Source organism: Cydia fagiglandana, chromosome 24 (assembly GCF_963556715.1).
Source record: "Cydia fagiglandana chromosome 24, ilCydFagi1.1, whole genome shotgun sequence".
NCBI lineage: Eukaryota > Metazoa > Arthropoda > Insecta > Lepidoptera > Tortricidae > Cydia > Cydia fagiglandana.
The window spans coordinates 3929452-3989570 of NC_085955.1; the positions used below are offsets into that span (position 1 = coordinate 3929452).

General features: G+C 39.3%; 3 protein-coding genes across 5 annotated transcripts; 2 read left to right on the top strand and 1 right to left on the bottom strand.

Annotated features, from left to right (window-relative positions):
* The first annotated feature begins 220 nt into the window (after positions 1-220).
* Positions 221-19542, top strand: LOC134676292 (uncharacterized). 3 transcript variants are annotated; one of them, XM_063534665.1, is made up of 5 exons: positions 221-508; positions 3466-3504; positions 6545-6586; positions 10293-10463; positions 11252-19542. In XM_063534665.1, exons 1-4 carry the CDS (start codon positions 324-326, stop codon positions 10459-10461), a joined length of 435 nt encoding a protein of 144 aa, XP_063390735.1. In that variant the 5' UTR covers positions 221-323; the 3' UTR covers positions 10462-10463; positions 11252-19542. The 3 variants fall into 3 exon arrangements, with proteins under 3 accessions (XP_063390735.1, XP_063390736.1, XP_063390737.1); XM_063534666.1 differs by lacking the exon at positions 3466-3504 and having other exon boundaries at positions 223-508; XM_063534667.1 differs by lacking the exons at positions 3466-3504; positions 6545-6586 and having other exon boundaries at positions 228-508.
* A 1227-nt stretch (positions 19543-20769) lies between these two features.
* On the bottom strand, positions 20770-42189 carry LOC134676314 (gastrula zinc finger protein xFG20-1-like). Its single transcript, XM_063534690.1, has 12 exons — positions 41977-42189; positions 41674-41785; positions 41187-41303; positions 40621-40706; positions 38876-38991; positions 37627-37736; positions 36814-36941; positions 32205-32340; positions 30866-30999; positions 24611-24743; positions 23922-24145; positions 20770-20921 (listed from the first exon to the last, which is right to left on the bottom strand). The coding sequence occupies exons 1-12, from the start codon at positions 42103-42105 to the stop codon at positions 20856-20858; spliced, it is 1491 nt and encodes a 496-aa protein (XP_063390760.1). The 5' UTR covers positions 42106-42189; the 3' UTR covers positions 20770-20855.
* A 353-nt stretch (positions 42190-42542) lies between these two features.
* Positions 42543-51800, top strand: LOC134676537 (zinc finger protein 572-like). Its single transcript, XM_063534924.1, has 7 exons — positions 42543-42813; positions 43066-43183; positions 44243-44755; positions 45816-46039; positions 47016-47208; positions 48712-48922; positions 50848-51800. The coding sequence occupies exons 1-7, from the start codon at positions 42676-42678 to the stop codon at positions 51029-51031; spliced, it is 1581 nt and encodes a 526-aa protein (XP_063390994.1). The 5' UTR covers positions 42543-42675; the 3' UTR covers positions 51032-51800.
* The last annotated feature ends 8319 nt before the right edge of the window (positions 51801-60119 follow it).

Here is a 60119-nt window from a genome sequence, read left to right on the forward strand (position 1 = left end):
TCAGAATGTAAACAAAGATGATGGCTGTCATTCGCGATCCACATTCCACAGATAAAGCACAGATGACACGCGATTTTCGAATTATTCGAACACAGTGTTGCTAACCCACGATTTTTCAAATTTGCCGCCGTTTGCTACTGACAAGATTTGCTTGACCCAGTTATACATTTTCCTACTTTTTGAAATAACAATCGTCGGTTATATTTATTTTGCATAATCACAATCTAGCAACATCACAACACTATCTGTCAACGTCAACGCTCAAACGAAACGAAAATAAATTATTTCACAAGGTGATCAAAGAACGTAATAACGAAACAAAGATGAGTATGCGCGAGGAAGATCGGCAGAAGAACAACAACTGTCCAAGCCGCGGCCTCGGCTTGGCGGCCGCGGCTCTAGGCGTTGGTGTTGGGGCGGCGCTGTACTACTTCCTCAGCAAGAAACCAGAAAACCCAGATGGAGAAGGATCCACCACAGGCTGGTCATGCGAGCAACCTCATACCTTGTGAGTTATTGCATAAGGCTTATTTTACAACAAACACTATTTTACCTAGTTTTTTTTTTACGCTTTGCTTTCGCTTTTGAGCATGATTCCGTAGTCGTTAGTAATTTGCGTTATCTAATTTGAATAGTGTTGATATTAATTAGTAATTTAGCCTTGATATGAATTAGTAATTTAGATGTAATTAATAAAAATGAACAAACATGTTAATTTCACATCTACCCTACATTTCCGTTTCATACTAATTATGATTAAATATGGGTACTTCTAATGTGTTAAATACTTATGTATTTCTTATAGGTTCCATGCAAAATTTTATATTATTGAATATATTTTACATTACTTATGTTACTGGAAATTCTCATATAAATGAATGTGTCTTTTCCGGTAACCCCTAGGTTAACCAAAGACTGCAGGCAGTTTCTTTAGATTTCTCTTTCTTGCACTTACATGTAAGTAAGATATCATAGTTCCAGAACCTATGTAAATTACTTAAAAATGTCTTAACTTTGTCCGTCTATGATTCATATTCGCGTGTTTTACCTTTAGGTAAATATGACATAACTTCATACAAGGAAAAACAGTTAAATAAACTCTCATTTCATTGTAATGTTTCATCTCAAGTTAACTATCCACTTAACAAATAAATTAAATAAAAAGTGTGCATAAGTTTGAGATCACCAAAAAAAAAATGTGACGTTAGAAGTGCTAAAAAAATAGTATATAAAAAGTTAAAGAAACTGCCTGTTCATATGGAAATATTCAGTTATTAAAGGTTGTTCCATATACAGGGTGTTTGGTACATTGTTTGCCAAATTAAAACGGCAGATAGCTTGAGTCATTTGCTATCTTCTCATGCCTAGAGAAACAAAATTGGCCATGATTTTTTTACTACTACGCAAGTAAAATCTTGAAATTTACGAAAAACTGTCATAGACATGATAAAATTTTTTTGCACCAAATTTTAAATTTCTAGTCCTGAGAAGATAGCAAATGACTCAACCTATCTGCCGTTTTAATTTGGCAAACGATGTACCAAACAGCCTGAATTACGTGATATTTTCTACAAATTGACACATTCAGTTGTTTTGTTTTGTAAAAGGTCATTAAAAGTCGAACCAAAAAAAGTGTGCAGCGGATTTGATAGCCCACGCAGTGCAAGTGTCATTTATACGTCATAATTTCATAGAAGTTTGACGTTTAAAATAACACTTTCACTGCGTGGGCTATGAAATCCGCTGCAGACTGTTCTTGGTCTGACTATATTTTTTCATGATTCTAAGCCTCCATTTTATTGCGTGTTTTTTATTAATCACACAATTTTTTTTTGTGTTATTTAGAATTTTATCTCTTTACTTATACTTGGATGTACATAATATATTGACAGTTAAATTTGTATTATTAATAAAAAGCACTATCTAATTGTCGCTTAAAGTCCGTCGAGCCATTTCCGTCAGTAGAAAAAAGCGGCAAATTTATAAAAATTTGGCGCCAAGGGTTATCAGCCCATAGAAATCTTGAATTTCGCGCCTTTTTCTACTGACATAGTTGTTTTTGACTGACTATCATTACTTTTTCGTAAAATGACCCTGTACAAAATATCATACCTAAAACAGAGGCGGCGCGTCAAACATATCCATAGGCAAGCCGTAATTTGGCTTACATATTTCCTTTACAACTGCTCAAACGTTCAAAAACAGGCAAGCCGGTGGGAATCATTTATGAACGCGCCGCCACTGTTACCTAATCACCTATACCACCCATTTTCACCTCACCCATACTATCACTAGACTAGAGCACTTTCGCTTCAACGACTCGGACACAAACATGGAGAACAACTGCAACAACTCCTTCGAAGACTCTTACACCACCGTCTCAGAAGCCACCACCACTGACACAAGCATCCATTCCGACTCTGAGGATTACATCGACGTAATACCCAATATAGAGGAGTCCTTCTCTTTTTCCGAAGATGAATGGGATGTGACCGGGTCGTTAGATGTTCCGAGCGAAGAGAGGAGCAGTGTGTCTCCGGTTAGGATGATGTTCGGGAGCTTGGGAGCGTTTTTTAGCCCTGGACCTAGTGAAAGGAGGCGTAGGTTCGTAAGTTTGCTTGTTTTTTTTTTATTTTTGTTTCTTCGTTGAGTGCACGCGGCGCATTTTTAAAAATAATTTATCTATAAGTAAGTCATAACTATACTCTGTATCTTTAGGTATTTAAATAAAAGTAAACAATTTCTAAATTGTCGGGTAGTTATAACATTTGTTGGTTTACCAACAAAATACAAAGCCTGGATCAGTCACTGAACAACCTGACTTTAACCTACATTATTTGATCGTATAATGTTTTCATCTACCCTCAACTGGCTTAAGGAGCCATTTGAGGATAGATTTTGTTTACAATTATTTAAATACCTAAATATATATGTACCTAAGTTAATCAGAACTAACACATTTTATATCAGTAACTAGTAATTTTGTACTTTTTAAAGACACATTTTATAGCGAAATTATAGGAAAAGTATTTATTAGACTTTGCTTCCTTTCGGAACACCTATCTTTCTTTTTACGGATAGCGACATCTACCGTAAGAGTATTACAACTTAACAGCACCGAAGTCCCAATCCTAAGTAATTTTGAGAAAGCATCAATAATAAACCGCGACTCTCGCAATACAGCAAAAAAACCGGACAAGTGCGAATCAGACTTTTTAGTAAGGTGTTGTAGCGACAACAGATATACATCATCTGTGAAAATTTCAACTTTCTAGCTATCACGGTTCATGAGATACAGCCTGGGGACAGACATACAGACGGACAGTGGTCTTAGTAATAGGGTCCCGTTTTTACCCTTTGGGTACGAAACCCTAAAAAGCAGTAAAAAATTCAGTCAGTCAGTCAGAAATTCTAAAGAAAGTTTTTTTTTCAACTCTATTGTATCTATTCTTATATTATTTACAGATCACAAGAGGAGCGAGATATATTGCGCGCGCAGGCCTTGTAAGCATTTTTAACTGGTAGTAGTTATGGTAGTTTGACTTTCAGTTTTAGTATTAAATAGTGGGACTTGATCTAATACCTTTAAACGAGCAATTCTTGTTTATTTATTTATACTTATATATATTTATTTATATATTTCGGGGATCTCGGAAACGGCTCTAACGATTTCGATGAAATTTGCTATATGGGGGTTTTCGGGGGCGATAAATCGATCTAGCAGTCTTAGGGAAAACGCGCATTTTGAGTTTTTATATATTTTCCGAGCAAAGCTCGGTCTCCCAGATATAGACTAATATAGCTTAAGCGGGCCACTCACACACCTGCCGCAGGGGCAATATTGGAATTGGACCCTTAATTGCCTCCTTAATTGTGATGTGTGTAGAGAAGCAGGGGCAATTTTTAGATTGGGCCTGCAGCAGGGCGGCAGGGGCGCAAGACCTTCCTAGCTCCCTAGATTGTATCTACCGCCCTGCTAGGTTGTTACATGTGTAGTACGATTGGGGCAATTCCAGTCAGTTCATTGGCGACTACCGAACCAAACGGACCCATCCTTTGGTGCTTTGATAACACAGGAGCCATTCTCGTCGACGTGCGTTCAGCGGGACTATCACTTACACACTGAGTGGCAGGCTAGTGTGTAGAAAACAGCCTAAAATTGCTCCGACCGCCGTGCGACCGGTATTGCCCCTGCGGCAGGTGTGTGAGTGGCCCGCTTTAGTAACCCTGCATATAAATATGACTGTAAGTGTGCGGGTGTTTAATAGTCACACCAATAAAAGTCTGCAGCGGATTTGATAGCCCACGGAGTGTGTTATTTATACGTCATAATTTCATAGAAGTTTGACGCTTAAAATGACACTTGCACTGCGTGGGGCTATCAAAATCGCTGCAGACTTTTTACGGTCTGACTGTAATTGTTGCATGTAGATTGTAGGTGCTTAATACAACCTACTTATGTAATTGAATAACTAATAATAGATCGGGATCTCTAGAAGAGGGTCGTATGCATAATTGTTAGACCGCAGTTTGACTTCTGATCCTTGTAGTAGAGCTCTTAGGCTACAAGAAACCTGATGTTGCCGGGCTGAAAAGTGGTGCCGTTCCCCCCACCACCCCCTTGAAAATCCCCTATAAAATGTTCATAGGCTCCAGGATTCTAATCGTTTTAATTTATTTTTAATAGCTCATTTGTGGTAAAAGAAGCTGCTATAACATAAACCGTGATATATAGAATAGTTTGACGGCCGAGGCTTAGCGAGGTCGTCAAGTAATAAGTTTTAAGAGCAGTTCAAAGATGGACTACAGGGGAGTTAAATCTATATTGGATAGTTTTAATTGAATATACAGGTAAAATGATGATAAAAACCACACAGATTAACCTTTCGTAATTTGGAATGCAGAGATTTCTTTGTGGGCGCTGAAAATAAGTTGCAACTTGTAAAATTTATTTGCTCTCATGCTTGCACTTATGCCACTGTAGAGGATAACCGAGAAAAAATAATTTGTACTTTAAATTAAATAAAAAGTATTTTGTAAATACCTATTTTGTATTTTAAATACTAATTCAAAAACTATTTTGTATCTTGCATTTGGAATAGTATATCAAGGAAGTATTTGTATTTTGTGTTTAAATACTTTTTATAAAGTATTTTTATGAAGTAAGTAAGTTTTTTTATTAAGTATTTTTCACATCTCTGTTCCTTATTGTAACCAAATTTGAGAAAATCAATACATATTTTCAATTATGAGTTCTGAAACAGATTTCCAAAGATAAACCTGTGCTGAGGAATAGTGCATCAGGTACATATTATTTGCGACAAATTTATGCTAACAATAAGACCTATGTTTTGGCATATAAATTGATGTCGGAGTTCGTCAGCTGTTGTTTGCTATTTAGAAATTAGGTACACGTGCGAACTTTTTAAAAATTCTGAAATTGCTGTCTAGTTAGCAATCCATTACCCAAAGGCTAAGGGCATAAGGGCATCCTGCACGAAATCAAGAGTTGCGCCACTTAGCATCTGTTTTTGGTACCTACTAATGCGACTGGTGGTATCACAGCCAGTTAGGGAGTGCAGTGCAGGTAGAACATTGCATACTTTTTCGCCAATAGACTGTGCAGCTGAATAGCACCCAAGTATTCGATTTTTCTTGCGTGATCCTTCGAACCATAAACCTGTGCAACCCATCGTTTGAAGTTCACGCCAGAAATAAATACCTATATATCTGTGTCAGAATCTCGGCACGGTTGTTATGTTTGACAGCATGAAATATATGGCAGAACATTCTTGAATCAGCCTCTAAATGGTTACATTTTAGATTATCGACTTCGGTATAAACGGCACCTTGTAATTTAAAACGTTTTGTGAGATCTTCAAATCCACCGGAAATATATAACTCCCGGTTATCCTCTACAGTGGCATAAGTGCAAGCATGAGAGCAAAGAAATTTTACAAGTTGCAACTTATTTTCAGCGATCACAAAGAAATCTCTGCATTCCAAATTACGAAAGGTTAATCTGTGTGGTTTTTATCATCATTTTACCTGTATATTCAATTAAAACTATCCAATATAGATTTAACTCCCCTGTAGTCCATCTTTGAACTGCTCTTAAAACTTATTACTTGACGACCTCGCTAAGCCTCGGCCGTCAAACTATTCTATATATCACGGTTTATGTTATAGCAGCTTCTTTTACCACAAATGAGCTATTAAAAATAAATTAAAACGATTAGAATCTTGGAGCCTATGAACATTTTATAGGGGATTTTCAAGGGGGTGGTGGGGGGAACGGCACCACTTTTCAGCCCGGCAACATCAGGTTTCTTGTAGCCTAAGAGCTCTACTACAAGGATCAGAAGTCAAACTGCGGTCTAACAATTATGCATACGACCCTCTTCTAGAGATCCTGATCTATAAAATAGTCGAATTTTTGTACGTGTTAGGAATAAAGAATTGGTGAAAGAAATAATATTTTAAATATTATTTGTGTGTTAACAGGTGTCTATTATTAGATTATTACAGATTTTATTTATTTCAGGTCGGAAGAAGAACAGATAAAGTTCCTAAACGCTCAGAAATTGTAAGACTGTGTCATTTGCATTGCATGTTATGTTAATCTACCTACGTAATATGACTAAGTTCAATTGTTTTGTAATTAAAATTAGATGCTCATTAAATTACGCCTACAGCATAGTTGTACGGTCAGCCAAGAAAGTGGTCTACCACTTATCGACGGGTCCATATTGGGTCGCATAATAATTGATTGTCCTAATGTAATGTTACGCATAAAACTCATTTCGCATAATTGTTATTGTGCTGGAAATATTAACACATCTGAAAAATTATAACACAAACCTAACCTAACCTACCCTATTTTACACAACCTATGCAAAATATTTCCGAAAATACTTTCTGTTTCAGCTGGAGAAAAATTATGCGAAAAGAGATTTATGCGTAACATTTACATTATGACAATCAATTATTATGCGATGAGATAGGATCCCCTTTTCGACTTTATCAATCAAATGATAGTCGAAAAGTGGTAGACCACTTTGTTGGCTGACTGTACACTGAAATAAATGTCATATACTAAGAAAAAGTGACCATATAAGGCCTCCAGTGCCCCAGGCTGGAATCGAACCAGCGTCCTTTGCTATCGCGGCAGGCTCGGAATCATATGAATGATTTAATTAGAAGGTCGAACATACTGTTCTACCTCAGGGATGGCCAGGGGTCGCCATAAGCCTTCAATAAGATGTTCATATATACTTGGTCAAGCAGATCTTGTCAGTAGAAAATGCGCGAAGGGATATCGACTCATAGAAAATTTGAATTTAGCGCTTTTTTCTACTGACAAGATTTGCTTGACCATCTATACTTGGAAATTTCGACCTATACCGCTGTGGCCCGGTGGTCGAATGGCACAGGCACCTGCCGCGATACCAGAGGACGCTGGTTCGATTCCAGGCACTGGAGGTTTTGGTCACTTTTTCTCAGTACATGACATTTATTTCAGTTTATATAGCAGTGTTTCTACTTGAAATAAAAACAAATAATATTTTTTGAAAATAATTTGATTTGTCTAATACTTACTAATAGCATAGTTGTAGTTCCCATTAGTTATACGAAGTTTTTTTTATACACATGGGGCAGTGAGAGAAAATCAGAATAATAATTTAAGAAAAAAAACAAAATGCAGGTAAAATCTGTGTTAAAACTCGGATACAATATTATCTTAAAATATATCAGCGGATGAAAAACTATTAAGCTAGTAGGGGGGGGGTAATTCGCTTTCCACGGGGTGTCCCATACCATTATATATGAATTTTAGTTCGTGTGTTGGATGTTTTCACGTCTGTACGGGGACAACTGTAGACATTTCATGGAATGCTCCTCTCTTGTATATATATATATATATATTTTTAATATGTCTTAAAGTTTCTGATTTTCTCTCTAGTTTAAAGCGGTATCCAGACGGGATAATCAAATCGACCGATTTGATCAGGAATGAAATTGTCGGCAATCTCCAATTTAATCACCAATTTTAGATTTATGGCGATAAATTGACTAGTCTGGATACGCCTTTACTTACGCAAATGGTATTGAATTTGTTTGAATTTTAATGAATCGAATGAATTTTTTTACTTTCATATACATAATATAGATACCTAATACTTATAAATTTATATCCGTAAATTCCAAACCTACCTAATCTACTGCATGGACTCACTTCATCATACAAACATTCATAAAACAGATATGTGATTGTACCTATGGTATGTTTATAATATTGTTATATATACAGGGTCATTTTTGGACCATTAGCCATATTGTGCGAGGTGATTAGGTAGGTCATACTGAACAAGTTTTTCTATGGGACCAACTCCAAAATCACAAAAAAATTTGGCCGTTTCATACATTTTGGTTGAGTGGATGTCGACGTTTTCTATGGGAAGGCCAAACTTTTAGTGTTCCGTACAAAACTTTGTTTACGGAACACTTGTGGGATCACTTCGGTCTTGTTTTTTGTGATTTCGGGGTTGGTCCCATATAAAAAGTTGTTCAGTATGACTTACCTACTCACCTCGCACAATATGGCTAAAGGTCCAAAAATGACCCTGTATTGTTGGTTATTGTTGTTGTTGTTGTGTTGTTGGACACGAGTCGTATTTAGACTTAAAACGGTGTGTTTTTGTGAACAGAATTAATGAGTAACCATTTTCATGTAGATTTTAGTGTATACAGGTGTCAGTAAGTAGGTAGGTATTTTTTTTGCATGCTTCGCTGTTGCTTTTGCATTTGCACTGAAATATTAAAACTGATATTTTTCTAAATGTCCGAATGGTTAATCTAATGTATTTATGGACTTATCTTTAGAGCAATGGTATTGTGCTCTTATATAAGCATCTCAGAATCAAAAAAACGACATACAGTACATACATCTCACCGTTCGGACATCTTAGAAAAATAAGACTATAGCGTATTTGTGTAAGACTCAGATTCATTGATCCTGTCAGTATAAGATGTGTAAAGTCAAAGAAAAAATCGTGCCTTCGAGATATCTACAAATGATGGCGCTGTACCGCACAGTACACATGTACACAGTATTTTTGACTCCCCCACCTATAATCATCCAAAAATCATGCTTCAAATGACCCCACTTCCTCCTACTTCATGCTACCGTCATCCGATGTCCAGACCCTCCCCCCCCTAATTTGAAATGACGTAATTTATGAATAGCCCCTATGCTATGTACTGTCAAACGTCAATTTTTAAATCCAAAGTTACCGCATGTATACGGGACCGCATAGCGCCATCTATACAGGTAAATCTTGTTGTCTGACCAACTCTGAGGCGTGAATATGTAGGTCATACTGAACTATTTACCATGGGCCCAACGCCGAAATCGCGAAAAAAATTGCAGTTCCATAGAAAACATCGTCATATAATTCGCCGAAAATTATGAAACAGTCGTTTTTTTGCGTTTTAGTTGTTAGCCCCATAGTAAAAGTTGTTCAGTGTGACCTTCATATTCACCCCTCAAGAGTATGGTTAGACACAACAAAATATTTTTCACCACACCAGCTCGGAAAGAATTACTTTGCACTTCAAAAAGGAATAGCAAAGTTGCATTTTATCCACACGTGAGGCAAAGTAATCAAATGCAAATTTTGAGTTGTTTTCTTATGTTTGCTGGTAGAATTGACTTTTAAATTATGATTTTGGAAGATAAATATTTAATAACATTCATTTGGATTTGATTTGGTTTGATTTTGTTTGATATATTACATTTAATATTTGCTTCGGGTTGATGTGGTGAAAAATTTGTGTTTCACTCGGGGGCAAATTTTGTTTAACTCTCGTGCTTTGAAACCCTCGCAACGCTCAAAATTCCATTTTTCGAACCACTCGCTACGCTCGTGATTCAATTTTGGAATCTTTCGCTTGCTCGGGTATCAATATTAGCACGAGCGGTTAAACAACAACTTTGCCCCCTTGTAAAACAAATAACTATTAACTCTGTATTAGTTTTCAATCGATGCACTAATTTGTTTTACACATCTACTAAAAAGCAATGAATCTTTGGTCACACAGCTGTTTCGATACCTACTAAAGACTGATCTAGACGGCGCGTGAACTCGTATGCGATTTTAGTTACATTGAGGACTAATGGTTGCATCCAATTCAGCTGGACAAACAAATACCGCAATGTAATGAAACTCGCATGCGAGTTCCGAGTTCTCGCACCGTCTAAATCAGTCTTAAAACTAACTTCTACTCTCCAGCCGCGAACGCTCGTGGTCCCTTGAGGAGTGCTCCATCTGCTTCGAGATCATGCTCAAAGACCAGGACCTGACCAGCCTGCCGTGCGCGCACAACTTCCACTCGGCCTGCCTGGCGCCCTGGCTGGCGGAGCAGCAGACCTGCCCCAACTGCCGCAAGGCTGCTGAATGAAGGTGAGGTGTTCTGTAGCTGCCGACAACTGCCACTCGGCCTGCCTGGCGCCCTGGCTGGCGGAGCAGCAGACCTGCCCCAACTGCCGCAAGGCTGCCGAATGAAGGTGAGTGTTCTGTAGCTGACAACTGCCACTCGGCCTGCCTGGCGCCCTGGCTGGCGGAGCAGCAGACCTGCCCCAACTGCCGCAAGGCTGCTGAATGAAGGTGAGTGTTCTGTAGCTGACAACTGCCACTCGGCCTGCCTGGCGCCCTGGCTGGCGGAGCAGCAGACCTGCCCCAACTGCCGCAAGGCTGCCGAATGAAGGTGAGTGTTGTGTAGCTGCCGACAACTGCCACTCAGCCTGCCTGGCGCCCTGGCTGGCGGAGCAGCGGACCTGCCCCAACTGCCGCAAGGCTGCTGAATGAAGCTGAGTGTTCTGTAGCTGACAACTGCCACTCGGCCTGCATCGCGCCCTGGCTGGCGGAGCAGCTGACCAGCCCAACAAGGTAGCATGAAGAGAGCAAGAAATGAGCTAATAGAAAGTCAAAGAAAAAATCACTCAAAGAGCTAATAGAAATCTTTTGAAATATGGCACGCAGTCGCTTGCGCGTACCGAGATTCCTGTTATATTTATTTTGATGTGATAACGTCTTTTAAATCGATGAACACCGGTACCAGTTCTCCATGGTAACGTTGTGGACAGATCTCCATGATAACGTTACGGTCACGTTTTCTTATGACGTTATCACGCAAAATTGTCGCCCGTAAACCGACTTTACAGACAACCATATTTTTAATATTATTTCAGCTATTACTTCGCGTTTTCTCATCGTATCACTGAGGCGAGCGTGAGCCGGGTCTCCGCGCCGAACACCGCGTCTGCCAGGTTGGTGAACCTCTGAAGATACGTCCAAGACAAGCCAAAATAACAATCATAAACCAACACTTCAAGCGTCTAAAACTTGACTGTAACAGTCTTTAAGGCTCATTTAGACGGTGCGAGAACTCGCATGCGAGTTTCATTACATTGCGTTAAGGCCTATTTAGTAAATATCGCACCATGTAAATAGTATTTACATGGTGCGAGAACTCGCATGCGAGTTTCATTACATTGCGGTATTTGATTGGTCGGCTGAATTGGATGTAACCGATAGTCCTCAATATAACTAAAATCGCATACGAGTTCGCGCGCCGTCTAAATCAGCCCTTATTTGATCGGAATGGGAATGAGCCTTAAAAATTTGAGTATAGTCGTAAAAAAATAAATCCTCCAAAATCTGACCAATTGATAAAAATCGAGGCAAAATGTTCAGTGATTAAGCCCAACTTTCAGTGGGGCAAGTTTAAGCAGACTTTCATTTGTGTCGCTTAACTACAAACTCGGGTAAATCCATTCGACCCTCAGCAAATATCTAGCCTACTACCTTAATACCAAATATCAAATATCTTTATTTTGCATAAAATATGGTACAAAAGATGGAGCAATTAAGAAGCACATGCATACTTCACCAGCAACTGGCAGGGCGCATAATCTGACAGAAGGATTTACCCGAGTTTGAAGTTAAGTGTCCCATTGTACCTACATTAAAAGCCACGGTTAGATGCGCTTGTTTGAACTGCGATATAGTTTTTCTTACAATAGTAATGTTATAAACATTTTTTTCTAATCTGCATCAATAAAATAGTTATTTATATAGCTCGAATGAAATAGTATCTAAGTTTTTTTTTCTTCAGATGTCAGCCAATCGATGACATAAGACTACCGCCTCTAGTTCTCATTAATGTATTGTATCATAATTGGTGATTTTCCTTTTAAAATTAACTATGACAGTCCTAATAATTGTACCTATAGGAGCGTTCCATCGTTACGTAAGGTACATTCGGACCCGCTTTTTAGGGTTCCGTACCTCAAAAGGAAAAAACGGAACCCTTATAGGATCACTCGTGCGTCTGTCTGTCCGTCTGTCACAGCCTATTTTCTCGGAAACTACTGGACCAATTAAGTTGAAATTTGGCACACATATGTAAATTACTGACCCAAAGATGGACATATTTTTTTATAATTTTAAAATACATAGTTTCGAAGTTATTCGACTTTCCGAGACTGGTTCTTTTATGGGCTTGCCTTTTTACAGTGTAATATTGGTATCATCTTAAAGCTGTTTGTTCTCTTAATAAACTGTTTAATTTACTTTTACTATAATACGCAAGTCGACAACGTAATTCGGAATTAAAGCAAATATTTCGTAAGCGAGTCGCATGCAAAATACTTTAATACTTTGTCCTGCGCGTACATATTGCATAATTAAAGAATTAAAAAAAACTAGATGAAAAATTTACCCTTTTCATGGAATGCTCCTATAGACGCAATTTGGGATCTTAATAAAGTCTTTTAATATCTAGTCATTGACTGTGAAGTTGACAGTTTTTAAAATAACAAGGAATACTCGCCACTAATATGCCAGATCTTATGTAAAAATTGTATATATTTAAATCTTTTCGACTTTATATTACGAGAAGAAATGAAAACTGCCATTCATGACACCAATGGCACTTTTTGTAAAAAAGATGAGACCGGAATATGCTTTCTATTTCATTGTGTAATTTTTTTTGCGTTAATAGAATAGTAGTAGGCAATAATATTAAGCCTTATTGAGCAATGAATTTGATTACTAATAATAATAGTAGTTTGATTATCATGAGAGAATGTATAGAGTCAGACCAAGAATAGCCTGCAGCGGATTTGATAGCCCACGCAGTGCAAGTGTTATTTTAAACGTCAAACTTCTATGAAATTATGACATATAAATAACACTTGCACTGCGGGGCTTTTAAATCCGCTGCAGACTTTTTTTGGTCCGACTCTACGCAACTATGTGTTTAGACATCATTTCACATATCATTTATTAAAACTTTATTTCATAGATATTGGAACCTAAATAATTTCAACAGTGTTTTCCCACTTAAATTTCCTATAAAGTAAGTCGCTGCCCCAATATTACATGGTTCTATGTTACTATTTCAAGATAGTTGAAATTCGACTTAATCGGCGCGATTCGGGAAATGAATTAGAGATTAACTAGATACGATATAGTAAAGATATGTGACGTCCCACGGCTAAAGATACCTTATGACGGTTGGTGCTTACGCTATTATTAACGACGCTAAAATTTTATTGCGGCGCTATGCGACTAATGCGACGTAAGCGCCAGCCGCCATAAGGTACCTTTTGTCGGGGAACGTCACATATCTTTACTATTTCGTATCTAGTGAATCTCTTATTCATTTCCCGAATCGCGGCGCCAGCCGCCACAAGGTACCTTTTGCCGTGGAATGTCACATATCTTTATTATTTCATATCTAGTGAATCTCTAATTCATTTCCCGAATAGAGCCGAATGTCACAATGACAATGTTTAAATTTCAGTGCCTCTACCATCAGTTGGCAGAGTATTTTTCACTTACTTTCAGTGAATAAACGTGCCGTGTGTCACGTTTCACGTTTCTTTGCGGTCTTATGTACCTAACTTCACTCCACTCCAAACGATGCTGTCCCTTTCTAAGTATACTAAAAAACAGAGCAAGAGTTATCGGAGTTTTATACAGCGCCTCTAGGATTCACCTAAAGAACTAAATAACAAAATTGACACATTTTCTCACGTCTACGTAATTTACTATCTATGCATCTCGCTCTCGCATATTAGTGCAAGTGAGATGCACAGAAAGTAATGTTACATATACTGATGGTAGCCGTGAATATGGAGGGTAGAGGTAAGGAGAATCCTTTATGACTTTATGAGAAAACTCCTTTATGGGAGAATATTTGCAAAAACTGGGCACGCTGTCAGCTATTATAATTTTTCTAAATCTCTCCAGAGTAGCGAAAAAAAGAAAACCCATAAACCTAGTTTTTCATTGTATCAATACCGTACTAATAATCATGGGGAATGGAAGATACTCGTATTTACAAGTGGAAAAACGTTTTCTCTTTTTGTATGGACGATTACGTAGTATACTTCCCTCTTAAGGTTTTTGACGGAGACTTTTTCATTATTAATTACATGGAGATTGTATTCCTTACCTCTACCATCCACTAAGAGCATTTAGAAGGGAGATGTCATCGCTGTCATTTTCTTTACAAAACAGTCTGCCGATTTTTGCGGGGGAGGGGACGTCAAATGTATTGCTATTTCTACATGATTTGTACATGATTGTCCATACAAAAGTTTGCACAATTGTGCAAGTTTTTCGGCAGAGGGGTAAGTAATAATGTCAGGAAAAAAATAAAGAGTATACCTACGAGACTACTATGACTATGATATTTGATTTATTCGGTTGTCAATATAAAACAAATGTAGGTGTTCTTTCTTCTCGTATGAGACGCCATTACTATGTAGTCTTGCTTGAGATTAATAAACATTACCAATATGGTGTTAAAACAAGCTTTTCTTTCCTGCTTGGAACCCTAATCCTAAATCCTAACAGTAAGCACTCAATGGCCACTCCAGTTATTAAATGCTCTAAGACCAGTTTTGTCACTTTGTTACTGACTCAACCTTCATTCTACAATTTTTTAAAGATTTGACGTTGCCATAGTTACGAAAATAATAAACATCAATGTTAGTAAACAATGTATAAATTAAAATATAATTGTATTCAAGACAAAAATTGCAAAATATGATAATTACGTAAACATCATTAATAATCCAGTTAAAATTATGACATTGCGTGTTAAAAAATAGGAAGCAAAGTATACGGCGCGATTATACAAGCTACTTTTGGCTACATATTTATTACCTATGATGAAAATAGTACACACATGAGAAGAAATCTTAAAATATTAAAATAGGTATGTATTATAATGGTCCGCTTCAGTCCGCATCATGACAGCGGCCGTCTCCTACTGCTAAGTAACATTATCTAATAGAGTGTCCGGAAAGAGAAAAGTCGTGAAATTTAGGGGAGCTCATACATTATACCTACGACTCTTCTCTTTCCGCACAGACCCTACGTATGACCTTAATAGCGATCTTAATTTTATAGTACCTATCTGATCTCGAGTATATTTCAGTGCCAAGCGCCCCATTTCCAATACAAAATGAACCCACGCAGCGGGTTTTTGGCAATAAATGTGATTAAATCTTATTTAAATTTTCAGATTCAGAACCACCAGCAAAAGTTTTTGAAGAAAGTTTTATATTTCCTGTTACCAAGTTGACATGAAAAACGATTACCTAGGTACCAAACACAATAATTTGACCAACGGAAAATAAAATAATACTTACTTAGTAAAGAAAAATAAATAAACCCACAGAACATTTGTATGTTTTATTTTATTTAAGATAATAATGCTTAATAAAATACGTAGCAATTCTTGTGTAAATATTATAATAGGTCTTGCGGTATGTCTTATTCTTTCTATGTGTTATGTGCACCCAGCAACAAAAACAGCAACATGTCTATGTACCGCTCCTTGTATTGAGCCTTAATTCTTAATACATATGTAACTTCTACATGCATACATGATGCAATCCGGGTTTTCATGGAAATGTTGTTTTCAATCAGCTTCTTGCCTAAAACCAAAAACTGCTCGTAAGCAATGTGATTTTCGCAAATGTAGCAGTAGAAATAGGAAAATATGATGTCAAGTATAACTCATTACCTTTGTACTAAATCAGCCTTTTATCGAACTATTAATTGATTTATCCCTTAAAGTTTTGCTTGAAGTTCACATACTGTTATAAATTTATACATATTACGTTGAAAATTGCATTAATATTCGTGAAAAATCAGCGTATTTGTTGTGTTTACAAGTTGACAGAAATGTCACGTTGGAAACGCACGTATTTTTCCATAACATCTGTCACGTTTACTCGCGTAAAGTATTTACGCAGAATAATTCTGGCTCAGTTTTCATTATATAATTAGAAAGAGAGCGTTTTAGGTGTGAAGTTAGGCAAGTATGGAAAACTCGCGTAAACACGTTTGTAACTCATGGTACAAATTGAAATTTTTAGTTCTTTACGTGACCGGTAGAGGCACTGTACAATTACTCCATACATTTTCCTTAACTTTCTCACTATCTTCACTTCTCACTGTCATTCACGGAACTCATAGTAGAGCTACAGTTCGATAAAAGTGAAACAGAACCCTGTAATATTGGGCCAGCGAAGTGACAACTTGGCAATTTTTTTTAATTTTTTTTTGCTCAAAAATAATTCCGGTTCTTTTTCGGTCTAGGTGTGATTTATTAACTCATTTCTCATTTAAATCAACAGCTTAATAATGTTATTTAGAGTCGGTCCAAAAGAAGTCTGCAGCGGATTTGATAGCCCACGCAGCGCAAGTGTCATTTTTACGTCATAATTTCATAGAAGTTTGACGTTTAAAATAACACTTTCACTCCGCGGGCTATCAAATCCGCTGCAGACTATTCTTGATCTAACTATACCACTTAGTGATAATAAATATTTGTGGATCAAATAAAATGTTATAAGATTTTACTCTTCGATAAATTTTAGTAATTTTAGATAGAGTGTCGCACCAAATTATGAAATTGTATTCTATGCATATGCACAAACGCTTAAGGTTAAATTTGCTGTGGTAACATTGTTCATCATTTCGTAACCAGTACCTATTAGTGTTTTCTCAAATAATCTAACTATATTGTATCTCCATCTCTGTCGCTCAATGAAAAGGCCAAGTAATATTGCTAAGGGTCTGTCTGTTTGTGTTTACTCATTCAATTTTGTTACTGAACGCAAATGTATGATGAAATCGCACAACACTAAGGCCCACTTGCACCAACCCAGTAACCCGGGGTTAAGCGATTAATCCGTTAACCTAGTGTCAAATTGTACTGGTAACCATGGCAACTCCAGGTTAACCCCAGGTTAGTGGAATGGTGCAAGTGGGCCTCGATGTAAAACAGACCATAAGGCTAATCTTGTCAACACTATACCTACATGAAATGTTTTTGGTGGGATATACTTTCCATGAAACTAAGAAATAACGAAACTAATTAGGCACAACTCAAAATCTACAAGGCAGACGATGTTACCACAGTGTTACAATATCAGAGACATTTTGAAAATTGTGATTTAACCTCTAGCCGCCCATACGTCAAACCTTGCCAAGCAAAATGAAATTTTATTTTGACAACACAAAGTTCAAATTGGGCTGGAACAGGAGACCTTTTTATAGGTTTCTGGGCGGCTAGACGTTAAAAAAGATGTAAGTATAATGTAATGTTGGTAGGTATGTATACTCTGTATCTTTCGGTACCTACTGAAATAAAAGTAAAGGAATAATTTGTACATTATCGGGTAGTTATCAAATTTATTGGTTAACCAATCAAATACAAAACCACCTGGATCTGTCACTCAACGACCTGATTTTAACCTACATTATTTGATCATGTAATGTTTTCATCTACCCTCAACTGGCTTAAGAGGCCATTTGAGGGTAGATTTTGTTTACTCTTTTTTAAATACCTAAAGATACAGAGTTTAGTTACTATTTAGTCATATTGTCTCCGGCAGTGTAGGAATCAATCACTATCACCTCAATATATCAGGCCCGGTTTATGAGACCCTCCCTCTTCCTTTCCTCATGTCATCATCATCATCATAATCATCATCATCTCAGCTATAAGACGTCCACTGCTGAACATAGGCTTCCCCCTTGGACCTCCATACGTGCCGGTTGGAAGCGACCCGCATCCAGCGTCTTCCGGCGACCTTAACAAGGTCGTCTGTCCATCTTGTGGGTAGACGTCCTACGCTGCGCTTGCTAGTCCGTGGTCTCCACTCGAGCACTTTTCGACCATCGGCCATCTTGTCTGCGTTCCCCATGTATTTACTCTTTATTTTGTATTATTGCGCCCTTAATTCGGTTCGGGTGAGGGTCCATTGAAATTTGATAATACGTTGCCGACATCGTTGTAAGCTTCACTTTAACACATTCGTTGCCACCCAGCCAAACAACACATCCACGCCACAACAATTACGTCATATAACGTTGACGACCGGTCTGGCCTAGTGGGTAGTGACCCTGCCTGCGAAGCCGATGGTCCTGGGTTCGAATCCCAGTAAGGGCATTTATTTGTATGATGATACAGATATTTGTTCCTGAGTCATGGGTGTGTTCTATGTATTTAAGTATTTGTATATTATATATATCGTTGTCTGAGTACCCACAACACAAGCCTTCTTGAGCTTACTGTGGGACTTAGTCAATCTGTGTAAGAATGTCCTATAATATTTATTTATTTATTATTATATAAAGCTGTAGTATTCAGTCAACTGTAAAAATATGGGTGTAGACAACTTAGTCAAAAGTATGTCCCATAGTTCTTAATTCACTGACATAAGTTATGAGACATATTTTTGAGATGATTTGTACACCCATATTTTTACAGTTGACTGTACCACGATCCCGACTATCGGGTCGTCCGGCCTGGGAACGAAATCATAAAATACCCGATAGTCGGGTTTTCGGCACTGAATGTGTTAAGATTGAAGGTATTAAAATTGAAATCGTAGGTGTCTTTACCTTCTACTCTGCCGTACACAATAACTTTTAAATTTTGCTTGTAAATTGTCCATCCAATATTAGCATAGATATCGCTGTTAAGGTTTTTAAAATGTATATTTTTTCATAGATGTTTTGTACAGTTGACTAAATCGAAAAACTGTAGTTTTACTAACCAACGTTGACCGTTTTAAATGAATTACTTATATATTTATTATGTTTTGCTAAAATTGTAAATTGTGTAGATAGACGTAAAACAAATGAAGTGTAGATTAGTAATAGTATACCTACTTATGATAAAAAATATCAGAGCGTTTAAAAAATAATAGAAAAACTTTATTCCATCGAGTGATAAATTGTAGATATTATATTTGTTGTATTTAATGAGGGTTTTCTTACATTCTAACATTTATGGAAATAATATAGAGTACTGAATGTCAGAAGGTCCTTAATGCGATAGGTATTCTTCCATTATTTCATGTGATAGGAGCTTTATTTATGTACTTATAGCGTTTCTGTTGACTAAGGCCTAAAAATATAGATTGATTAATAAATGCTCAATTAACAATTATCGTCTTATTATTTGTATGTTTAGGCCATTTGCACTATTCCACTAACCCGGGGTTAACCGGTTAAATCTGGAGTTGCAATGATTATCAGTACAGTTTGACACTGCCGACACTGGGTAAACGGTTTAACCGGTTAACCCCAGGTTAACCCTTTTCCAGGCATAGTACGATATATATACCACAAACGCGCCAAAAATTTAAGGTTCAAATTATTATTAGGTAAATTATTATATTAATTGGAATATATTTGGTTTTATTGGAAAACCTTGTAGATTGGTGCGGCCTGGAAAGGGGTTAAATTACGTACCTATAGTTCGTTTTTTAGCATTAGTATTAAGGTAAACAATCTTGATGTGTCTTTTAATTGAAAAACACATTTAAAAAATAAGTTGCGGCAAATATATATGTAACAATTATTAATCTAATACCATCATTTATATTCTTCTGCTTTCATAAATGATAGTTACTGATTTTTTTCAATTAAAAGACCTGCCAAAATCGCTTACCTTCTTCCAAGTTCTTTCTAATGCTAAAAAAACGAACTATAGGTAATACTTAACTCTTAGGTGACAATGGTATTTAACTCAATTATTTGGGCCTCGGCCCTGTGAGCTCTTTTTTTAGGGCTCGCCTCATGTCTTGACCTGAGTAGTACTATTATTTATTCTGTGCCGATACCGTCCGGCGGACTGTTAATCAGTGGGCCTCTTAAAACAAAGTCCCCCGCCGCGTCCGTGTGTTTGTATGTTCGCGATAAACTCAAAAAATACTCGACGGATTTTCATGCGGTTTTCACCTATCACTATCAATAGAGTGATTCTTGAGGAAGGTTTAGGTGTATAACTTTGTTTTCATCACACTCGCTCAGTAAATGTGGAATTGCACGCAGGCTTAGCGGGAGTTATAGAAAAAGCGTTTTCCCTAGGGAGTTATGAAGTTTCTAGAACCATAATTAACAGTTTTTTGTCTTTATACTTAATTTTTGTATCGCAAGTGTGATGAAAAACATTGTAACTCGGGGCGTAATAATATTGCAAACTTGAGTCTATAAATCGCTCCGGCAAGCCGTCGCGATTTAACTTACTCTTGTTTGCAATATTCAACTTACACCCATGTTGCACAATGTACTATAACCCATGCGAAGCCGGGCCGGGTCGCTAGTATCTCTATAAAACAAACACGATATTTAATTAATCAAATTTATTTGATAACAAATACTTTTAACATTTGGTATGACATAAAAACTGAACAAAACAACTCATGCGCGTAACAAAATAAAACCAATACTCTTATTCTAAACATAATTTTCATCTCAGAACAACAAGACGTTGTGTTCGATCCTCAGGTGGCGAGACCAAGCTTCTAGATTTTGAAATACCTGTAAAAAACAAACCGGTTATCACAGAGGTACAATAATATAGAGATGACACGGGGGAGGGGCCAAACGACGGAACGAGATGCACATCCTATCTATACAGGGTGGAAAGATAAGTCGGGCCCTGGAGGGAAACTACCTTAAATACTTAAGCTGGCTCATTTTACTTAAAGGAGACATTCCTTTATTTTTAAAAAGAAACAAAACTGCATTCAAAGTATTTTTCTTTTTTTCTTCAATTTGGCTTGTCAAAAAAAATCTTGAGTACTAAATATTAGATTTTATGGGTATTTTGTACGACAGATGAGTGTAAGACCTAATGTTTCTAGGAGAAATGTTATCATTATCATTAACTGTATCGACTAGTAGAATAAAATTACAAGTTTGAATTTTTTGGAATTTTTTGTCGGTTCGACTCCCGGGCGAGGCAAGCGAGTTTTAGAAAATCTTTGAATGCAGTTTTGTTTCTTTAAAAAAATAAAGGAATGTGTCCTTTAAGTAAAATGAGCCAGGTTAAGGATTTAAGGTAGTTTCCCTCCAAGGCCCGACTTATCTTTCCACACTGTATATTGGTTTAATGTCACTATCGTCAAAACAGGACTGTGTAATGTTTTGACGATAGTGACACTAAACCAATATATAGGTAGGATGTGCGTCTTAACATTACGATCTGCCTGATCTTACGATCGGCCGCCGACATTGGCACGGGAACAGCACCAGCCCGTGGGTGGCGACGTGCTCCCTGAACACGCCGGCGTCCATGAACGCCAGGCCGCCTCCTTGGGCCCCGGATCCGGTTGCCTATCTACCTTATCATCATCATATCACCCAAAAGACGTCTACTGCTGGACTTGAGTCTCCTCAGAAGTAATTTTTGAGACAGTTACCTAAGTTTAATTTCTGTATTCAACTGTAAAGTAGGTCTCAAAATTCACTTTAAAAGGTCAAGCAACCCAATAGTTATTGTCACATAAACGTCTGCTCCAACTGTTTTCATACGTCTTTAGTACCAGGCGAGCAAAGTTATAAAGACACTCACACTCTCGCAGTACTGGCACGGGAACAGCACTAGCCCGTGCGTGGCGACGTGCTCCCTGAACTCGCCGGCGTCCATGAACGCCAGGCCGCCTCCTTGGGCCCCGGATCCGGTTGTCTATCTACCTTATCATCATCATATCACCCAAAAGACAACTGCTGGACTTGAGTCTCCTCCAAGAAGTGTAAATTTTGAGACAGTTACCTAAGTTTAATTTTTGTATAAGTTCAAGTATAACATGACTGTAAAGTAGGTCTCAAAATTCACTTTAAAAGGTCAAGCGACCCAATAGTTATCAGAAATACTCACAATTTGTCACAAAAACATCTGCTCCGACTACTGGAGTCAGTTATGTAACGCTGCCATACATGACCCAAAAAATTTTTATTAAGCTATGAGCTTCATCACATCTGATATTTGAGTAATTCTAAGCATTTCTAGCCTGAAGTGGGGGGGACGCTGGGGTACAAAGACGGCCGCCACCCGTCATCTTTAAAAAAAATCTACTCTGATCCTGGTGGGTACTAGGGCAAGTTTGGTATCATTTTCGTATAAACCAAAGACGTAGAATTTATTGCTGATATTTGTTTTTTCAATTTCATAGTAAATTTACAAGAAAAACGTAAAAAGGTGAAAAATTTGGTTGGAGATTTTTGCTACGCGGAGCCGAAACTACAAAAGATAGAAAGTTGAAATTTGCACACTAGATTACATTTATAAAGTGTACCAGAGATAAAAAGCGATTTTGAGAAATTCAACCCCTAAGGGGGTTAAAAAGGGGATGAAAGTTTGTATGGGGTTCAAGTTTTATTTTAAGCTAGGAATTTGAAACTTCGTAAAACGATATATTATTAAAATACAAGAAAACTAATTTCAGCGTTTTTGAAAATTCATCCCCTAAGGTGGTGAAAAAGGAGTTGAAAGTTTGTATGGATATCAAAAAAAATTTCGAACGCGAGACTTGAATCTTTGTATTTGGGGATATTATTAAAAGACAGGAAAAGTAATTTCAGCGTTTTGTAAAATTCATCCCCTAACAGGGTTAAAAAGGGGTTGAAAGTTTGAATCCATTACAAATCCGAGTAGACACACATTTCTTATTGCCTCCCAGGCTTGAAATGCTTAGAATTACTCAAGGAACATATGTGATGAAGCTCATAGCTTAATAAAAATTTTTTGGGTCAACTTTATAACTGCTTCCGCTAGACTGTTTTCATACGCCTTTGGTACCAGGCGAGCATAAGTTATAAAGACACTCACACTCTCGCAGTACTGGCACGGGAACAGCACCAGCCCGTGCGTGGCGACGTGCTCCCTGAACTCGCCGGCGTCCATGAGCGCCAGGCCGCCTCCTTGGGCCGCGGATCCGGTTGTCTATCTACCTTATCATCATCATATCACCCAAAAGACGTCTACTGCTGGACTTGAGTCTCCTCAGAAGTAATTTTTGAGACAGTTACCTAAGTTTAATTTCTGTATTCAACTGTAGTAGGTCTCAAAATTCACTTTAAAAGGTCAAGCAACCCAATAGTTATCAAAAATACTCACTATTTGTCACAAAAACGTCTGCTCTCACTGTTTTCATACGTCTTTGGTACCAGGCAACCATAAGTTATAAAGACACTCACACTCTCGCAGTGCTGGCACGGGAACAGCACCAGCCCGTGCGTGGCGACGTGCTCCCTGAACTCGCCGGCGTCCATGAACGCCATGCCGGACGAGGCGCAGATCCACGCGGCGTCGAACCCGGCCGCCTCCTCGGGGTCTGGTTGTCTATCTACTTGATCATCATCATATCACCCAAAAGACGACTGCTGGACTTGAGTCTCCTCCAAGAAGTGTAAATTTTGAGACAGTAACCTAAGTTTAATTTTTGTTTAAGATCAAAGTTTGTCACAAAAATGTCTGCTCCAACGGTTTTCATACGCCTTTGGTACCAGGCGAGCATAAGTTATAAAGACACTCACACTCTCGCAGTACTGGCACGGGAACAGCACCAGCCCGTGCGTGGCGACGTGCTCCCTGAACTCGCCGGCGTCCATGAACGCCATGCCGCACGAGTCGCAGATCCACGCGGCGTCGAACCCGGCCGCCTCCTCGGGCTCCGGATCCGGGTCCGGCTCCGGCGCGAGGGTGGAGATGGTCTCCGTTTTGGGTTTCTTGGTCTCGCGGGGCTGGTAGTACGGGCAAGCTGCAAAGGGTTGAGTTATTTTTGCACCACAGAATAAGTAAATACTACTACCGTACAGAAAGGAAACTTCCTACAAAACCGAAGTTTGACAGCGGTTCTGGGTCGAATCATGCTGTCCCTCTCTAAGATATGGCACTATCCCTTTCGGCTATTTAGGGTTGACAAAATTCAAGCCATTATCTTATCTGTGATCGTGCACGCAAAAGGACGTCAAGTGGTGCCAACAACCCTAATAATTACTCGAAGCAATGCTGAGCCGAACTGAGCCGAGTTTACCCGAAGTCAGGAGTGTCTCCCCACTGTCGAAGGGTCGGATGTCACCTGTCATTTCAACACAAATTTGACGTTTTTAGGTCATAAACTATATGGAGATGACAGGTGTCATCCTACCCTTCGAGTTTGAAAAATATTATAGTGTACAACTTGTATGTAAGTATATAATGTGTGTGTGTGTGTGTAACTCACGGCCATGGCCGACGTGTGTCTTGTGGAAGGTGACGAGCACGCCCTCGGTGGTTTCGGTGACGATCATGTGCGCGGGGCACGCCTTGCCCGTCTTGTAGATTTGCCGCTCCGGCGCCGGACGCTTGCCTTTACCCTGTAACCAAGTGCTTTCAAAGTTTGAGGAACGCCTTTCAGGCGCCTAGAAAATGTTGATGTCAACTTTAGCCAGTCTTCTAGACGGGGACAACGCCGTCCTCGAAACGTCGGAGGTAAATTTTAAACTTAATTTTACGCGATTAAGGTGGTTCTCCTTGCTCGATTTTCATACAACTTTCTTGGCACCCTAGCTCCTATTATATAGGGTTTCTTCACTTGTATATGTAATGTTTGGGTAGTATATATATTTCTGTCTTCGCTTAACGTAAAAAAATACTAGATTTTGATTAAAATTATTAAGAAAAAAGCCTTTGAATATTGGTAAAATTTTGCCTCATTGCTTGTTTGTGTGAGTGATGCTTATAGTATCGGTGTAATTCTAACATGGCGACTTCATTTGACAAGTAATCATTTTTAATTTGTCAAAGGTGTAACAGATGGCACTTTAACACCGCAACACAGATTACCTGTGTATTTTGTTTTATTTTCACTCAATAGAGGGAGGTATATTTAATGCACAAAGCATGTTACGAGTATACCTACTCATTTAAGAATATCCTTTCTGATATAATTTCATTCCCAGATTTAATATAATAACTTAATAATTATTATGATTATTACACAATAAAATACATTTATATATTTATAGAAAGGTCAGTCCAAACAATCATTCGCGTTACGGTCGTCCACCGAAAACCCTTGTGAATTCTGCTTTCGTTTCGGTAAATGTTCTCTGGAAAAGCCTATATTTATTGTAACAATGATTTTTAAACTAAAATACCTAGCTATATTTTTCTCAAAAATATATAGGTATGTGGAGAAAAATGTCATCTTCTTGTAAATAAACAAGATTCTATAATATCTTCTGCTTGTGCATAACAATAACATTAGTAGATGATATTTTTAGGGTTCCGTACCCAAAGGGTAAAACGGGACCCTATTACTAAGACTTCGCTGTCCGTCCGTCTGTCCGTCTGTCTGTCACCAGGGGGCCGATTTTTGAATTTCGATCGCTCGATTTCGTCACTCGAAAGTCGGTGGAAAACGGCAAAATGCTAATTTTTGAAATGCGAGCGTTCGAAATTTGGAATCTAGTGGTATTGACCACTCGATTTCAATTCTGTTAGTAGAATTTAAACGCCTAGTGGTGGAGATATCATTTAACGAATTACACGAAATCGAGTGGTCGAATTTCAAAAATCGGCCCACTGGCTGTATCTCACGAACCGTGATAGCTAGACAGTTGAAATTTTCACAGATGATTTATTTCTGTTGCCGCTATAACAACAAATACTAAAAACAGAATAAAATAAAGATTTAAATGGGGCTCCCATACAACAAACGTGATTTTTGACCAAAGTTAAGCAACGTCGGGAGTGGTCAGTACTTGGATGGGTGACCGTTTTTTTTTTGCTTTTTTTTTGTTTTTTTTTTGCATTATGGTACGGAACCCTTCGTGCGCGAGTCCGACTCGCACTTGCCTGGTTTTCTTTCAAAAATGCTGCCTTTCACCCGAGTTAAAACACTCTACTTTTCATTTCGCATACGAGGAAAGTAAAATGCATGTGTTTTTTTAAATACATTTTTATAGTAGGTATTTTTGAGAGTAGGTATTTTCAATTAACAATTTGGCCAAAAGTAATTTATGGAATGGGGAGTCAAATATCAGAATGGAAATTGTATAACAAATCCATTTATACCCAAATTTCAATTGCTTATTGTAAAAAGAATAATAAAATCGTACTTGGAATTGGAACCTAAACTGCTCTAGTGCAGAAACGTATCATTTCCTGCACACCTTTTACAACAACAATGACCCTCTTTCATATATTCGGTCAAATTGTGCTTTTTGAAAAACTAATTATAGCCAGCCTTTTATGAATGTAGTATGATACCTTAGGGTATGGTGCTTTACGCACACTAGCGTCCCTTCCCCTCCCCCTGACGCAACCCACCCTTTTTGCATGAAATATGTCCCGGTTCACAGTTTTTTACATTTTTTGAGGAAAGTATACATTTTAGAAAAAAAAGTGTCAATGAAAGAAATAATCCTTAATAAATTCTTAATAAAAAAGGTCATATTCATTTTTTTTATATGATGCACCTAATTCATGTATTAGCTTGTCAAAATTCGAAATAACATAGTTTTTACTTAGGGTTCGAAACTCATTTATTATACACGGTGTAACATGAGGAAACCGAATAATTTTAACAGCGTATTCCTGATCACATTTAGAGACAAAAATGTCCTATAAACTTTTTTGAAATTCGCCTAGTTTCAGAGTTAATACCAATAAAAAAAAACAAGTTTCTATTGTTACATAGTTCAAAACGCCTTTTTGATGGCGATGTTGCTACTATGGGATTTAGTCTAAATATCCTTATTGATATGTCAAAAAGTGACAAGTAACACTTTGCAAAAACTAAGTTTTTCGAAAAAAAACCATTTTAAGTGACAAGTTTACCAATAGCATTTAATTTTTATACTTATACAAATTCATTCATAAAATTAAAAAAAAACCAAAGAAATTTTTTTTTTTGGCGAAATTGACCTTAACACATATTACATCTTTTCCTTTTTTTTGACCTCATGTATACATTTTAGGATAAAAGTGTCAATGAAAGAAATAGTTCCTTATTAAATTCTTAGTAAAAAAGGTTATATTCATTTTATAACACTTATTATACAAGGTGTCCTCAAGAAATGCGAAAGATTTTATTTCTGAGGTCAAATTAAAAGAAGGAAAAAATGTTTGTATGAGTTTAGGTCAATTTCGCCGAAAACAATTTTTTTTATTGTTTTTAGGGTTCCGTACCTCAAAAGGAAAAAACGGAACCCTTATAGGATCACTCGTGCGTCTGTCTGTCTGTCCGTCTGTCACTGCAGATTTTCACCGTAACTACTGGACCAATCAAGTTGAAATCTGGTACACATATGTAAGTTTGTAAACAAATGAATTTTAAACATGGGGGCCACTTTTGGGGGGTAAATAAAAAAATAAAAAAATAAAAAATTTCAAACTATATCATGTTACATATCAAATGAAAGAGCTTATTGTAAGGATCTCAAATATATATATTTTTATAATTTTCGAATAAACAGTTTAGAAGTTATTCAAGGAAATAGGCAAAAAATGACTATTCCCCCTCCCCCTTTATCTCCGAAACTACTAGGTTTAAAATTTTGAAAAAATACATAAAATAGGTCTATACCTATAGATGACAGGAAAACCTATTAGAAATGTACAGTCAAGCGTGAGTCGGACTTAATTACAGTTTTTGATCCGACTCCTACGGATTTTTTAAAGATTTCACTCACGTTTCGCATAAATAATGTTTAGTTTTAAGTTTATAAAATACATATGTATGTTAGTCTGTAAGGTATTTGTAATATGGGCCTTGTTCCCTGAATTAAATATCTAAATAAATAAATAAATAAAATAAAAAATACATAGTTAAAAATTGTGCAATATACGGAACCCTTGGAACGCGAGTCCGACTCGCACTTGGCCGCCATTTTTTAATTTTTTGAATATATATGTATGTACATAAAAAGTAAATGTTATTGGTAAACTTGTCAGTTAACATGGATTTTTACTTTTTTTTCGTAAAACATAGTTTTTGCAACGTGTTACTTAATTGTCACTTTTTGACATATCAATTTCTTTCTTTCCTCAAAAAATGTAAAAAACTGTGAACCGGGACATATTTCATGCAAAAAGGGGGGGTTGCGTCAGGGGGAGGGGAAGGGACGCTAGTGTGCGTAAAGCACCATACCCTATGGTATCATACTACATTCATAAAAGGCTGGCTATAATTAGTTTGTCTTCCCCATACATTAGAACACAATTTAACCGAATCAATAGCATGAGAAATGAAACGGATATTTCTTGTTTTCTTTGCATTAGCATTTTTCTCTCGATAATTTAATCAATTTGCAACATAAGTAGAAGAATCCTCATATATCCATAAATATCAAAATATAAAAGGACATACATTTTCAGAAGAATTCCCCGTGCGACGTTGCCAAATGGTTTAAAGTACAACATGCTCGCAACGTTTGGATGTCAATTAGTCGACAATGAAAAATTATATTTCAAATCAATTCAAACTTGATATTTTTGACAGTAATGGGTTACTTAAATAAGAAGGCATTTTTCGCCCGGGTCTACTATGGTCAAATGGTCTAGTGGCTTTTAGCTACTGAGTATAAGTTTAACAAGTTGAACAGCATGACAGGGTTCAAACCACGAACAAAGACTCATTTCTTTTTGTATTTATTTATTTATTTTGTTTCATCTTTTTGGTAATTTTATATGCCTTATTTTAAAAGTTATTTTAAGTAAATGTGTTGTATTTGATTATTTCATGTAGGTATATCATTTCAATAAAATTTTGGAAACTTTTATTTTATACCTGGTCAAGCAAATCTTGTCAGTAAAAAAACCGGGCAAGTGCGAGTCGGACTCGCGCACGAAGGGTTCCGTACCAAAATGCAAAAAAAAAACGGTCACCCATCCAAGTACTGACCACTCCCGACGTTGCTTAACTGTGGTCAAAAATCACGTTTGTTGTATGGGAGCCCCATTTAAATCTTTATTTTATTGTTTTTAGTATTTGTTGTTATAGCGGCAACAGAAATACATCATCTGTGAAAATTTCAACTGTCTAGCTATCACGGTTCGTGTGATACAGCCTGGTGACAGACGGACGGACGGACGGACAGCGAAGTCTTAGTAATAGGGTCCCGTTTTACCCTTTGGGTACGGAACCCTAAAAAGGCGCGAAATCCAAATGTTCTATGAACGATATCCCTTCGCGCCTACATTTTTAAAATTTGCCGCCTTTTTCTACTGACAAGATCTGCTTGACCAGCTATACTTCGTCGATAGTTGACTTCTTATGTACCTATTCTGCGATCCTAATTAGCCTCATGCATGACTTTTTTTAAATTATTTTAATCATTATTTATATCCTTTGAAAACCGGAAAATAAAAATACTTTTATAAATCTTCCCATAATATTATTAAAAAATAATTAAAATACTGAAAATGTTTTACTCACGTAAGTTTAGTTTCGAAGAATAACATACGCTTAAAATAATTCAAAAGAGAATGCTAAAATTATAAAATAAAAAAAACTGGCATTGTCGGGGTTTGAACCATGTATCTTAGCTACAATCTGATTTTTTTCAAAATAGAGGCTACGGGTGCCACGAGCACATGACAGTTGATGGTCGAAAACATTAGTTGCTTCTGAATGCCTTGTAATTCTTAATCGTTGCTCAAACAAGAATTTATTATTTAATTTCCAATCTTTTTTCAACAATAAACATTTCATCCGCTGCGCCCTCTAGGTTACTTTACTGTAACATTACGAATCTGCTGACATTTGACACTGACTTTAAGGTGACTTTAAGTACGTAAGTGTGCGTGAATGCAAGAAATTGCAATATTTTGCAGTTGGATTCCGGTAATAACGAAATGAGACAATGTTGAGTTGAACATGTCTCGATTTGGATGTAGTATTTTTGATAGTTTTCGCACATATCAACACATCTTATGAAACTTTGTATTTTGGGAGAAATCGTGAAAATCCACAATTCGTGCACAGTGACGCCACCTTTTGGCTGATAATCGGCATCCCATCCCTAGACATCCACCTTAAGTCCCGCCGTTATGAATATAGGCCCCGTGCATGAACTATGGGGCAGCATAGGAGCCGTCAGATTTTTGGCGCGAGGCGTAAATATGACGTTTATGCTTCCGATGTAGCCCACAAGATGGCAGAACCTACTATGCACAAGGAAACGTACCGACAAGAACGGTAGATGGTAGCACTTGCTTTGGCAATGTACATACTGTGCACATATGTTTCACATTCAGGCCAAAAGATGGCAGACCCTCCAACGCGCACGGTCGCTATAATAACGAGTAAAAATTGGAAGTTTTCAAAATGACGGACGAAGCTAACTCTGCGCAGACTTTTGTGGCGTTTTCAAAATGGCACAGTCATGGGTGTTCGCCGAATCTACAACCCATAGAGCCACTACATACATAATAACGGTCTTTGATTGAAAATACAATGTTATTTTTTTGAGTGAATTAAAAAGTTATTTACCTGACATACATAGACTCCGGATTGGCTGCACATATAATGCGACCGCACGCCCTCTATCGTCTGTTTGCTGGCGGTTGTTTTTCGAAACCGATACTTGGTTTCCTCTTGAATGGCACTTTTGAATAACATGAACTCTGGAAAGATTTGTAGTAATAGTAAAAAAATATAGTTGCTCAAGCAGATCTTGTCAGTAGAATAAGGCGGCAAATTTGAAAAATGTAGGCGCGCAGGGATACCGTCCCTGATAGAATTTGAATTTCACGCCTTTTTTACTGACAAGATTTGCTTGACCAGCTATATTTTATGACATCATAATAATTTATTGGTGGGAGCCAGTTCGCGAGTAAACTTATCTGCATTTCATTACGTAGTATTTGGGAAGATGTATAATGAAGCCCCGTCAATGTCAGCTGCCGCTTTGTAGGTGAATTGCGAAACATGTATAGGTAATTAAATACAGTAAATTTCTAGATATTTCCTTGACTAGTTACGTAATGCTTGAGATACTTCGATGAAATTTACTTACCTACATTTTTCAGTGTACAAGTTGGTTATAAGTCTTTTTTTTTTGTTTCTTACTGTGTACTATTGTGTAACTGTGTACTTATGCTGAAATAAATGATATTCTATTCTATTCTAATAATTAAAATTTATCTTGGCTTCTTTTGTTCTGGCACTAGTTAGGGTTCCGTACCCAAAGGGTAAAAACGGGACCCTTTTACTAAGACTTCTCTCTCTGTCTGTCACTAGGCTGTATCTCATGAACCGTGATGTTTTTCTGTTGCCGCTATAACAACAAATACTAAAAAGTACGGAACCTTCGTTGCGCGAGTCCGACTCGCACATGTCCGGTTTTTTATTATCTGTATAGAGTACTTACCGTCCATGGAGTGTAGATGTAGCCTCTCCACGTGTTCTCTCACTCGGTGCTCTGTGAGTAGGTGTCGGCTGAACTGAGCGCCGTAGCTCACTCGGTTCGGACACAGAGGGCATAGGAAGGCTTTGCGTTTTTATTATCTGTATAGAGTGCTTACCGTCCATGGAGTGTAGATGTAGCCTCTCCACGTGTTCTCTCACTCGGTGCTCTGTGAGTAGGTGTCGGCTGAACTGAGCGCCGTAGCTCACTCGGTTCGGACACAGAGGGCATAGGAAGGCTTTGCGTTTTTATCTGTATAGAGTGCTTACCGTCCATGGAGTGTAGATGTAGCCTCTCCACGTGTTCTCTCACTCGGTGCTCTGTGAGTAGGTGTCGGCTGAACTGAGCGCCGTAGCTCACTCGGTTCGGATACAGAGTGCATAGGAAGGCTTTGCGTTTTTATTATCTGTATAGAGTGCTTACCGTCCATGGAGTGTAGATGTAGCCTCTCCACGTGTTCTCTCACTCGGTGCTCTGTGAGTAGGTGTCGGCTGAACTGAGCGCCGTAGCTCACTCGGTTCGGACACAGAGGGCATAGGAAGGCTTTGCGTTTTTCCACCTGTATCAATTAAAAGTCCGATTTGATCAAACGGTTAATTTGTAGGCACTTTGCACGGCTGCACTTTTTACCGAATACAATAACCTCTTGGGGTTCAATGTCCTAATACTAGTACAAATTACCTCCAATGAAATTTAAATCTTAATGAAATGGAATAGAGTTTCTTTTATTTCGTTTCGTTAGATTTTAAAACAAAACAAATTCAACTCTATATCTTCTAATACCGTTGATTCAAATACGATTGCCAATTTTCCTTGTATGGTGGGCCGCTAGAGGATAATAGTTTTGTGAGCATAGACAACACAATTTTTTTTTATTCATTTAGAACACAAACAGTCACATAATACAAATGGATTTTTAGTACAATATAGTGTACTTAACATACTTAAGAAACAGACCTGGAGGTTCATTAATGAGTAGGTATATAATGTTAACATACATAATAACCGCAGAAAGAAAAATAAAATTGAAATTATAAGCCATATCTACTTAAACTGTATTTACCAGTCTTCCAAACAAAATCAATATTGTTTTAGATTACTTATATAGATATTATGTACAAAGCCTCATAAGATAGTTCAAAATATTGTTTTTTTTTTTAATGGCTTTCCCCTCTTGTGTGTATTGGCAGGAGGGATTTTGCCAATGACGACGTAATCCAAATATTGTATCCCAGTAAATATTAGGGCGTTATGTCACCGTAATTTATTTCGACACATTTTTGGTTACATCTTAATAATATTTTTGGTCGTCTAGTAGAGATCCCTGACTACTGCTTCGTCAAAAATGTGCCCAAAAAGAAATTAGGACATTTTTTAAAAAAGCACTTTAATTTTGGAGGCCTATAACCTATCTTAGTTATAATATCATTGAATTTAAGATTCAGAGTGACCTATGTAGCCATGCACCTCTTCCACAGGTGCTTATTCAAGATCTGCTTCTGACTGAAGTAGCGATCGCAGATGTGGCATTTCTTGGGCAATGTTGCTGAGTTATTATAGTTAGGGAGGCGAATAGGGGAATTTTTGGCAATACTCGAGCGTGGCAGTTTAAGATATGAGAGATACCTTAGACCTAATAGAACAACCTTGTAAAGTATTTAGCTTTATATGTAGTGACGCGCGCCTAGGATAGACGATCAGATTAGTAAAAAAAAATGGATAGTCTGAAATACTCGAGCGCGTCAGATTAAGATATTGGGGGTTGATTTTAGTGTTTAAAGACTAAATTTAACTAATCTGACGATAAGTCCTTGACGCCGCCGAGTTATAGGGTCGCGAACTTTTAAAAAAAAACGTTAATCCGGCATTCTCGAGCGCGATTTTTTTTTATTTTATTTTGAAGAATATAATCTAAAACTTACTAAAAATACAAAATCTGCCGGTTTCCGCATGACCGGAAGTGTGGAGGAGCCATTTCGTCTTCCTAAGGACGCTTTGCGGCATATAAGTCGCGAACGATACATTTTACAAAAAAAAAGTTTAAATAAACAAAAAAGGTAATTTTATTTTACACAAAAAAGGTCTCTTTACATTTTTGTCCAAAGTTAAAACTTTTTGACTTGAAGCATTATAAAAACTCAAATTCCCGGTTTTTTGAGTATATCTCGAATATGAAATAACGGTGATATGAAATAACGATGATTAAATTATGTGACTTTTATTATATCTCAAATTTTTTTTTTTCTAAAGTTTCTCGACAATTTTTGTGGACTTGGAAAAAGTTACGCGTATCTGTATACAAAAGTATTATTAACATGTACAGTTTCATGTATGTATATTATTCAATAGCCTGTTGATCCTCAAATTGTTTTTTGGACGTACCGTAAGCAAAACGAAGTGATGAATTGAAGCAAAAAAGAGGAATTTGCCATAAACATGTAATACAGACTGAGCGCTTCGCGGAAATATGCCGTCCTACCAGTATTTTTCCTTTATTTCGCAACATTGATGGTGGGGAAAGAAGCGGTAGAAGGGAATTAATTTTCGGTACACCCTAATATATATATATGTTTATGGTCCCCTAACGTAGACCTATGTGCCCTCAGTATGACGCCGATTGAAGAGAGAGAAAAGACCCGACGGTATATTTCTCGAATGTGCTGGAAACTTTCTCCCCTGTAGCTTTCTATACAATTATAATCCAATTTTTATATCATTTCATTTTTTTATACAATAAATAATACATTTCGTACTACATTTCATCTACATTTACGTTGGTTGTATCTATCGCTTTATTGTCATTCTTAAATTCCCCGTTTTATCAAGGAGAAAGAAAGGAAAAAAAAGAAACCAAAAAACCTTTTTCGGTCAGATTAAGAGAACCCACCAACATTTTTGTCAGATTAAAAAAATATGCTTTCAGGATACCGAGATAAACCTCCCCTATGAAAATCTGACGCGCTCGAGTATTTCAAAAAAGCTTTTTTTTTTGCATTTTCAAAAATTCATCGTAACTTATCGTCACGCCGAAAACGTCAGTTTTTTTAAAGGAAGCTTCCTTGGGGCCTACTTAACACCCCTTCCGAAAATCTGACGCGCTCGAGTAAATTTTTTTTTTTTGCATTTTTGACTACTTTATATGCCTACCCCCACCACGCAAACCGGCAGATTAGTATACCGTTGTTATCAGAGGCACTCGGGGCATACGTAGTATGAATATCTGACGCGCTCGAGAATGCCCAAGTAACTGTTTTTTTAACATTTTTGAAAAACCGTACACGCCAAACCCACCGCTAAAATGGTTTTTGCCATACGAGCTTTTCTTTTCGAAATTATTTTATCTTTCGATTTTGATAGGTCTCGACGGCGCCGTTGAATTACGCCATTTAGCTACCTCGCCTCCCTAACTATTACGTCTTACGTCTCACTCTAACAGATAGCTGCCTCCCGCTCTTACCTCGTAGCCATGCACCTTCCACAGGTGCTCCTTCAGGATCTGTTTCTGGCTGAAGTCGCGATCGCAGATGTGGCATTTCTTGGGGAATGTTGCTGAGTTATTACGTCTTACGTCTCACTCTAACAGATAGCTGCCTCCCGCTCTTACCTCGTAGCCATGCACCTTCCACAGGTGCTCCTTCAGGATCTGCTTCTGGCTGAAGTCGCGATCGCAGATGTGGCATTTCTTGGGGAATGTTGCTGAGTTATTACGTCTTACGTCTCACTCTAACAGATAGCTGCCTCCCGCTCTTACCTCGTAGCCATGCACCTTCCACAGGTGCTCCTTCAGGATCTGTTTCTGGCTGAAGTCGCGATCGCAGATGTGGCATTTCTTGGGGAATGTTGCTGAGTTATTACGTCTTACGTCTCACTCTAACAGATAGCTGCCTCCCGCTCTTACCTCGTAGCCATGCACCTTCCACAGGTGCTCCTTCAGGATCTGTTTCTGGCTGAAGTCGCGATCGCAGATGTGGCATTTCTTGGGGAATGTTGCTGAGTTATTACGTCTTACGTCTCACTCTAACAGATAGCTGCCTCCCGCTCTTACCTCGTAGCCATGCACCTTCCACAGGTGCTCCTTCAGGATCTGTTTCTGGCTGAAGTCGCGATCGCAGATGTGGCATTTCTTGGGGAATGTTGCTGAGTTATTACGTCTTACGTCTCACTCTAACAGATAGCTGCCTCCCGCTCTTACCTCGTAGCCATGCACCTTCCACAGGTGCTTATTCAGGATCTGCTTCTGGCTGAAGTCGCGATCGCAGATGTGGCATTTCTTGGGGAATGTTGCTGGGTTATTACATCTCACTCTATCAGGTAGCTGCCTCCCGCTCTTACCTCGTAGCCATGCACCTTCCACAGATGCTTATTCAGGATCTGCTTCTGGCTGAACTCGCGATCGCAGATGTGGCATTTCTTGGGGAATGTTGCTGAGTTATTACATCTCACTCTATCAGGTAGCTGCCTCCCGCTCTTACCTCGTAGCCATGCACCTTCCACAGATGCTTATTCAGGATCTGCTTCTGGCTGAACTCGCGATCGCAGATGTGGCATTTCTTGGGGAATGTTGCTGGGTTATTACATCTCACTCTATCAGGTAGCTGCCTCCCGCTCTTACCTCGTAGCCATGCACCTTCCACAGATGCTTATTCAGGATCTGCTTCTGGCTGAACTCGCGATCGCAGATGTGGCATTTCTTGGGGAATGTTGCTGGGTTATTACATCTCACTCTATCAGGTAGCTGCCTCCCGCTCTTACCTCGTAGCCATGCACCTTCCACAGATGCTTATTCAGGATCTGCTTCTGGCTGAACTCGCGATCGCAGATGTGGCATTTCTTGGGGAATGTTGCTGAGTTATTACATCTCACTCTATCAGGTAGCTGCCTCCCGCTCTTACCTCGTAGCCATGCACCTTCCACAGATGCTTATTCAGGATCTGCTTCTGGCTGAACTCGCGATCGCAGATGTGGCATTTCTTGGGGAATGTTGCTGGGTTATTACATCTCACTCTAACAGGTAGCTGCCACCTGCTCTTACCTCGTAGCCATGCACTTTCCACAGATGCTTATTCAGGATCTGCTTCTGGCTGAAGTCGCGATCGCAGATGTGGCATTTCTTGCGTTCGCGCGGAGTGTACTTAGGTGTTTGGTCGTTGCTCAGTTTTACTGAATAAACAATCAAAATTATGTCCTTTAAAATATTGACATATAAGTCAATATTCTATTTAAATATCTATACTTTTAACGTTCAGAAAAAAAGCATTAAAAATTGAGACCTTTAAGGGTCTTATCAGCTGGCGTAGCCAACGTGCAATCGTTAACGCTCCGTAGCGAACGAAACGCAACTGTCACTGTCGCACTAGTGGGGAAGAATGATAGAGAGAGATGACTGCGATACGCTACGGAGCGTTAACGATTGGCACGTTGGCTACGCGCCCGGTTTGTGTATCCAGCGGAGCGGAGAAGAGATGTGGATTACAACCAATGCTATAGGGTATTACACAATGAGTAGAGAGCGTCACTAGGCCAATTACGACAGTCGAAAGTTCGGTTTCCGCCTCTCTATCACTCTTGCCTATTCGATCGATAGAGAGGCAGATAAAGAAATTTCGATTTTCGCGGTAGGCCACCTGTAAACAAACCGCCTTGATGCATCAATGTCATAGTGAAAACTTGGCAAAAAACTGTTTAAGGCGTTGTATGTATACGTTACTCTATGGTTTACTAAACAAATTAGTGCTGCACTCTGGCGGCAGAACATTGCAGTCATACTCCCTATTAAAGCACGTCTCCTCTCATCTCTGCCTCAGTGGAAAGGCAACCTTATAGCTGTAAACTATCGAATACTCACAACCGTGTTTCATCCGAAGGTGTGTGTAGCAGGCTTTTCTACTGGTATACACGTTGTCGCAAAAGTGGCACGGATAGCGGCGGTTGTCTCCCGAACTAGCTCCGTGGCATCTGCGAGAACGGAAAATAAATCACTATCCTTTTAAGGCCACAGAAATTTGGTATCGTCATTATTTTATCTGTGGTCGTGCACGCAAAGGGACGTCAAGTTTTGCCAACCCTAATAATTGCTCGGAGCAATGCTGAGCCGAACGGAGCCGAGTTTGCCCGAAGTGAGGAGTATCGCACCCCTGCTAGTACTTACTAGGTAGTTGTAGATTATTAGATCGATAGACAGGAAACTCAAAACAAACTCAGGCAAACTCGACTCCGTTCGGCTCAGCATTGCTCCGAGCAATGGGGTTGGCAACTTTCAAAGGTTTGCATAGATGGCGCCATCATAGCTTGCCCCTTTTTCTATGAGATTTGGCTTAAAGAGCTGGCATCCAAAGCATTAAAAAAAACAAAAATTTGACACAATTCTAGGGATTGACGGGGCAAGCTATGATGGCGCCATCTGCTTAATACTTTGATCGGCCAACCCCATTATTAGGGTTGGCAAAACTTGACGTCCCTTTGCGTGCACGACCACAGATAAAATAATGACAACCCTAAATCTAGTACTTAAAAACGTCAAATATTATAATACGTTCCTGTTACCCGACTTGGTCGATATCCGCATCATGCGGATGCTCCGCACCGATTTTATGCGGATGCGGATGCGGATGCAGATGCGAATATTCGCAACATCCCTGGTTTAGACGACAACGGTTTCACTTACTTGAATTTATTGTTTTGGGCGACATGTTTCGGGCCCGTCGGGGGTCCTTCCTCAGGCTCGAGTGCTCGCGGCGGCTGTACTTCGTTCATGCACTGAGCGCGCCACCCGCCTCGTCGCTCGACGATCGGCCCTTTCGTCCCCGCTCCCACCTATGGCTGTCGCTGCCGCCGTCGCAAGTCGCTCAATGTCGTGGCCGAGCCGTAATGCAGAGCGGCCCCGATAGGGGCTGTCCATAAATTACGTCATCTATTTTTAATCGATCGATTTTTGACCCCCACCGCCTTAAAATCATCCAAAAAACATGCTTCGAATGACCCCGTTTCTTCCTACGTCAGGCTACCATCATCCGATGTCTAGACCCCCCCCCCTAATTTGAAATGACGTAATTTATGAATAGCCTCATAGCTGTTATGGGTGGTGCACAGAATACCTGTTGATGTGGTCCAATACATCGTGGGTGAGCGTGGCGCCGCACATGTTGCATTCTTGTAGCCGGAGCCCCGTGCGGGGCTCCAGACCGTGTACGGAGCGAACGTGCTCTTCCACCTGCCCAGGAAAGACAACTTAGAACAATGATTCAATTTTTGTAGAAGAACTAGGGTTATTCCCACTAGTTACCACCAAGTTCTTACCAGTGGCAGGCGTGGCTCACTCCGCGATTTCGTCGCTTTGCTACAGGTAGCTAAAAGTCCATCCGTTCGACCCCAATTTTGGAGTTTGCCATAAGGCGAGCGTGGCGCTGTTGCCACCTAGGGGCCATAATATCTGTCCTGATCGTGACAGACGCGTTTTGTTAGAGAGTGAGTCTTCTGTACCTATTAGTACTATTATTTATTCTGTGCCAGTGGTAACTACTGGATTTTTTTTTTCCCACCTTTTACCACCATTTTTTTCCCCTAGTTGTAAAAGCCAGTGGTAAAAGGTGGGGAAAAAATTCCCAGTAGTTACCACTGGTAATAACTTGGTGGTAACTAGTGGGAATAACCCAAGAACTAGCGTAATAATCATACATCGGGGTTTTCGGTGCGGGAATGATTTCGTGTATTTACAACTTTGTTTATTGTAAAATAATTACCAAACTATGAATTAAACGTAGGTAGTAAGGTCCAAATTTGCTTAGAAATGTTAAATTAGTATCGTTTTTTACAGTTTTTACCTGTTATTTGGCTAGTGTAAAACATTCCCGCACCGAAAACCCCGATGTATGATAATAATAATAGTTACCTACCTTATTTGTTATAAGTAGGTGTATAATAGTCAGCAGCAGAAGTTGCTAAGCGGGCGAGGTGTTCAAAATTACCTTGATACGCTCTTATTATCTTAACAATAAGGGCCCCCCCACATCTGGCGTCTTTCGAGCGTCGGCGTCTACAATTCTATGGCCGACGTCGACGCAACGTCGACGCAGCGTCGACGCAACTGCGCAGCGACGTCATTTTCCATAGCGCTGGACCGACGCCGACAGACGCCGACGCTCGAAAGACGCCAGATGTGGGGGGGCCCTAAAGGCGCGTCAAGATCATTTTGAATACCTCGCCCGCTTAGCAACTTCTGCTGCTGACTGTACAAGGAACTGGAGGACTGGGTAGAGTGGGGATGGAACAGTTACCTAGGCGGTATCAGACAGCGTCAGATCACAATAGATACACGTGGTCTCGTCCAGGCCTTGGATGGCGTACTGCTCGTCTAGCTCTCCTGTGGGGGGAATGGGGGGTGAGGGGGGAGGACTGGGTAGAGTGGTGCAACAGTTACCTCGGCAGAATCAGACAGCGTCAGATCGCAGTAGATGCACGTGGTCTCGTCCAGGCCTTGGATGGCGTACTGCTCGTCTAGCTCTCCTGTGGGGGGAATGGGGGGTGAGGGGGGAGGACTGGGTAGAGTGGTGCAACAGTTACCTCGGCAGAATCAGACAGCGTCAGATCGCAGTAGATGCACGTGGTCTCGTCCAGGGCTTGGATGGCGTACTGCTCGTCTAGCTCTCCTGCGGGGGGAATGGGGGGTGAGGGGGAGGACTGGGTAGAGTGGTGCAACGTTACCTCGGCAGCATCAGACAGCGTCAGATCGCAGTAGATGCACGTGGTCTCGTCCAGGGCTTGGATGGCGTACTGCTCGTCTAGCTCTCCTGCGGGGGGCGGGGGGGGGGGGGAGGACTGGGTAGAGTGGTGCAACAGTTACCTCGGCAGCATCAGACAGCGTCAGATCGCAGTAGATGCACGTGGTCTCGTCCAGGGCTTGGATGGCGTGCTGCTCGTCTAGCTCTCCTGCGGGGGGCGGGGGGGGAGGACTGGGTAGAGTGGTGCAACAGTTACCTCGGCAGCATCAGACAGCGTCAGATCGCAGTAGATGCACGTGGTCTCGTCCAGGGCTTGGATGGCGTACTGCTCGTCTAGCTCTCCTGCGGGGGGAAAGGGGGGTCAGGGGGAGGACTGGATAGAGTGGGAATGGAGGTGGAGGGATATGTTCTCTTATATTATTCTAAATATATTTGAAAAATGCTTATTTATGCATTCCAGTGGGAAATTCCAGTTATTATTCCATAGTTTAAATATTCTGTGGTTGTAATTTATTTCTCACGAAAAATTATCCACAGGACTAAAATTAAATAATGTCACATTTTACAGAAAACAAAAGTACTTAATAGATTGTTCACTTGTATTAAACAAAATATAAAATAAAAAAATTCCTTTTACAAAATTGCTTTTCAGTTTACAGAAATATCAATACCGTAAATATTATCTTACCATCCATTTCATTTTCATCGCCAGCCTCCAAGTTTTGCCCAGAGGCTGTTTCCTGAGACTCCGCCTCTTCGGGTGTGTCTGCCTCTTCTAGTATCGACTCATCTAGGTATTCCTCATCTGAGAAAATATATATTTTGCTAATGGTATTCTAAGACAAGTTTTCTGCACTTTATTAATATTTTATTAAAACCGAAAATACCTATTACAAGCAGTCTTGGTGAAACTTAACCCCTGGAGCGCCCCAGAATTACCGTAGTATGGAACTCCTATACTAGTTACCAGCACACGTGTCTGTGTAGGGCGCTCCACGGGTTAAAGTATTTGGCTTTTAAAGATTGATACCTAATCCAAGTAATTATGTTGATGAACCATTATACTTGTGGCGGACACAGTCATATTTAAAGTATAAAACTTGGAACTTACTACCTTTGCAAGGAGTTATTAGTTTCACCTAGTTTTTATTTAAAATATCAATTATTTATTTTACCTTTTATAGTCTGCAACATGGAAATGTTCTTTAAAGTCTGTTCTTTGAAAACTACTGCTTCTTCCAACTTTTGAGAACATACTGCGCAAATATATTTAGAAATATTCAACACCTAAAAACAAATTGATATCTTACAAGTCTTACAACTTAAAAAACTTATGTCCTATCCTGGAATCACTATAGTATTCATTGTGAAATATTATGTTCATCTATGATGTTCATGGTTAAAACAGCAACATACATGTTGTATGACTTGAGATCAAAATAAACTTGAAATAAAAAGATTTAAAAATAAATTGTTACCTTCAAATCGAAGCAGGTTTCTAACATTTTTGCATAAGTTTCCACATTATCGGAATAAGCAGCAAATAGGTCGTATAAATCGGTAGTGCTCATGCAACTAACGCAACCTACAAAGTCGGGCTCCTCCATGTTTTGTAATAATTTATCAGCAAACAAAAAAATCTATGTCTGAAAATTGATTTGAATTTGTTTTGACAAAAGACGGTCGGTTTTTCTTTTTTTTTATGTAGGAACTATGGGCTGGATGCGAGTTATTTTAGACTTTAGGCTCATTACATAATTACAAAAATTATAAATGCTTTATGTCTTTATGTGCACAACTCTTGAACTTATGAATTAATTGATTACCTTATGAGCTATGGCTTGGATACTTTGTAATGGTGTTTAATGTAACTAGTGTTTAATGTAAGTTTAAAACGTTTAACATTTATTTTATTTACTGTAAAAATGTCATGTATACCATACTTTATAGAGCATTTAGATAGTCTATGCTATATAAAAAAACATGTTTGACAGTTGACAGCCGTGACATTGACATTATTTGACATTTCTTCCCGATGGAACGCTATCCGCGATACAATAAATAAAAAAAAGGGTTGAAGCGGTGTACCATATAAAATAATGGAAAAAACAGTCTTATTTGTACAATAAGTGAGAGGCGAATAAGGAGGTGTTTGTAATATATTTCTTATAGCAATAATGACTTCTGCAGCAGAAGAAAATTGTTTCGTTTGCTCAAAAACCGGCGGCAACTTGAACATCTTCACCACTTATAACATCTGCAATGACAAAGAGGAACTATACGTTGAAGTCATTAAAAACTGTTTCAGCGTTGAGGTAATTGAAAATTTCACTACAAATTGTATCTCATTTGTTACTACAGCTTTAGGGTTATAGGTGTGTCAGCTTTTTGCAATTCACGATCATATCCATATTCCAAACTGTTTTTGCTGTTGGGTTAAAAAAATGTTTTTACTATATTGTAAGTTGTAGTCAGAGTCTGCCTGTTTCATAAGCCATAAATTTATCATGTTTTTTTTTAAAGAGTGGACAGTGACTTCCTGTTTTATTGGTATGTTTTTTTTACAGATCGGGCAGGACTCAGGTCTCAATTCGATGTGCACTGATTGCAGCATAAAATTGAGAAGGGCATACACATTCAAAAATGATATAATACAAGCAGTGAACAAATTGGTTGTTTTACAAAGTGAGTGTATTTTTTTTTCAATAAGTTCCCATTTGTGCTAAAGGCCTGATTACTTAATTCTGTATCCTAAATGACTTAGCGCCACATGCACCATCTCACTAACCCGGCATTAACTGGTTAACCCAGTGTTAAATTGTTCTGGTAACCATGGTAACACCAGGCCGCGTAGCCAAGATGCCAATCGCTTACACTCTGTAGCGATCGAAACGCAACTGTCACTGTCGCGCTAATATGGAAGAGTGATAGAGAGACATAATGCTTTTTGATGTTGAAGCGATAGCGATTGTAACCTTGGCTAGGCCGGCAGGTTTAACTGATAACCCTGGGTTAATGAATGGTGCAAATGGTTCTTAGTATATTAAGTTTAGAAATTAAGTATCCTATTAGGACAACTGAATGAAGTAAGGGGTCATCCATTAATTACGTCACACGAATTTCTAGGTTTTTTGACCCCTCCCCCCTCCTTGTCACACTTGGTCACATTTGGCAAACCCCTCCACCCTAGTGTGACGTCACATTTTTTCTACGAAATCGCTAAATCGAATTAAGTAAGTACCTAAGTATTTTTCTAAATATTTTTGACGATATAAATATTAGTAATTTTATAACCTAAAACTGCTTAGGAAAGAAAATGAAACGAATAAAAACGATTATCGTTTTAAAAACTTGTTATTTAAATGTACAGCGAATAAAATAATTTAAATAAATTTTCGGTTACTGATAAAGTTAAAGTGACGTCACAAAGTTTGTATCTCCCCCCTCCCCCATGTCACAATATGTCACATTTTCTTGACCCCTCCCTCCCCCTAAACGTGTGATGTAATTAATGGATGACCCCTAAGAGGTACTGCATATCTTAATTAAAGAAAACAATACAAAAGAAAACAGAAATACAAGCAGAGGTAAACAACTGGCAGTCTTATTGCTAAAAAGTGATCTCTTCCAGACAATCTTTGGGTAGCGGAAATTAATAAATTTACATATAACAACTATAGTGCCAGTAGTAGTAAAACTACATAACATTACCTTGAACTCTAAAATTTTATAAATGTTGTCTAGATGCTGTTGCAGAAGAAACGGAATATTCCAAGGTTGAATATTTAGAACACACATTTGAAAATGACTACGACATCAAGTCTGTTCTCAACCCCGAAACCGGCCAGATATCTTACACTTTAGACAAAATCAACGAAAACAAAGAAACAAACGTGCCCGACACTTATATGATTGATTTAGAGAATGACGTCATAATCACTAAGAAGGAAGCGGAGAAGAAGGTGAAGAAAAGTAAACGGAAAAACGAAGTCGTTAAAGAGAACTTACCTAATAATATTGAAAGTAAAAAGGCAAAATCTAGTAAGGCTAAGAAAAAGAAGGAAATTGAAGCTGAGAAACCTAACTTAGATAATATTGTCGAAAATGATCCTGAGAAACCTAATAACTTAGAAAATATTGTCAAAGAAGATGTGGAGAAGGCTTGTAAGAAAATAATAACCATAGAGGGGAATGTGGTGGAAGCACCGGGTACTGATCAAGAGGAGAAAAATAAAAAGCCAAAGAAAGTGAAAAATGGTAAGATTTATGTACTATACTACTGAGCGGCTACCGCGAAAACCGATATTCGCATATTGCGGGGATCTTTCTCTTTTACTCCAAAGAAGGCGTAATTAGAGTGACAGAGAAAAATCCCCGCAATTTGCGAACTTCGATTTTCGCGGTTATAGCCCTGGCCTCTGCTTGCAACTGCGACCATTAATATTAGGGTAATTGCGTCAGTTTACCGTCCAGTGTCAGTTTCCGTCCTGCCTTGCATTTCATTTTTAATTTGCTACTTGCGAAATAAAATTTTTATGTAGACAGATAAATTATTTAGATATTAAGGATTGCAATTAGTCCAAATTTGTGCAGCAATGGAGGTTTATATTCAAATTTAGTCAAGTGGACGAAAACTAGTGCAATGACCCTAATACTGAGGGCATACCGCGAACATCCGAACCTCGCGCGCATCTTTCTCTGTCACTTTAATTACGCCTTACCTAAGTGGAGTATTAGAGAAAGATGCCCGCAATTTGCGAACTTCGGTGTTCACGGTAGGCCCTCGGCTATTGTATGTGAAAATGTTGTTATGTATTTTGCCCCAATGCAGAAAGAGGAATGTTATACCTTTGGTGTTAATGTCTGTCTTTTTTTAATATATTTAATCCATAAAAAAATTACAATTACAAACAAAAATTATCTGCCAAACTGCAGAACAGTTTGTTGGCAGAAAAACTAAGTCTACCCTCCACCATACTCGAATACTAGTATTATAAACATTAATATAGCAGTCTTTTTTATGTGTCTGAGGCATCATAGCGTAGCGCTCGTATGGATGGATCGATTTCGATGCGGTTTTTTTGCGTAAAAGCGAGTTTCATTGCGGTGGTTGTTAGCTATGTTTGATAAAAATCGTTTTAGCAGTTTCAGCAGTTTAAGAGTATCAGCTTTTTTCCAAAATGAAGTAAAGCATTTATAAAATGGATTTTTCTGGTTTTTTTTAAATTTATGTCACTGTTTGATGTCACTGTAAATTTTATATTGACTTGTGAAAGAGCCCTTCATGCCTACTTATAGAATATTTTATTATTTCCAGCCAAAAACCCCAAATTCACCCTCGAGCCGGGCCAAACAAAGTGCTCCCTCTGCAGCGCCCAGTTCGAAACCAACAAGGCCCTACGGGTCCACATGAACGCGCACTACCCGGACCACGAGTGTGGGGACTGCGGGATGGCCTTCGCCAGTCAGCAGCGGCTGCGGTCCCATGTGTACCAGACTCATAACCAAGAGGAGTCGCCCACTTGCAAGTATTGTGATAAGGTTGGTGTTTCTCTACTATATTTCTCAGGATTGTGACCGTCACAAGTTAATGGCCTGTAAAGGCGCGTCTCGATATTGCGCGGCCGCCGCGCGAGCAATGTTCGACCGCGGCACACTGCATTTTGGCGCGCGAGCCAATTTCGACACCATCTTGAACTTATGCGCGGCGGCCGCGCGCGGCAGGCGATCCGACGATCGACCACATTATATCACAAAAATTAATTATTCGGAACGAAGTATAGCCAAATAGAAAAATGATCTGTCGCGATAATCACTACATTTACTGTTCCATAGAGACTGTTTAGTGCCATATAATTCAATTAAAGTACGACAGTTTTCATTATCTATGTATGCGGCCGCGCGAGCCAACTGAAATATATACACCCCCGTCCCAACTGCGCGCGAACATTCCTTTGCCGCGCGTCGAAACACCGACAGTGAATGGTTGTATGCGCGGCGCGGGGCTCGCGCGCCCATGATCGAGGCGCGCGGGGGCGGGGGCCCGGTATCCATTGCGCGCCAGTGTTCGATAGCTTGCCGCGCAATATGGAGACGCGGCTTAACAACACACACACACGCATATATAGTATACACACACACAGAGAGAGAGGGGCATACAGAAATTAGTATCTTAATTCTAAATTAAATGTAATTAGCGAAGCCCGGTTTGACAAGTGCAAAAATGCACTTTTCCTAGTGCTTCATTAAATATTGACTATTCTATCGAGATCCATACGAAAAAATTTTGAATTTGAATAAAAAAATTATTGATAAAACTCATTATTTTACATCAGGTTGTTATACAAGTAAAGAAAAACGCTGGTGTTTCAATTATAAAAATCCTAAATGATTTGATATCTGGAAATCGAACACCCGGCTGTCACCTCTATTGACAATGATTTCAGTTTCAAGATGACATGTACTAAGGCCCCAGTACCACCACCTTAGTCACCTTACCATAATTCTAAATTTTCAGACTTTCACCAACGTAAACACGCGCAACGCGCACATGTGGCGGGTCCATACCAAAGTCGACCCGTACAAGTGCGCGCAGTGTGGCGAGCGCTTCAAAACGTACCTCAAACGGCTGCGGCACATGCAAGCCTCACATGGGGACTCCGTAACAGAGTACCCGTGCCAGTATTGTGACAAGAAGTTCGCTTATGCCGGTAAGCTCCTTTGATTTATGTGATCCTGGTACTTATGGGAAAGATTTGTAGTAGTATTTTTGGTTTTTAAACCGTTGTGCGTCGTGGAGTCATTGTTATAGGCTCTCATACAATATTTTTAAGTTATGTAATTTATGTATGGTCATATTGAAAGCCGTAGTCTCAAAATATACCTCAAATGGCTGCGGCAGATGCAGGCCGCGCACGGAGACTCCGTAACAGATTACCCGTGCCAGTATTGTGACAAGAAATTAGCTTATAAGCTCGCTGTTAAACTCCTTTGAGTTATGTGATCCTGGTACTTATTGTGAAAGATTGCTAATAGTTAACTTTAGTTTTTAGGATTTAGTACCCAAAGCAGGGGTGCGAATCTCCTGACTTCGGCCAAACTCGGCTCCGCTCGGCTCAGCATTGCTCCGAGCAATTGTTAGGGTTGGCACCACTTGACTTCCTTTTGCGTGCACGACCACAGATAAGATAATCACTTGAATTTTGACAACCCTAAATAGCCGAAAGGGATAGTGTCATGTATTAAAAAGGGTAATGATTCGACCCTGAACCGCTGTCAAACTTCGGTTTTGTAGGAAGTTTCCTTTCTGTACGGTAGTACTATTATTTATTCTGTGCCCAAAGGGTAAAAATGGGATCCTATTACTAAGACTGTGTTTGTCTGTCTGTCACCAGGTTGTATCTCGTGATCCGTGATAGCTTGCCAGTTGACATTTTCACAGATGATGTATTTCTATTGCCGCTATACCAAAAGATACTAAAAACAGAATAAAAAAAATATTTAAGTGGGGCTCCCATACAACAAACGTATTCACGTGTCCCATACAATAAACAGTATATTTTTCCTATGAAAACTAGAGATGCACCGGATATTCGGTTATTATCCGGTATCCGGCCTATATGGCTGTTATTTTTCCGGATACCGGATAGTGACCTTCTATCCGGCCGGATACCGTTGATTTCGGAGTAAACAAATTGGATTTAAGAAACAGACACGGTCATAATCGTACTTGTTTATTATTTTAAAATAATTTAATCATTTCACTGACTTGCACGCGCACTCACAAACCTAGAAATGAGTCCGCGCGAACGTTACTAGGAAACAGGTCAAACCTGCAGAATGCGCACCTGAAAAACCGAAATGTAGGTATAGTTCCGCTGGCCGAATATCCGGTATCCGGCCAAACAACTATCCGTTGCATCTCTAATGAAAACTGACAAGGCTGGGGGGGGGGGGGGGGGGGTCGATATTTTGTGTGACATAACCAGGGCTCGGAACCGGTATTTTTTAAAAACCCCGAAATAGCCCAATATTTTGATTTATTTTATGATCTTTAGATAGGACTGAATCATGTATTTAGGTAACAACTTCGTATTATTAGATTGTCCCATTAAAAATGAAAGAACGAAAACGAACGTAATAATACCGGTATTTTTATATGGAGCAAATACCGGTTTCCGACCCCTGGACATAACCGAATATTTCTCTTCCAGCCTACAGAACGAAGCACATCCGCACGATCCACCTCCAGTCCCGCCCGCACAAGTGTCAAGACTGCCCGTACAGCTTCGCGCGACGCCGCGACCTCGACGCACACCGTGCTAGCAAGCACGGGGTCGGCGAGATGAAGTACCAGTGCACCGTGTGCAATAAGAAGTTCTTCTTCAATACCGCGCTGAAGTTCCATCTCAATGTACATAACAGGTAAGCTTAATAGAGACTACAGACATGGTGACGGCGACTTTGAAAAGATAATTGGTTAGCTTCTGACAGGGTCAAACCACAGAATAAATAATAGTACTATGTACAGACTGCCCACAAGCTGTTAACTATTGTCCACAGGAAAGAAATCTGTGTAGTTCTGACGAACTCACAAGTTTTCTCATGTGTTTGACCCAACAATCTGGAGAAATATGCAGGTTTATACCTTGTCTAGGTTTGACGACCGGTCTGGCCTATAGTTCGTTTTTTTTAGCATTAGAAAGAACTTCGCAGAAGTAAGCAAGCAGTGGTGGCCGAGTGGATATGACGCCTGACTTTCAATCCGGAGGTCGCGGGTTCAAATCCTGGCTCGTACCAATGAGTTTTTCGGAACTTATGTACGAAATATCATTTGATATTTACCACTAGCTTTTCGGTGAAGGAAAACATCGTGAGGAAACCTACATACATCTGCGAAGAAATTCAAAGGTGTATGTGAAGTCCCCAATCCGCATTGGGCTAGCGTGGGGACTATAGCCCAAGCCCTCTCGCGCATGAGAGGAGGCCTGTGCTCAGCAGTGGGACGTATATAGGCTGAAATGATGATGATGATGATGAAGCTTGTGGTTCCAAATCCGGCACTTTTAGCGGTAATAATTTGAAGTAAATTATATGTATTGACCGTGCTACATTAGATAATTCAATAATTATTAACAATAAAAGAGCCTGATAAAAACTGTACGCTTACTTCTGTGGAGTTCTTTCTAATGCTAAAAAAAACGAACTATAGTGGGAAGTGACCCTGCCTATGAAGCTGATGGTCCCGGGTTCGAATCCTGATAAGGGCATTTATTTGTATGATGATACAGATATTTGTTCCTGAGTCATGGTTGTTTTCTATGTATTTAAGTATTTATATATTATATATATCGTTGTCTGAGTACCCACAACGCAAGCTTTCTTGAGCTGACTAGATAATCCTTTACTATGCCTTTGAAAATTTGAATTATTATACAATATTATTTTCGGATTTGCCCTTTGCTCGCTTGATAGAGTATCGAGTACCTCATGACAATTTCATCTCATTCAATGTTCATTACATTACAATATAATATACATGTCGTTTCAAAATAATTAGATACTTTCATAAACCAAATAAATTGCATATCTTTGGTACATTGCTTTCTCAAACAAATGAAAGTCATCCCAATGGGGTTGGCAACTGTCAAAGGTTTGCATAGATGGCGCCATTATAGCTTGCGCCTTTTCCTATGAGATTTGGCTTAAAAATCAGCCTGGATGCATAAAATTCCATAAAAAAAAACAAATAATTTACTCAATTCTATGGATTGACAGGGCAAGCTATGCTGCCGCCATCTGATAAATACTTCGACCGGCCATCCCCATTTACTATACGCCACGGTTCAAATTAAGAGCCAACAGGAGTGGTCATTTCTCCATATAAACGTACTCGACTGTTTCCTCCGCGGGTTTTGATGCTAGAGCAATGATTTTTTCAACACAGATTAATATTGTCAATATCTGTGTCTGACCGTTTTGTTTTTTTTTTTATACTTTTGTTTTTTAAGGCGCTAAGCCCTTCAAAAATGGCCAAACTGGGCAAAACGGTCCGTCCGACACAGATAATTTCATAATCATTTAGATTTCCAAATTTGATTACGATTGGTTAAGTTTTGGAGGAGGAAACATTCGAGTACGAAACCTCGATTTTTGAGATTTTTACGCAGGATTTTTCGCCTTGTCCTTATCGCACTAGTTTTAGGAGCCGCTTCCGTTAGCGAGACGGGTATATTTACCTAAAATGTTTAAAACTCAGCTCCTGTTCCTGTTCCTGTGTCGTCTTCAAAATCGGAAAATTTTGTATGGTGGTTACGAGGTTCATACAAATATATATTGTACGTTTCCAGACACACATGCACCCAATGCGACGCCAAGTTCGCCAACGAGGCGAACCTGGATGCCCACCTGAAGACCCACGAGCCCCTAGACCAGTCTCTGGACGCCCTGCCTATCCTGGACACCTTAGAATTTAACGACTTTGCCGACTATGCGCTGGACTCGGCCTTCTGGGTCCTGGGGAACGAGTTATAGATGGGTGTTACATTCGTTGCCATGGTTACGTCCTTAGGTCGGGTCGACAGAGCCACGAGGCTCATCTGAAGACCCACGAGCCATTAGACCAGTCTCTGGACGCCCTGCCTATCCTGGACACGTTAGAATTTAACGACTTTGCCGACTATGCGCTGGACTCGGCCTTCTGGGTCCTGGGGAACGAGTTATAGATGGGTGTTACATTCGTTGCCATGGTTACGTCCTTAGGTCGGGTCGACAGAGCCACGAGGCTCATCTGAAGACCCACGAGCCATTAGACCAGTCTCTGGACGCCCTGCCTATCCTGGACACGTTAGAATTTAACGACTTCGCCGACTATGCGCTGGACTCGGCCTTCTGGGTCCTGGGGAACGAGTTATAGATGGGTGTAACATTCGTTGCCATGGTTAGGTTCTTAGGTCGGGTCGACAGAGCCACGAGGCTCATCTGAAGACCAACGAGCCATTACACCAGTCTCTAGACGCCCTGCCTATCCTGGACACGTTAGAATTTAACGACTGCAGACTATGCGCTGGACTCGGCCTTCTGGGTTCTGGGGAACGAGTTTTGCTAATTATACTTTTAAGTACATAAGTATGCATATATTCGAATAAGAATGATTTATTGCAGTATGGCTGTCATTTTCTGTACAAAACAGTCTGCCGGTTTTGCGGAGGAGGGGACGTATTGCTGTTTCTACATGATTAGTACGTAACGTACAAATAGCAATTTTGCACAATTGTGCAAGGTTTTCGGCAGAGGGTAAGCTGTGTATAATGCTCTAAGCAGTACTGTGTACATTTGTAGATTTGTGGGGCCCTTTGGGGGTCATCCATTAATTACATCACACGTTTAGGGGTGGGAGGGGGTCAAGAAAATGTGACATATTGTGACATGGGGGAGGGGGGAGACATATACTTTGTGACGTCACTTTAACTTCATCAGTAACCGAAAATTTATTTAAATTATTTTATTCGCTGTACATTTAAATAACAAGTTTTTAAAACGATAATCGTTTTTATTCGTTTAATTTTCTTTCCTAAGAGGTTTTGGGTTATAAAATTACTAATATTTATATCGTCAAAAATATTTTGATAAAATATTAATAATACTTAGGTACTTGCTTAATTCGATTTGGCGATTGCGTAGAAAAAATGTGACGTCACACTAGGGGGAAGGGGTTTGCCAAATGTGACCAAGTGTGACAAGGAGGGGGGGAGGGGTCAAAAAGCCTAGAAATTCGTGTGACGTAATTAATGGATGACCCCTTGGCGGGCTCTTTGTACGGCGCAATCGCTCGAAAAGATTGCACATAACATTTTCTTTTAATGTAGATATTTTAACCTTTTGAACGCCACAGACGGCAATAAAGAATATTAGGCAAAGCTCATACAGTAAACAAACCACATTGACACATCACACGTCACGTCAATCACATGGCCTACCGCGAAACATGAAAATCGAACTTTCGTTATCTAATCTCTCTATCACTCTTGCATATTCGAGTGAAAAACAGGCAGATAACTAAATTTCTATTTTCGCGTTAACCGGTAGGCCCTTGTTAACAAACCGCCTTATTGCATCAATGTCATATTTTATTGTCTGTGAAAACTTGTCAAAAAACAGTTTAAGGCACAGTATGTATAAGTTAGTCTATTAATTTACTGAGTCGGTAGTGCTGTACTCTGGCGATGGCGGCAGAACATTGCAGTAATATATTGACTTCAACGCAAAATCGTGACAACGACGCCAAAGACGACATTTGACGTCGATCGTTTTTTGATGAAAATCTACTGAGAAACACCCCACTTTTAGGTTGGCATTACCTGTTTATTCACAAAGCTATTTTACTCCCGTGGCGTCAGTGGCACGGCAAATGGATGCGCCGTTTGGCGTTCAGAAGGTTAAAAACTGTATTTCTCTCGCTTCGCTTGGTACGCTCGCCATCAGATATATCGGGGCGGCCAAAGTGCTCATAAATATCTAAACACGCACTTGACAATAGAGACCTGTACAGATATTTGTGAGCGCCTCGGCCGCTCCGATATATCTAATGGCGACTGTACCAAGCCAACATGATTGGAACTTAACACATACAGGGCCCAGAACCCGACTGTCGGGTACACTGTTCGTAGCGACTACGCGCTACATACGGCAAAGGCGTGGCTACGCGCTGCAAGCGTAACTCGTAGCACTTAGTGGCAATGAATGTGTTAGTAAAAAGGTCAAGCAATATGTTAGCAATAAAATTTTAATGTAACAAACATATAACATTTCATGTATATTCTTTTTTATCTGTAAGCCTAGTTGTGACTATTGTACGTAATGTTTCGTCACTTGTAAATTTTGTAAAATTGTCGAACGAAAGAGACGCGGCTGTATGTTAGAAGGGGAAAAAAATCTTCATTCTTACAAAGTTGTGATCTGTATTTGAACCCTCTGTGATAAGTTCAAGTGTATTTCCTCTTTTAAAATGAATCTCAGTTTTATTACGATGAATGTTTTTTTTAAGAGACCAGTATATCGAATAGACAATGTAAAATAAAAACTAAAAACGATGCGCAGTTCTCCAACATTAGCAGTTTAAAAGACCAACGCGTGCGCTAAAATGTTGGAGCTGCACACGCACACGTCACGCAAGCGGTGTGCCATCTCTCATAAGGGTCTGTATACTACAACGCCGCACGTGCACGTCACGCACACGCAGCCGGTGTGCACAGGACTTTAGATGTTGTTGTTCTAAGATAAGTAGTATAAGTATTTGTATGATTAGTTAAAATCATAAATGTAACTATTGTATATGTAGTGTGGTTTTAAATACATTTTAAATATGCGAATATGCCGCCATTGGCGTTTACCTTCGTTGATCTTATTAATTCACGATTTAGATACTCTCGAATAGGAACTAAAACTGGGCAAATACAATAATAGGTATATCTAAATAACTAATATCTCAGGAGAGGCCTTACGGGCAAAGAGGATGGGGCATGAATGTGTGTGACACCGCTACAACGCGATTGGTTGATGAGTTCGCATCACGCGCGCGATTGGTCGCAACTAGTTGCGTTAGACTGCACGATTGGCTCGAATTCCTGAGTGACACCGCTAAACTATACTGCAAAACGTAATTCAAGACCAAAAAAAGTAAGACAATGTTGCCACTGCAATAATTTGTTTGTAAAATAGTAAATTCCTTTTGATAAATAATCACGCTAAGATAATTTATTCATTAGTATTTTTACTCCTACTATTTAAAAAAGTACTTTTATTTACTTATTTGTACATAATTACAAGACGCGCTAGTAAAAAAGTGGCAACATTTCTTACTTTTTTTTGGTCTTTAATTACGTTTTGCAGTTTAGTACCATTTTTAGTGCCTGTAAGGCCAGTCCTTAGATATAATACGTCAATGGTTCCATCCTTATTCATTCATGGTATAGATAATTAAGTTCATTATGTATGGAGTTCACGAATTAAATGAAATTGTTTGAATGATAACTGCCAAGGCGGCGCTTGCTTCTATACATATTGTGAATAATGAGGTATAATGAGATTTGCAGTGCATTTCTTAAATAAATAATTTGGCCAAGTCCGAGATAGCTCGAGGCATTTAGTGTTCCGTACGGCTACCATCAGTTTGGCATTGATATAAACGATATCGTGAACGTAATTTACTTCCTATAGGTATATCTCTTTCGCACTAATATGTCAGTACGAGCGAGATGCATAGAAAGTAAATTACGTTCACGCCCACGGTAGCGTTTATGTCAATGCCAAACTGATGGTAGCCGTACCGCTCGCATCGTTACATTTTACAGAGGTTGTTTGCCTGTTTTTAGGATACCGTATTCAACTACACACACAGAATAGACCGGGAGATAGTGACACATTTTACTGGATCATTTGTACCAGTATGGCGGTTCGTCAGGGGTCTAAGTACGTAATGAAGGAAAGAAAAATGATGATCATAGCGCTGGTACCGGCGGCCCAATCGCGTGGGCGTTAGTCGAACGTGTCGGAGTGTCAAACGATTTGTTCCACAAAAATCCTCGTATTTTCCGATAGTCCATAAAAAAGAAGTAGGCGGTAGCATAATGCCATACTTCTCTGGTGTGACTTACAGCCCGCCATACTGAGGCGAACACATCAATTTAAAAAAACAATTCAACCATTTGTGCCAAGCTAATTTTTGCACAGGTGATCATCGTCGAGCAGCCATTCATGGACATCACCATGCCATACTCTTCGGACGGTTCCAAATGGCCGCCATACCGCCGCAAGGGAGTTATTTTTTTTTGTTTTGCTAAACGATTTGTACCAGTATTGCATTTAAATTTTTGGAAAGTATTTGATAAAATGTGACCGTTATTATAATTGCCATACTTATAGTAGGGGGAAAAAGTGCTGCCATACTTGAAAAACTTATTTAATCGACACGTTTCAAAAATACGACTATGTATACGTAAAATATTTTTTTACAGCATGGCATCATCATATTCTGTTTGTTTGGATACAATTATACCTAAAAAAAAATATTCCAGATTATAACTACGGGGCGGACGACTGTGAGACTTAAGCCAAGACTTAAAACAAACAAAAAAATTTTGACGATTTGTACCAGTATGGCATTTGGATTTTTGGAAATTATATGATGCAATGTGACCATTATTATATTTTCCATACTTCTAATAGGGGGAAAAAGGGGCACCATCATTGAAATAAAAAAAATATATTGTACACATTTGCCACCTCCTACAGGTATGGCATTATGAGATTTCCATTTATGATCACACAGAAAGTCTTGAAAAATAATTTCAAGATGGTACAAATCGTTTAGAAATTAAAAAAAATGTACTCCCTTGCGGCGGTATGGCGGCCATTTGGAACCATCCAAAAAGTATGGCATGGTGATGTCCATGAATGGCTGCTCGACGATGATCACCTGTGCAAAAATTAGCTTGGTACAAATGATTGAATTCTTTTTTTTAAATTAATGTGTTCGCCTCAGTATGGCGGGCTGTAAGTCACACCGGAGAAGTATGGCATTACGCTACCGCCTACTTCTTTTTTATGGACTATCGGAAAATACGAGGATTTTTGTGGAACAAATCGTTCGACACTCGTATTTTATCCGACACGTTCGACTAACGCCCACGCGATTGGGCCGCCGGTACCAGCGCTATGACCATCATTTTTATTTCGTTCATTACGTACTTAGACCCCTGACGAACCGCCATACTGGTACAAATGACCCAGTAAAATGTGTCACTATCTCCCGGTCTAGAACAATAGTACAAAGTGTCTAAGTGCGAAGGCCGAAGGCCGAGCTTTAGCAAAATGTAATCGCTTTAGCACAGAGCAATAGTACAAGTGTCTAAATGTGAAGGCCAAAGGCCGACCTCCGCGTAGCCCGAAGGCCCGAAGCGTCCAGGATGTCAGTGCTTTAACACAGAAAAATAGTACAAGTGTCTAAATGCGAAAGCCGAAGGCCGAGCTCCGCGTGGGGCCGAAGGCCCGAAGCGTCCAGGATGTTAGTACTTAAACACAGAACAATAGTATAAGTATCTAAATGCGAAGGCCGAAGGCCGAGCTCCGCGTAGGGCCGAAGGCCCGAAGCGTCCAGGCTGTCAGTTCTGTGTTTAACCACTGACATCCTGCAGGCGTCGGGCCTTCGGCCCTACGCGGAGCTCGGCCTCCGGCCTTCGCATTTAGACACTTGTATTAATTACCTGTGTTTAGAACTGACCTCCTGGATGCTTCGGGCTTTCGGCCCAATGCGACTTCAGCCTTTGGATCTTGCGACTTAGACACTTGTACTTAAAAATACTTGGAAAAGTTACGGTAGGCGCGCGTCTGTCGGACGCTTCGGATCTTCGAATCGCTCCTTCGGCCTTTGCATTTAGTTAGATTCTTGTACTATTGCTTTGTGTTTGAATACCGAAGTCGAGCATCTCGCGAATGCTTGATGTATTATAATAATTTAGAGTAAGGCCAAGCGCGCACCACTTTTTTTTGTCCTGCGATAATTTTGTCGCAGAAATGCAACGTATGTGTTTATATGTTAGTGCGCGCATATGAGACAAAAAATCGCAGCGATTTTTAAATTGTGATTTGTCACATTTTTCCGCGATTGTTCGCGATGCGATTGTCGCAAAGTAAATTGTAGCATGCGGAGTTGTATGGCCCCGCGCGCACTATGATAATAAAATCGCACCCCGGCCGGACCTCAGTCGGCATTTCGCTCTCCAAACCCCAACATCTCGGCACCTGCATCTCCAATGGAGTCTCAAAATGAGACGCTAGATGTTGACCATTTAATTATGGAAATAGACGGGGATCACCTTTGTGTTATAAATGCTCAAAGTCATACAGCAATCGCATATTAAAGACACGTTTCATGACAAGCGACTGGTCGACTTTTTCATTTTCATCGCAGTGCGCGCAGTGAATTTTCTGCGATATATTACAGCGCGATTCTAAAATCGTGTCGCAAAAATTAATATCGTGGTGCGCGCTTGGCCTATAATACCTTAAAATGTATACTCCTTCAATTTGAATTTAGAACTCATTATTATTTTTTATTTGATTTTGTTTCTAGTTCTATGCCATATATATAGACTTTAATATTATTTAGAACTGCTAAAAAACAAGATCGGCTTACTTTAAATATTTCATAAATTTTACCTTTGTTTCTAAAAACTGTGATATTTAACTGTCATATACTATTAATGTCTTCCAAAATTATTTTCTCGTAACAGCCCATACAACCATTTCTAGTCGCCGTTACGACGCGGTGTTGACACATCTTGTGTCGACACCGTCTGTTTCGGTCACAATTCCAGTCGCAGAGTCGTCGCCGTGTCGACACAGTTACCAGAAATGGGGAAGGGTCGACACATGACACAAAGTGACATAAAGTGTGGTCGCCGTGTGCACACATTGTTTCGGCTTTGCGACTACTTTATGCCAAAATCATTCGTTCATTCGTTCATTTCGTTCCTGTCAAATGGAAACTGTCAGATGGAAAAATGCTTAAATAAAAATAAGTGACATTAATACGCCATCTCTAAAACGGATTACAAGACGTAATTATATATTGTTTGCATTTATATTACAATAGGACTTAAATTATTATGGGGAATTAAACTGCTCGAGTGATTTGATAAACTAAGTGTAATATAATCAACGCGCCACCACATTGTTTTAGTTTAGCCGGAAATGAAATTGTTTACTTCTCAGTGCCTGTGTTCATAACTATATTATTTGATGCATTTTTAGTACTTCGATGCGTATACTATACTTAAATAACAGAAATAACGCTTTACATACTACGAAACTTGTTAATTATGATGTATAAATATGGTTTAAGGCTGAGAAATATTGCAGTCACAAAGTAGTCGCAAATGTTTCGACTTTGTGTCGACTCTGTGTTGACACATGACACGCGCTGTCAAAAGTAATAACAAAGTTACTGGATTTGCAAAATGGCTCCTTGTGTTCATTCGTTTTCAGATATTCTCAAAGTGTAAGAGCCATGCCGTGGAATAAAAAAAAGTTAATCCTCATATTTTAATCGCGATTAATTTAGTCGACCTAACATAGATTGAAATTGCATTAATCTGAATATTAATCGAATAAATTATCGATTAAATCTCGATTGAAAGTTGACAGGGGGACATTTTTGTACGTAAATGGAATAGGACTTGCATGTAAATATTTCCCACCTTTTCGGGGCGGGGACAAATGGGAACACACAATTTTTGGATGTATTCCCATTTATTCCCGCAGGGAACAGATGGAATAGGATTTGAAAGTAAATATTTCCCATTTTTCCCCCCTTATCGGGCTGGGGACAAATGGGAACACACAATTTTCGGATGTAATCCCATTTATCATTTATCCCCGCAGGGAACAGATGGAATAAGATTTGCATGTAAATATTTCCCATTTATTCCACCTTATCGGGGTGGGGACAAATGGGAACACACAATTTTCAGATGTATTCCCATTTATCCCCGTAGGGAACAGATGGAATAGGATTTGCATGTAAATATTTCCCAATTTTCCCACCTTTTCGGGGTGGGGACAAATGGGAACATACAATTTTCAGATGTAATCCCATTTATCCACACAGGGAACAAATGGAATAGTATTTGCATGTAAATATTTCCCATTTTTTCCCACCTTATCGGGGTGGGGACAAATGGGAACACACAATTTTCGGATGTATTCCCATTTATCCCCGTAGGGAACAGATGGAATAGGATTTGCATGTAAATATTTCCCAATTTTCCCACCTTTTCGGGGTGGGGACAAATGGGAACACACAATTTTCAGATGTACTCCCATTTATCCCCGCAGGGAACAGATGGAATAGTATTTGCATGTAAATATTTCCCATTTTTCCCCCCCTTATCGGGGTGAAGACAAATGGGAACACACAATTTTCGGATGTAATCCCATTTATCATTTATCCTCGCAGGGAACAGATGGAATAGGATTTGCATGTAAATATTTCCCATTTTTTCCACCTTATCAGGGTGGGGACAAATGGGAACACACATTTTTCGGATGTATTCCCATTTATCTCCGTAGGGAACAGATGGAATAGGATTTGCATGTAAATATTTCCCAATTTTTCCCCCTTTTCGGGGTGGGGACAAATGGGAACACACAATTTTCAGATGTAATCCCATTTATCCCCGCAGGAAACAGATGGAATAGGATTTGCATGTAAATATTTCCCATTTTTTCCTACCTTATCGGGGTGGGGACAAATGGGAACACACAATTTTCAGATGTAATCCCATTTATCCCCGCAGGAAACAGATGGAATAGTATTTGCATGTAAATATTTCCCATTTTTTCCTACCTTATCGGGGTGGGGACAAATGGGAACACACAATTTTCGGATGTAATCCCATTTATCCTCGCAGGGAACAGATGGAATAGGATTTGCATGTAAATATTTCCCATTTTTTCCACCTTATCAGAGTGGGGACAAATGGGAACACACAATTTTCGGATGTATTCCCATTTATCTCCGTAGGGAACAGATGGAATAGGATTTGCATGTAAATATTTCCCA

What these genes read in the sequence shown, in the direction of transcription:
- LOC134676292 (XM_063534665.1), top strand. Translation starts at nt 324, where the DNA reads ATGAGTATGCGCGAGGAAGATCGGCAGAAGAACAACAACTGTCCAAGC. An exon ending in TGCGAGCAACCTCATACCTT is followed by an intron (nt 509 to 3,465) that starts GTGAGTTATTGC and finishes TATTATTTACAG; the next exon opens with ATCACAAGAGGAGCGAGATA. An exon ending in ATATTGCGCGCGCAGGCCTT is followed by an intron (nt 3,505 to 6,544) that starts GTAAGCATTTTT and finishes TATTTATTTCAG; the next exon opens with GTCGGAAGAAGAACAGATAA.
- LOC134676314 (XM_063534690.1), bottom strand. Translation starts at nt 42,105, where the DNA reads ATGGAGGAGCCCGACTTTGTAGGTTGCGTTAGTTGCATGAGCACTACC. An exon ending in AAACCTGCTTCGATTTGAAG is followed by an intron (nt 41,786 to 41,976) that starts GTAACAATTTAT and finishes ATTTGTTTTTAG; the next exon opens with GTGTTGAATATTTCTAAATA. An exon ending in CGTGCCAGTACTGCGAGAGT is followed by an intron (nt 20,922 to 23,921) that starts GTGAGTGTCTTT and finishes TGTTTTTTACAG; the next exon opens with GTATTTCAAAATCTAGAAGC.
- LOC134676537 (XM_063534924.1), top strand. Translation starts at nt 42,676, where the DNA reads ATGACTTCTGCAGCAGAAGAAAATTGTTTCGTTTGCTCAAAAACCGGC. An exon ending in CAAGAAGTTCGCTTATGCCG is followed by an intron (nt 47,209 to 48,711) that starts GTAAGCTCCTTT and finishes TTTCTCTTCCAG; the next exon opens with CCTACAGAACGAAGCACATC. An exon ending in CATCTCAATGTACATAACAG is followed by an intron (nt 48,923 to 50,847) that starts GTAAGCTTAATA and finishes GTACGTTTCCAG; the next exon opens with ACACACATGCACCCAATGCG.